The sequence below is a fragment of the Cupressus sempervirens genome, chromosome 9, assembly GCF_028749045.1.
Source record: "Cupressus sempervirens isolate cs-2001-9-10 chromosome 9, ASM2874904v1, whole genome shotgun sequence".
In the NCBI taxonomy this organism is placed as follows: domain Eukaryota; kingdom Viridiplantae; phylum Streptophyta; class Pinopsida; order Cupressales; family Cupressaceae; genus Cupressus; species Cupressus sempervirens.
This window is the reverse complement of record NC_143126.1, coordinates 28706305-28778393: the sequence shown is the minus strand read 5'-3', so window position 1 is coordinate 28778393 and position 72089 is coordinate 28706305.

Below are 72089 nucleotides of genomic sequence, written 5' to 3'. Positions count from 1 at the left end.
TGTGTTATCTTCTATTATCAAAGAATTGTCAAATATTTCAAAAAAATAATCTTTAAATTAAGATTTAGAGTCCAATATATGAATGGAAACTTCTTCTAAGGATGAGTGATAACTTTAGGAAATTAGACAAGAAAAAATATGGAACATTAAGATCTATGTTACCAAAATCTAATAAAAAAATGATGTTTGTGTTGCATATTTTATAATGTTTTAGCACATCTTTTTAGAAAGCTAGGTACTAACTAAATAGGCAAATAAGAGGTACATGCTTAGACGTTACCCAAAGTGGTCCAAATGTAAACCCCATTCAATGCATCATAGCTATCCAACAATTTGAATAGACTACCATCTCTATCTGAATGTAGGCTCCCATTCAATGTGCTTGAATTATCATTTAGCACAAGTGATGTCAAAGGAAGCTTCAAACAAAATCTTAATTTTTTATCAAAACTCTATCCATTTTACACATGTTTGAAAACCCAACACAATGATAGGACAATTGGAAACTTTTCCTTCTGTCAAGTACATCTTGGATTAGAAAGCTCTAATGGGTGCCTAAATAAAATAATAATAATTGATTAATTTTGTTAAAATAGCCCATAAACAACATAAAAGCCAAAGTAATATTTTTTGTAATGTAGAAAGCAAGGCAAAATAGAGCCAAAAAATTGAGATATATAATTGATATACAACAGTATATTAATCTAGCTTTCTTAAATATATCAGACCTTCAAATGTCTTCTAATAATCCATATCTTGTATGTGCACATCACATATTTATACATGTAATACCAAAATCTTGAAACTCCTTTTCTAGAGTATTCTATATCCTAGAATGTTCTACATCTAATCTAGACTATACAATGGAAGGCTCTAGGAAGCCTCTTCTCTAGATTCTTCTAGACAAGCTTAACCCTTAACATCCCCCCTTAATATTGGCTACAAATAAATACAAAAGAATGGGGAAGGGGGGAACATTATATGACTATATCCCTTAATGTTCACCTCAATCATACTAAGCATACTCCATAGCTTGAGTAATTTAGCCTCCATAGCTTGAGAAATTTAGCCTCAAGCATACTCTTAGTGAATATATCTGCTATTTGATCTTCACTTGGATAAAATTAAAGGTTAAAAAAAAATTCTTGGACAAGATCCCCGATATAGTGAGCATCAATTTCGATGTGCTTTGTTTTAGCATGAAAAACATGATTGCTTGCAACTTGTATAACACTTTTATTATCACAATACAAAGTAGTAGCTAAAATTTATTCAAAGCCAAACCACTTGTTTTCCCACTTCTTTTGGTGCTCTATATTTTGCTTCACATGAAGATAGTGATGTACTAGCTTGTTTTTTGCTGCTCCATGTGATTAGATTTGAGCCAAGCTAAAAAATATAGCCTCTAGTAGATTTTCTATCATCAATATCACAACCCCGGTCTTATTCTATAAATCCAAGAAAAGAAATTGGGGACTTATAATTGTACTATATGCCATAGTACATTGTTCCACAAGCATATCACAAAATTCTCTTGGCAGCCATCCAATGCTTTTCTTTAGGTTCTTGCATAAATTGAGATACCTAATTGACTGCAAAACAAATATCTGGTTTGGAATGAGTTAGATAAACCAAGCTACCAACACATTGTCAATATATAGTAGGATCTACTTTCTTGGAGGTGCATTCCTTAGTAAGCTTGACTATAAATTTGGAAAGGAGTAGAGGCTAGCTTGTAATCAAGCATTTTAAATTTCTCTACAAGATTCAAAACATATTTTATTTGAGAGATGAACAACCCATCATGAAGCCTACTAGTTTGCAAGCCAAGAAAATAAGTTAGTTGACCCAAATCAGTCATATAGAATGCCCCTTTAAGAGCTGATTTCAAATCATTGATTAAACTAATATTTGGTCCAATAATGAGTAAATCATCTACATAAACTGCAATAATGATGATGTCATCTTTCACCTTCTTCACATAAATATTTGGATGTAATTTACATTTTTTTAACCCATGAAGATGAAAATACCTATCAATCTTCTCATTCCATGCTCTTGGTACTTGCTTAAGTCGATAGAGTGACTTCTTTAATTTGCAAACATGATTAGGATGTTGCTGACCTATAAATGTTGGAGGTTGATCCTTATAGATTTCTTCATATAAATGTTCATTTAAGAAAGTACTTTTTACATCCATTTGATAAACAAGCCAGCCAAGACTTGCAGCCAAAGATAAAATAACTCTAATTGTATTCATTTTAATGACAGGAGCAAATGTTTCTTCATATTCAACAACCTCTTTTTGAATAAATCCTTTACCTACCAATCTAGCCTTGAATTTCTCTATATCACTATTTGATCTAAATTTTTTTTTATCTTGGGGTTGAGGTATAAGTTCCCAAGTTTTATTTTCCACTGATGCATTATATTCTTCTTTCATGGCTTGCTCCCATTCTTTCTTCCCTCAAGCTTCCTTATAGGATTTTGGATCATTTTGTTGTAATGCTTTGGCCATGAGAGCACAACCATTCCTTCCTTGGATTTTTGAGCCTTGCCTATAGATTTCTTCAACACTTCTTGTCTTTTGTCTAATTGGAGAAAAATCTTCTTCAATATCACTACCTATAGATAATGGCTAATCAAAAGCATTAGTAGTTTCATTTGTATCAGCAATGCATATGTCATCCTCATTAATGCAGTCTTCACTTTTTTCTAGAATATGAGAAGTAGTTGTTGTAGTAAGTTGTGAATGCTCATCAAACTTTACAGCTCTACTAACAAATACCTTATTTTTTTTCAAATCATATAACCTATAAGCCTTTGATTCTTCACTATAACCCATAAATAAACACTTGTGACTCTTTGGTTCTAACTTTTTCCTCTTTCTATCAAGGATATGTGTCCAAGAAATAGACCCAAATACCTTAAAATAACCAATGTGGGATTTTCTACCACTCCAAGCTTGTTTAGGGATGATATAAATGTGAGGGCTTTAGTTGGAACTCTATTCACAATATATGCAGCACAAGAAACAACCAAACCCCAAAATTTATTATGTAAACTTTTAAAATGCAACATACAACAAGCCATTTCTAGAAGAGTTCTATTCATTCATTCAACCACCCCATTTTGTTAAGGAGTATATGGTACTATTTTTTGCAATTTAATTCCACAATTCTTACAAAATGACTCAAATGCATAGTTACAATACTCACCCCCATTATCTGGTCTTAAGTATTTAATTATTTTTCCACACTGATTCTCAACTAAAGCCTTAAATTTTTGGAAAACTTCAAGAACCTCATTCATTATTTCAATGAAATGAACCCATGCTCTCCTACTATAGTCATCAATAAAAATGAGGAGATACCTAGCACCTAAAAGTGAGGGATAGCCTAGTTCACATAAATCACTACGAATGAGTTGTAATGGATGATTGGCTCTCCATGCTTTACTTGAATAAAAAGGATCTTGGTGATATTTCCCTACCACACATGCTTCACAAACTTCTTTAGATGGTGAGATTTTTGTTAACCCTTTAACCATATCCATTCTAACCATATCTTGCAATTTCCTATAATTGATATGTCCAAGTCTAGCACACCGAAGTTTTGACATATAATCAGCTTGAGCAATATAAGCATGTTCATTAGAAAATCCCACAAATTAAAAAGACTTTCTTCATTATCAACTCTACCAATGGAAATTATATTGCTTGGGTCTTTTCTATCGCTAACAATGACTTGATCAATAGTAATAACAAACTCATATCTAGTTTGAACTATTTTGTATACTGAAATTAGATTCACCTCTAATCCGTCAACCAATAAAACATTTTTCAAAGACCCATTTGTTACATTAATAGTTCATGTTCTTCCTTGCATCATTCATAACAAACTTACTTCTAGTTGCATATGCATGATTTTTCTTAATATCCCCTTCTTTAATAAGTTGGGCTTCTTCATTTATAACAAACTTACAAAATTGATCAAAAGTTTGTCCTGAAGTATTAGGATTTAGCTGAATAATCCTTTTCCTTGATTCCTTAAATACCTTGTATGGATGGGGGAGCTTACTTTCAACCATTGCAATCAACTAAAAACCTTTCTTTGCATATTCAAAACCAATTTTCATTAATTGAGCATTTAAAAAAGTAACTTCATTGAAATAATCAGTCATTTTTTCAATTTAATAGGATGGATCCAAGTTCACTCATTTTTCCTCTATACTAAATGTGCTAGCAATATTAGCATCTTTATAATATTTTCCTAAATTATCCCACAACACTATTGGATCACCAGTATCAACAAACCTTCTATTGAGATTGGGGCTTAAAGCTTTACCAAAAATGCCTCTAGCTTGCTCCAACTTGCCTCTCCAAATCTTTATTTCTTTATTAGTTTGGAGTTCTCCAATCTCCTTATTCACAATCCTCCCTAAGGTCTTTTCTTTCAAACCATTCTTGACTACTATCTTCCAATCTGAAAAACCACTTCCATCAAATATAGGTAAAACTTTATTTGAAGAGCCCATGTTAGCAAAAAAAAAAATCAGCCTTGCAAATAAATCACTTCTAGCAATGTATTTCTTGCACCAAATCTGTCTTGAGATATTTCTGATTGAATCTCTAGTTGAACTTCTAAATGAATCTCTAGTTGAACCATGTAGAAATGTATTTCTAGCTGAGCCTAAGCTTTGATACCATGTTAAAATAGACCATAAACAACATAAAAACCAAAGTAATAATTGTTGTAATGTAGAAAGCAAGGTAAAATGGAACCAAAAAATAGATATATATATATATATATATAACTAATATAAAAAACAATGTATTAATCTAGCTTGCTTACATACATCAAACCTTCAAATGTCTTGTAACAATCCACAACTTGTATGTGCACATCACATATTTATACATGTAATACCAAAATCTAGAAACTCCTTTTCTAGAGTATTTTGTATCCTAGAATTTTCTACATCTAATTTGGATTGTACAATGGAGGGCTCTAGGAAGCCTCTTCTCTTGATTCTTCTAGACAATCTTAACCCTTAACAAATTTTATTAGCCTCTTCAAGAAAATGCTAAAAAGTGCTCAATTTGGAAAATGAAATAATATAGTAGGAGTGTATAGTTGATGCATCATGGAATAATGGTGAATTTGATTCTTTCGGTCCAAACTTACTACTAGTATAATTACACTATTGTATTTTTGTATTTGTGAAAAATATGAGGAAATGCATGCTTAATTGGTTGCTTTCATTGAATAACAATTAGTTGCCATTTTATTTTTGTATTTGTGACAAACATTAGGAAATGTTCTATAAATCTTGTGAGTTCGACTACTTACCTTGTTTAAATTTCGAGATAATTATGCTATTCAATTTTCATATTTGAGGCAAATGTCAAAAGTGCTTTCTTGACAAATCAAGACCTTACCAATATGTTATGGATTTGACTACTTAATTTGTTTATAATGTTCTATATGTATTATCTTCACACTAAGAAAGATTCATAGAAGCTACAACATTATCAATTGTTAGCACCACATTAGTCTGTGATTAACTTTCATTTGTTTAATGTCCTTCAAACTATAAGGTATAATAAATTCAAACATTATAGTAGCATACATTCAATTGATTTTGGCTCACAAGTTAACATGACTCTTACTTTATTCATATAAGCTTCTACCACATTTACCTAAAAAAATATAATAATGAAATTTATTTTCTACCCTACGTGCAATAAGAATGCATCTCATAGCTATTCATGTTTGAACGGTCTTTGTGAAAATCCTTTAGTAGTAATTATATGATCTGAGAAATCAATAATGGTTCATGATTATCATCTTTAAGAAGTTTTGGATTCTATTGTATATAGCTTTTTTATATATCACAAGATGAAACAAAGCATAAGAGAGCATAAAGAAAAATGAATAATGGATAAAGTTGTAAAACAAAAATGAATAAATAGAAAGAGAGGTGGGGATCTAGAAGAGAAGGAAAAAAGGGGACCATTGATATGAAAGGAAAGATAAACAAAAAGAAACAAAGAACTAGGTAGAAAAGCCTAATAAAAGATATACCAAAAGGAAAGAGAAAATACAATAGGTATGATAAAATAAAATTAAAAAAGAAAAATTAAAAATAAGGATAGTTAAGAAAACAATTATATATATTAAAATTAAATAAAATTATAATTTTAAAGTCAAAATATATATATATATATATATATATATATATATGTTATGCATAATACCAAAAGGAAATATATCATATGCAGTTGATACATGTACTATATTACTAGCAATTGCATCTCAACAAGGTGCAATGGTTGTGCCAATATGAAGATATAATTGAATGATATATTTGGGGATGAAGGGAAATTTGAGAGAGTACATGGGTGATGATACTTGCCATAATTTTTTCCAACCAATGGTATTTGCATTGAGGGAAGATCAAAGAAGTTGAGTATGCATTATGAATAGGAGGTTTGTTAGTTTCTTTTAAGCAAGTCCCCCCTTTGCATCATAATTGATATCTATAACACAAAGAAATTTAAATTTTTATATAAGCTGTAATGCCCCACCAAGGAATCCAAGAGAAATCAACCTATAATGTCACTAAGTTTTTTAAACATTTTTATTTGAAAGATTAACAAAATCAAGAGATAACATAGTGGAAGCAATAAATCATGTACATACATAAGCAATACAAAAAGAGTTACATTTCTTAAGGGTTCCATAATGTTTAATCACACACATAAGTTTTATAAAGATTAAATTTGATAAGTAAATAAAGTCCATGTCATCAAATAATCACATGTATGAAATCACATGAAAGAATATACAAGTATATAAGATGCCACATGACATAACCAAAATGCATAATCATTCTCTACACAAGTCACAAGGCATGAAATGCTAAAGAATATACATCATGATAAGATAAAACATCTCATAGGATCTCAAATAACCAAAGTACAAAATACTAGAATATGACCATAGAACATAATCAAAAGATAAGAAGAATAAAAAAATTGCACATGGTACATCTAGCATCGACATCCAACTACAAGATCTCAGTGCTATAAGAAACACTACCACCTAAGCTCATGGAACCTAAATGGTCCACTCCCACAGTGTTGAGGCAATAATCTAAAGTTCCAAATGGACAACAATCCACAAGTCATAGCAAGAATCTAGGTCAAGGAATCCTAATAGCAATCTATCTCAAAGATACCATGTACACAAGTAACATATAATCCTAGAGGCAAAAAGGACATGTAGGATACTTAGCATGCATGTGGGCAAGTTTCATCACATTAGTTAACTCTAAGTTTACCCTTGTAGTCTCTCTAGACTCTGCCCCCCTAGTGACTCTAAGCAACATCAATATCCTTTCTTACATACAAGGCATACCAACAAGGCAAGGTTGTAACGAAGAATTCTCTCTACTCTCATCCTAGCTTGTACTACCACTTGAGGCATGGGCCAAGTATCACACCATCTCTTTTTAATTTATTTTAAACCCATTAATGAAATGTTATCACTAATTAATACAAGTTACAATGGGTTGCCCAAGAAGCCTCTTTAAATCTCTAGCCTCCATTGCAAACCACTCCCCAACATACACATAGATAACCTGCCTAAGCTCATAAAAATATAAAATCACAATAGTCACACCAGTCTTATACAAACAACTAAAAAGCACCAATAGATAACTAATCAGCCTCAAAGGTTATATCACAAAGATCACAACACATGATCTTATATAACTGAATTGGTATGTACCACAAAAACACTTAAATACATCACAATGGTTGGGAATGAAATGATCATGAAGTATAATATCATATAACATCATAAAAATAATCACTTCCTAAGCCTTTGGTAAACATTCAAATTTGGCCAAAATACTAGTTTCCCCAAACCCAATGCAAGATAAACATAACATCTCAACATACATCTACAACGGAAGTAGTTATACAATCATTTTAGTCTTTGATAAAATATGATAAATATTGCTTTGCATTCAATTCAAGCTTTCATTTCATAATAATAATTACTTTGTTTATTCACTAGAAAAAAAACTCTTATTTGATAATATTTTAAATCTAGTCTTTAGTAATTAATTAAAAAAGATTTGATCACAAGTGCGAAATATTAAATTAAGATTAAATTTAATTTTAAAAAATTATCAATAAAAGGAAATTGCCCATTTTATTAATATCAAAATATTTACAATGAACCAGTTCAAGTGCAAGCACTAGGGGAAAAGAACAGGGTAAACAAAAACTCCTGGTAATGCCCAGGATCAAAGTCTTTTATACATACAAGTGCCCATATTAGGTCTTCAAGAGGGAATTCCCTCTTTTACAAAATTTAGGATAAATTAAAAGGAGTTGTAGAGGACATGCCCTCATATATAATTTTGTTATAGAACAAAAATGAAGATAATACAAACTGAGGGGAGAATCTAAAAAACTCCAAAAGGGAACTTCACTTCTAAAAGCCTTAGATCACATGCCACAACAAAGAACAAAGAAGAACTCCATGCCAACATAAATTAATTGGTTAGAAAGAAACAAGCTAAACATTTCCAATGCAACCTTAGAACATTAGCAAAGAAGGATACTTCTAAAAAATTATAGAGCAAGGCTTGTATGAATCAACAAAATTACCCTTTAAGACATTAATCCAGTGCAAAAAAGCTTGCTTCTTTTAGCTTTTTAGGATTTAAAAAAAAAATTGCTAGAGACCTGGGATACTAGCTAGACTAAAATTAATACTGAAGCTCATTTAGTATAGCAATAGTACAGAGGCACTCAATAACCAAGATAAATGATATCTTGGTTTAAACAAAATAAAATTAAGCAAGGAGATTGATGAAAATATCCTCACCATATTTGAGATTTTCTTAATAAAATTATTAGAAAACACTGTAGACCATGGAAGAATGCAACAAACTTAAAACATAATTAAGATCTAAAGGAAATACTAGTAAGATAAAACCTTAAACCATTAAAGAGTTAGAAATCCCAATCCCAAGCTAAGACAATCATTATATTTTTCCTAATATAACTTTAAACCTTTTAAAAAAAACAAATTTTGTCAGACAGTCTTATAATTTAAACACCAAAAAACATTAATGTTGTTCAAAAAGATGGAACAAATAAGAACCCATGTAGGAACAAACTAAATATGACACCATAAGAACTAATGGAATCTAGTTCATCTTAAAGTCTCCTAGAGGTCCTTGATGACAACTCTTAGGGAGTGGTATTGGAGAATGTCTTCCTCCATAAAGTACCATTCCAGTCAATCTTCTTCGAAAGGTTCAAAGATAGTGGAGGAGAAAGTGAAAGTTTCACTATTAAGTTTCCCTTTTTGCCCAAAAACAACATAGATTCTCAATAAAAATAATTGGGTAAGTAACCACTAGTTCTCCACAAACATAAAGCATATTATAATTTTTTGCTAAGGGGATTGTAAGATCATCCCTAATATTTTGAAGGATCATATCCAAGTCATTCAAAAAATGTTCTTCAAATAGTTCCCTGCACAAAGAGGTAATGAGATCATGGTCCACGTAGAAGTGTTAGGAAACTACAATAAACATGGACACAATGTCTAGGTTAGGCCAAAAACTATTAGGGTTGTTAATAAATTGGTGCCCTAGACACCATAATATAACTCACCAAATGACCCTATTTTTTACTTTAACAATTTTCATAATTTGCTCAATTTTGATGGGCCTATCAAAAGCCATGAGTCAAGATGAGAAGGATAGCTTAATTGGAGTTCCCATTGAAAGGGATGTGAGAAAAAGAGCCATATGTCCAAATAAATAGGGGAAAAATACTAGCCGACCTATTGCAATAAATGTTGTCAAAGAATTTGAAATGAAGGTAGAGAAAACCTACTTCTAAGGACTACTTCACATAAGTGAAATAAAGAAAGCTCCTCATGAAGATCAAAATTCTTGGAGAAGATGCCAAGAAGAGGGGGTTAAAGCTAAGAAATAAATGGGATCTATAATAAAGAAAACAACATTAAGTGAGTAATGATGAAGATCAACTGAAATCATAAAAATGTTAATTATAGACATAAAGTTTTATATAAAGAGGTAGGAGTTAGGGAAAGAAAATAGTTTCTTCTAAACCATCTGCCCCTTCATTAGCAAGTTTGTCGACAAAGCCATTACCTTCCCTATATATGTGATTAATAATTAGATGTTTAATTGGTTTAATTAAGTCAAGGGCTTTGGTTAATAAGGCATTTAACTTCCATTTAGGCATAGATTGAATCCTTAAAAAATTAACAATAATTTCCAAGTCCCCTTCTATTTATATATGATTGTAATTTAATTTATTGTGAAGCCATAACCCTTCAATGATTGCTTTGAGTTCTACCTAATTATTAGAAGCTTTTGGTATCTCTAACTGTTGTTGTCTATTAGTGTTAAAGACTTAGTCATTTACTAGGTAGATTCCACTGGTCATCACTGTGACTAAGCTACTCTAAGTAGGTTGAGTCATGAGATATACTTATATATAAGCATATCTATACCAATCTCTATAGGAGTTGACAAAGTCAATAATTGTCAAGTATTTTCAATGTTAACCAAGTCTAGTGTGAACTAAGAAGTTCGACCACATTGAAGTCAAGTTATAAAGAAGGTGTCAAGCATAGTAAATACTAAGTGTCTATAGCATATATAGTGAGTGCCAAGTATCAAAAATAATAAGTGCCAAGCAACACAAAATTTACATTCAAATAAAGAATGATACAAACTTTCAGGTAAACCATTCCAAGCTGACATGGATATGATATTTGATAGTTTTAGAGTTTGTAATAGAGATTTTTATACATTTTATGGCATGGATCATGGATCCCTATATTCTATAATGAATGAATTAGATGGACGGGCAAACCAAGGAAGCATCTACAAAAATCTTTATGGAATCTTTACATAGAATAGATCTAGACCTAATCGAGAGAGAGAGAGAGAGAGAGGAGAGAGAGAGAGAGAGAGAGAGAGAGAGAGAGAGAGAGAGAGAGAGAGAGAGAGAGAGAGAGAGAGAGATGTGTGGAGTCTATGGAAATATGAAGGAGCGAACAAGCTATCCGTGCGATTCAAGTGTGAATGTGTGAATACTAAAAAAGAGGAAAATAGTTTTGTTATTCTAGAATGGAACAATCGACCTAGTCAAAGTAGTGAAGGATAGAAAAAGCTTTATTAGATCAAAGATTAGATTAGATTGGAGAGAGAAGATCCAACATTAGCTTATTAAAGAAAACTAAGGATCAGGTACTGAATCAGTTTTAACAAATTTAGATAGGGTAAATCTCTTAACAGAGTGGTCTTAATAGATCTTTGTAAATCTCCTAATAGACTCTTTACTTTATTGTAAGTGTGAAATCCTCTAACACGGTGAGATCTAATAGTCTCAAAATATTTTAATAGGGCAGACCCCTCATAGGGTAGATCATTAGATATGGGCAAAAATTGTAGCCATAACAAGTTAACTTTATTATTGTAGTAGTGAAGATTTATGAGTGTCACTCCCACCCTAGTTTTACCTTCATCTTGAAGTGTTTTAGGATAACCAAAATCTTTATGTCATGTGATTATTTTTCATGCATGTGAATGATAGATTAAATCTAAATTCTATTAAAATTTGATTATATAATTAATGCATGCATAAGATATGAGATGGTAAATATGGTGAATGCATTATAGGATTGTTGAAAAGGTTAAAGTGTTACCGATCCCAATTTACCCCCTCTTAGTATCTTGGTTTCCAATTTAGACTTCCAACAATTGGTATAAAAGCTTAGTTCTCTTGGAGAAGTTTAATAACTTGGAGTTTAGATCTTGGAAATGGAGGTTTTTAGATTGGACAAAGTTATTGACAAGAAGGTGATTGACATCCAACTCATATTGCAACAACTTGAGATAGCAAGAAAAGAACTAGAGAAATCCCTAAAAAGGAGAAAGGAATTGGTTATTCAAGAAAAACATTTTTCTTATGAAGAAGTTGGAATTGAAAGACTATTTGAAACAATAAATTCAAATAACACAACATCTACAAATATACATGAAAATAATTAGACTCTTGAATGAAGAAGTTAGAGGACTAAAAAGGGAACATGAGATTCAATTAGTAAGGTTATGTGAAGTAATTGAGAAAAAGAAGGAAGGTAAGGAAGACAAGGTTGGCATTGAGTAAGACAAAAGGATAATGGTAACTATACTTGAAAAAATGATATCTAATGTAAAAAATCTCACAAACACTCAAATTAACATGATGAATCAATTGGTGCTTGTAAATCAAGAGTTGAACAAAAAAGATGTGAAAATAGAAAATCTGAGATCATAGAAGGATCTATTGAAGAATGAACTAAAAACTAAAAAAGAATATATTGAAAGATTTAACAAGACAAATAAGGTCATGAAATACTCTTAAGAAATAATGAGGTCATCTAGTAGCACTTTTGGATTAGGAAATTCATCTACCGAATAAGGAGAATCATCCAGAAATGGAGAACTAAGAAATACAAAGTCAAAGGGTAAACAAACATGTTATAACTATGGAAAACCTTGTCATATTGCAACTATCTGCTGAAGAAAAAATGTTATTCAAAATCCTTAACCTAAGTTTACTACTTATTATTGTTATTGCTATAAGAAAGGGCATAAAATACATGAGTGTAGATCAAGAGCAAAGAATGTATCTACTACACCTTGATTTGAAGGCTATTGTTACAACTATCAAAAGTATGGACATAAAGTGTATGAATGCAAATCACAAATAAAACCCTACTAGACTAATCAAAGGTAGAACCATGCTTAATAATGTTTATTCCAAGTGTCGCAAGTTTGGACATTCAAGCAAATACTGTAGAACTCAAGTGCCAACAACATATCACAAATTGGCTACTTGTGAATTAATAAACAAAAATCTAATAGAATTGTATAATAGACTTCATAGGAGGTGGCAATAGGTGGCAACAGAAGAGAAAAACATTAGATGTGGAAAATTAGCCAAAGTTATGCCTGATCTAGCACAGGAACAAAAATAAACATTTTTGGAGAAGCATAGGAATCGATTTGTTCCTAAGTTTAGAACATTTTATGATATTGAAAAACAAGATAGATGTTGTAATTCAGAAAAATGAGTTACTTTGGAAAATAATTTTTGGTCTCGTGACTACAGGAAAGGATATTGAGAAAATTATTGCTCAAGACGATGAGATTGATGAAATGAGTTCAAGTGTGTCGAGTCCACAAGGTAGCATGTAACCAGTTCATGCTTACACCCCTGATACTCTAGAGAAGCCCTCAAATATAGATAAGGTGGAGTAAGAGGAAGAAGAAACTAATATGGACACTAAAGTAGACATTCCTACCAAAGCTCAAGAAATACCAAATATGTCATAATAAGGAGGAAAATAAAGTAGTACTTGGTGCACCTATTGTTATCTCTAGCACTAATGTACAAACATGACCGAATGATTATACCCCCTCACCATCTCCTTGTAAGAATTTTCCTTAGGGAAAAAATTGCCCAAGACCAAGAAACACAATAACTATCACAAAAGACCACCAGAGTATGATTAGAATAACAATATGGCATTTAATTCATTGTATAGTACACTAGAGGTGCTTGTATATAAAGGCCTCTATGATGCATCTAGAATGCCTAGGAGTTAGCAACATAATAAGTCTTACAACTAGGCACATGTCCAAGTTAGGAGTGGATTATCCTCCATTAAGCATAGGATTTAGTGCAATGATGAGAGGATAAGCCTACAAAGGTGTGTCATGTAAAATTATGTTGTAGACACCATGTGCTAAAATAATAGTGCAAACAACTATGTTATCTACATGGCAACTCAGTTGATTATGCAAACTCTAATGATGTAGACACCATGTGCTAAATTGGAGTTGCTTACTCCTATGTTGTCAACATGATAACTTATACATGAGTGCACAAACTCCTAGGTATCTATCCTAAGAAATAATAAAATAATGCACTTATCCTAAGTAAACTTGACTAAAGTGTAAATAATAATTATTTACACTAACACCCTCCCTTAAGTTCAACTTAGGGGAATGCATTTAAGCTCACAAAAGCTATGATGAAATGCATAATGGGTCCTAGCTAATAGGCCATTTTAGGTACCCATGTACAATACAATGCTAAAATGCATGAAATCTCTCTACAAATAGAGAAAGAGGGAAAACCTCATGGGAAAAACCCTCCTCCAAAAGAGAGATATGTACAATATAGAAGAGAAGGATCATGTGACCCCCCATGATGAAAAATCCCTCACCCCAAAGAGATCTCACAAATGAAGATACCTGACCTTTGTAAAGGCCTTGCTAAAGATGTCAACTACCTACTACTCAGTAGGAAAATATTGTAGTGTGATGACCTACTCATGGATTAGCTCTCTAATGTAGTGCATATGAACCTCAATATGTTTTGTTTGTTGATGTTAGATTGGATGTTTCAAGATTCCAATAACACTCTAGCTATCACAATGGATGACTATGGCTCAGGGTAGATCAAATCAAAATTCCTTTAGAATCTATTGTAGCCAAATAGCCTCTATTGTTGCATTCATAGCTCCTCAATACTCAACCTTAGTTAATGAAAGAGCAATGTTGATTTTCTTTTTACTCTGCCAACAAATGGGGCAAGAACCAATATGAAACATATATCCTAAATTAGACTTATGAGAATCAAGGTCCTCTACATAATTTGAATCTGTATATCCCACTGACTGAAGACCTATACCAGTTGCATAGTGTATCCCATGTCTATGTGTTTCCTTGATATAGTACAAGATGCATTTGGCTACCTTCCAATGAAGTTCATGTGGCTCTTGCATGAAGTAAGAAGTCATGCCAACTACAAATGAGATGTCAAGATATGTATGTGTCAAGTAGATAAGGCTTGCAACCAACTATTTATACAAAGTCACATCAACAAGTGGAGTGGAACACTTTGTTTCTAACTTAACACCAGAAAGGAATGGGGTAGATGTAGCCTTGTTGTCACTCATGTGAAAATGAGCTAGAAGATCAAAAACATACTTGGGCTATGATAATGTTATCCCTAATGAAGACTTATGTATCTCAATACTAAGAAAATAGTGTAGTAGGACCAAGTCTATCATCAAAAACCTATCCTACAAAGTAGCCTTAACATTGTTGATGATGGATGTAGTACTTCTTGTAATGATCAAGTCATCCACATCAAGTACAAGGAGCAAATGTGAATCATCCCTCTAAAGAATGTAGGCATTCAACTCAAAATGACATTTGGTGAAGCCTTTGGAGAGTACAAAGGAATCCATCTTGGTGTACTAAGCTCTAGGAGCTTGTCTAAGTCCATAGATAGACTTCTTCAATTTGCAAACCAAGATAGCATCCTGTATGAATCCCTATGGCTGCTCCATATATATCTTCTCATATAGATCACCATTCAAAAATGCACTATTCAAATCCATCTGGTGAACAACCCATCTCTAAGCTACTATAATAGCTATTGTCAAATGAATGGAATTCATCTTTGCCATTGGTGCAAAGGTCTTAGTGTAATCAATACCTAGTACTTGAGAAAAACCTTTTGCAATGAGTCAAGCCTTATGTTAACCAACACTTCCATCTATTGGAAATACAAATAGGAAATGTATACCCTTCTAAGAGGGGGGTGAACCAGAAGTACTAGTTGTTAACAAATACAATTTTTAACTTAAAACAATACATGCATAAAAATATTGAAATAACATGTAAAGTAAATGCATCCACATAAACACTTGACACTAGATATGATTACTCAGAAACCATCCAATGAGAAGGTAAAATTGGGGTGGGGATGACACCCACAATTCTTCACTATTGATGTTAGGAATAAGGTGTCTCAACCTTGGATAATTCCTATTCTTATTATTTGTTTTGTAAAATGTATTTCTTGCAAATAATGTTGATGTGTCAGAATCTTGAATTGTGTATAAGGAGATCATCACTAAAATGGTTATGACGGATTCCTATGACATGTAAGAGCTATGTCAGGAAGATTCAATGATAGGTGAAGACATGTGGCAACTAATAAATTTGAGTACTATACACTCTACCCCAATAGTGGGGTTTAGGGCATCAGCCTAAAAAAAATTTTGGGGTTCCTATTTTCTCAGAGAATGGTAAAACCATAATATGGTTACCTTTGGGAGTAGCCCTAAAAGTGAAGCACATGTTATAAGCATTTTTAGGGTTGTGAAGAGGTGGGATGTGAGAAAGTGTATTGTTGGTACAGTGAGTTGCTACTGGAGTCTTTTCTTGTCGTTGTTCAACTTGCATTGCAAGTGTATTTTAACCTTGTGTTAAGATAATACATTGTGCAAGTTCTGGAGGGGTGGGGTTGTTTTACCGAAAGGTTTTTACCCACTAGAAAATCTTTGTGTTATGTGTTTCTTTCTCTGTCTATTTTCTTTATGCTTGGTTGGCTGTAATATTGTTGTTTACATGATATTGAATCTATAAGTGTAAAATATTTTAATAGGATTTGTACCATACTTCTCTTAAGAGATTAGTGTAGGAAGCTATTTCTGCACCTGAGTTTCCTTACAAGTGGTATCAGAGCCTGATCAGCTTTTGATCCTAGTTTTTGGGTAGGGTTTTTTGAGCTAATCTCAATTTGAGTGGGAGTCTTGTGCAAAGCATCCTGAATCTTATTTGTAGATTGAGATGGCGAGTTCATCATATGGAAGAATGGAGGTGGAGAAATTTAATGGCACTAATTCTGAGTTGTCAAAACACAAGATGGAAGACATGTTAGAAGATCGTGACCTATGAGAAGCAACTTCAAGAGCTACAAGACCAACAACTATAGCTCAAGAAGATTGGGATATCAAAGACTGTAAAGCTAAGGGTCTCATAAGACTCTGTTTAACTGATGCAGTTCTTCTGAATGTTCTAGATGAGAAAACCACATATAGTTTGTGGGAAAGACTTGGGGCCATGTATCGGGCCAAATCTTTGGTGAACAAGTTTTTCCTGAGGAAGAAGTTATACCCTCTACGAATGGAAGAAGGTGGATCCTTAACGGATCATTTAAATGCATTTAATCTGTCGGTTGCATAGTTGAGATCAGCTGGTGTCAAGTTAGAGGAGGAGGATCATTGCTACACACTTTTGTGTTCTTTACTGGATTCATGGGACCATCTTGTGATGGCTATCAGAAGCACGTTAGTCACTTTCAAAATGGATGATGTGGTGTTTTTGCTCCTATCGGAGGAGATGCGAAGAAAGGCTTCTGTTTTAGAAAAAGAATCCCTTGTTGTTCGTGGGAGATCCATGGAAAGAGGGAAGAAAAATGACAATAAGTCTAACAATAAGGATAGATCCAAATCTCATGGGAAGTCAAAGACTTCCAATAAGTCCAAGGAAAAATGTTAGAACTGTGATAAACCTGGGCACTTCTGTAAAGATTGCAAAGAGCCAAAGAAGAAGAAGAAAGGTTCAAATTCAGCTTTAGAAAGATCTCAAGAAGATGGCGATGCATTCATCATATCTTTGGTAGCCCATGCATCTAATGATGTGTGGTTAGTTGAATCAAGTGCATCTTTTCACATGACCTCTCATCGAAACTAGTTCTCAAAATATGAAGAGTTTGATGGTGGAAAGGTGTACTTGGGTGATGATGCTCACCTAAAGATAGTTGGACGTGGAAGGGTCACTATAAAATTTCCTAATGGATGAGTAAAGGGAATCAATGGAGTTATGCACATTCTAGATTTGGCACAAAATCTATTATCTATAAGTATGTTGAATGATGTAGGTGTGCAAGTTGTTTTTTTGAAAGAAGGATGCAAGATGATGAGAGGATTGATAGTGCTTGCAAGGGTTACTAGGAGAGGTACCTTATTTTAGCTAGATGCATGTATTCCTCTATGTAATAGTTGTTCATCCTCACCATCTAAATGAGCAGTGAAGAATTCTATGGTTATTGGTTCTGATGGAAATGAAAACACTATGGAAGGAAAGCTTCCTGTAGAAAAGACAATGTTGTGGCATATGAGATTTGGTCACATTGGTGAAAAGGGTCTCAAAACCCTGAAAAATAAAAATCCCATTTGTTAGATTGTGGTGAATAATTAGGAAAGTACTGTACATACTAAAAAAAAAATTTGGGCAGTAGCCGACATGGTAGCCAACATATTATGGCCGACATATGGCCGACATGTTATAACCCTAAAGCGATTTAATACTTGTATAAAAAGGATTAGGTTTGGGTATTTTTAATAATGTTGTGATGCAAAATTGTTTCTTGCGGTGGTATTGAGCTGTAAGGGATTACAGATTGTAATTAGGTTGTAATCACTGGATTGTAATAAGATCAGACTTGTTGTTTGGTGGACGTAGCCCAGGGATTGGGTGAACCACGTTAAATCTTGGTGCCTTGTGTTCATTTTTTTGTGTGTTCTATTATTTTCTGTTATTGGTTATATTTGCATGTAGTTTTTATTTCTATCTGTGGTTTATCCTAACAAGTGGTATCAAAGCAAGGTTGTCTTTCAGTTATCCTCTGCAGGAAAGTCTCACAGTTAAGTGGGAGTCTCACAGTTGAGTGGGAGCAATGGCAAATGAGGGTAAGTTTAGGGTTAACAGGTTTAATGGGCAGAACTTCCAGTTATGGAAGATGCAAATGGAAGACTATTTATATCAAAAGGATTTATGGAAGCCGTTGGAAGGAAAAGCCAAGAATCAGGGAACTATGTCAGAGACTGAATGGGATCTTTTGGATAGAAAGGCACTCGAAAGCATTTGGTTATGCTTGGTACCATCAATGGAATTTAATATTACAAAAGCAAAGATGACAAAAGATTTGATGAAAACCCTAGCAACACTATATGAAAAGCCCTCTACTTCAAATAAGGTATTTCTCATGAAGCATTTATTTAATATGAAAATGGTAGAAGGTGGATCTATTGTAGATCATTTAAATGAGTTTAATACTATTACTAGTCAATTATCTTCTGTGGGTATCAATTTTGATGAAGAAATTAGGGCTCTCTTGATTTTGTGTTCTTTTCCTGAAAGCTGAAATGGCTTGGTAATGGTGGTGAGTAATTCTATTCCTGGATCTAAGACCCTAAAATATGATGATGTGATCAGTGTTATTTTAAGGGAGGAAACTCATAGAAAATTCTCAGGTGGATCTACATCAGGAATTGCTTTAAATGCACAAAGCAAGGGCAAAATGACTGAAAGAGGAAGTAACTCTGGAAATCGTGGGAAATCAAGAGGAAAGTCAAAGGGGAGGAGGTCTCAATCGAGAGGACCGAATGATTGCTAGTACTGTGGGAAACCAGGGCACAAAAAGAAAGATTGTTGGAATTAAAAGAAAAATGAAGGAGATAAATTAGATGGAGACAGGAGGCAAATGTGGTAAGTAACAAATCCGAAGAGGATGCTTTGCTTCTGTCTTTAGAGAGTATTGATGATTCATGGGTTTTAGACTCTGGTGCTTCATTTCATGCTACACCTCATAGAGGTTATTTCATTGATTATGTCCAAGGGGATTTTGGGCTTGTTTATTTAGGGGATAATGAACCCTATCAGATTGTTGGAAAGGGAAAAATTAAGATTAAGTTGCAGAATGGGAATCATTGGCTACTACATGAGGTAAGACATGTTCCAAAACTAAGTAGGAATTTAATTTCAGCAGGGCAACTCGGTGATGAGGGTTGTGTAGTTACTTTTAATGATAAAAATTGGAAGGTTTCAAAAGGTTTCCTTGTAGTAGCAAAAGGTGTGAAAGTAGGCACCTTATATCTTTGTATAGGTCATATTGTTCCTTCTACTTTGATTGTTTCAGAGAAAAATGAATATTCAGGAACAATTACTGCAGTTGAGCAGGGAGAACAAATAGCTGCTATAGATTTTGATACAACGCTGTCGCACAATAGACTTGGGCACATGAGTGAGAAAGGTATGAAAGTACTTCATTAAAGGAAAGTTTTACCAGGTCTAAAATGTGTGAATATGGATTTTTGTGAAAGTTGTGTGTATGGAAAACAAAAGAGAGTGTGTTTTGTAAAGGCAGGGAAGAAAAACAAAAAGGAGAAATTAGAGCTTGTGCATACAGATGTATGGGGGCTGGCTTAGGTATCTTCCCTTGGTGGCTCTCATTATTATGTTACATTTATTGATGATGCAACTAGAAAAGTATGGGTTTATTTCCTTAGAAAAAAATTTGATGTATTTCAAACTTTTAAGAAATGGAAATGCTTGGTTGAAAATGGGACTGGTAAGAAATTAAAATGTCTCAGATCTGATAATGGTGGTGAGTATTGCAGTCATCAGTTTGAAGATTATTTCTCCACTAATGGTATTTGTAGACAAAAAATTGTTCCAAGGACTCCACAGGAAAATGGAGTGGCTGAATGCATGAATAGGACTATAATGGAGCACGCAAGGAGCATGAGGTTGCATGCTGGGTTTCCCTTACACATGTGGGTGGAGGCTATCAATACTACAGTATATTTGATTAATAGAGGTCCCTCGACTCCTTTGGGCTGTGGTATTCCAAAGGAAGCATGGACTAGTAAGAAGGTGAGTTATTCTTTTCTCAAGACCTTCGATTGTGAAGCTTTTTCTCATATAGACTCTGAAAATAGAACCAAGCTCGAAGCTAAATCAAAGAAATGTGTCTTTGTTGGATATGGCATTAATGAATTTGGTTATAGGCTTTGGGATTTTGAAAATCATAAAATTATAAGAAGTCGGGATGTCATATTCAATGAAAAAGTGTTGTACAAAGATCTGTTGCAGCAACATGAGAAGAAAGAAGATGATTATGTACTGCTGGATGATACTCCAAAAGCTGATGTTCCAACCATTCCTCATGATGTACAACAACCGCAACAAAAAATACCACACACACTAGTGAATGTTAGATGGTCAACAAGGCAAATTATAGCTCCACAAAGGTTTTCTCCCTCTTTGTATTCTATTTTACTTACTGATGCTGGTGAACCTGAAAGTTATGATGAAGCTGTGCAGGTGGATACTAAGATTCAGTGGGAGTCTACAATGAAAGATGAAATGGACTCTTTGCTGAAAAATAAGACATGGGATTTGTGCAACTTGCCTATAGGTAAAAAGGCTTTACAGAATAAGTGGGTTTATAGGTTGAAAGAAGAGGAAGGAGGTAAGAAAAGATTTAAGGCCAGGTTAGTTGTAAAAGGATTTGCACAGAAAAAGGGAATTGATTTTGATGAGATATTTTCTCCTGTTGTTAAAATGACTTCTATTCGTACTGTTTTAGGTCTTGTGGCTACTAAAGATTTGCATTTAGAGCATATGGATGTTAAAACAACCTTTCTTCATGGTGATTTGGATGAAGAAATATATATGGCTCAGCCACAGGGTTTTAAGGTCAAAGGTAAGGAGAACTTAGTGTGCAAATTGAAGAAAAGTTTATATGGCTTGAAGCAAGCACCTCGAGAATGGTATCTGAAATTTGACATTTTTATGCATGAGCATGGATATAACAGGTGTCATTCAGATTACCATGTTTATTTTAAGAGGTTGGATGATGATAGCTACATTATTTTATGTCTATATGTTGATGATATGCTTATAGTTGGGTCTAACATGGATCATATTAAGAGGCTAAAATGCCAGTTAGCACATGCATTTTCTATGAAGGATTTTGGGGCAGCAAAACAAATCCTTGGTATGAAAATTTACAAAGATAGGAAGAATAGAATCTTGACACTATCTTAGGCTAATTATGTTGAGAAGGTGTTGCAACATTTCTCTATGGAGAGTGCTAAATCTGTCAGCACACCTTTACCCGGTCATTTGAAATTGACTAAGGAGATGTGTCCCAAGACACAGGAACAGGAGGATAAGATGTCCAAGGTACCCTATGCTTTAGCTATAGGAAGTGTGATCTATGCTATGGTATGCACTAGGCGAGATATTGCACATTTAGTGGGAGTCGTTAGCAGGTATATGAGTCATCCAGGATTTGAGCATTGGAATGCTGTCAAGTGGATTCTCAGATATTTGAGAGGAACATCCAATAAGTGTTTACACTTTGGGGGCTCTACTACTTATTTACAGGGATATGTTGACTCAAATTTGGCTGGGGATATTGATACCAGGTGGAGTACTACAGGTTATGTCTTTACTGTTGGTGGGGCAGCTGTGAGCTGGGTTTCTAGGTTACAAAAGATTAATGCTCTCTCCACTATAGAGGTAGAGTATGTTGCTGCTACAGAGGAAACCAAGGAGATTATATGGCTTCAGTTCTTCATGGAAGAATTGGGACATCCTTAGAAGGATAATTATTTGTTCACACATAGTCAAAGTGCCATTCATCTTGCTAAGAATTCAGCTCTGCATTCTAAGACCAAACACATACAGTTGCGGTACCATTTCATTTGGTCAATTTTGGAGGATGGACAATTAAAGCTAGAGAAGATACATACCAGTGACAATCCAGTAGATATGTTGACAAAGGTTGTAACAAGGGAGAAGCTAAACTCCTCTTCAGCTTCGATTGGTCTTTTAGACTAAACATGAATAAAATAACACTAGAGTCCAGGATGGTTTGATCTAGTGGGAGCCCCATGTGGTAGTGGTATTGCTACAGGATCAGTCTCCAAGTGGGAGATTGTTGTTTAGTGTGAGTGGGAGATTGTTAGATTGTGGTGACTGATCAGGAAAGTACTGTACATACTTCATAAATAGTGGGGTTCGGGGCCCAAAAATTTTTTTTTGGCCAGTAGCCGACATGGTAGCTAACATATTATGGCTGACATATGGCCGACATGTTATAACCCTAAAGCGGTTTAATACTTGTATAAAAGGGCTTAGGGTTGGGTATTTTTAATAATGTTGTAATGTGAAATTGGTTCTTGCGCCAGTATTGAGCTGTAAGGGATTACGGATTGTAATCAGGTTGTAATCACTGGATTGTAATAAGATCAGACTTGCTATTTGGTGGACATAGCCTAGGGATTGGGTGAACCACATTAAATCTTGGTGCCTTGTGTTCATTTTTTTGTGTGTTCTATTATTTTATGTTATTGGTTATATTTGCATGTAGTTTTTATTTCTGTCCGTGGTTTATCCTAACACCATTGAGGGGTTAAATGATTGCAATCTCAAGTTTGACTTCTATGTACATTGTGTCTATGGTAAACAAAATCATGTTCAGTTTTACTCTAGTTCTCACCAATCTTTTGATGTTTTGGATCTTATTCATTCTGATGTATTTGGTCCTATAAAAGTTCCGTCAATCTCCAAGTCTATTTTTTGTATCTTTCATAGATGATTACAGTAGAAGGACATGGATTTATTTCCTTAAAATTAAGACACAAGTCTTTAGTCGATTGAAAGAATTTAAAGCCCTTGTAGAGAATCAGACTAGTAAGAAGATTAAGTGTGTGAGAACTAACAATGGCGGTGAGTTTTTCTCAGCAAAGTTTGAACAATTCTATAAAGAACAAGGTATCGAGAGGCATAAGACAACTCCTTATACCCCACAGAAAAATGGAGTTGCAGAGAGAATGAATAGGACACTGATGGAAAAGGCTAGGAGTATGCTTAGTGGAGGTGGTTTAGAAAAAGGGTTCTAGGTTGAAGCTGTGGCTACTGCTTGCTATCTAGTTAATAGATCTCCTACATCAGCCCTTGTTGGTAAGACAGCCATGGAGGTGTGGTCTGGTAAGAAGCCTTCAATTAGAAATCTTTGTATTTTTGGTTGTGAAGCTTATGCACATGTTCCAAAGGAGAAAAGATCTAAGTTGGAAAACAAAGCTGTTAAATGTATTTTCATCGGATATAGTGCTAGTGTGAAAGGATTCAAGCTTTTGGATCTTATGACTAGTAAGGTGTTGTATAGTAGAAATGTTATTTTTAGAGAGCTAACATCTTCTCCTATTGTGCTACAACCAGATAAAAAAGAAAAGGAAAAAGATGTTGTTTAGTTGCCTCCTACCCCTGAGAAGATTGAACAGAGAGACCATATTGGGTCTAATGATGAAGAGAGCTCTAGCAGCTCTGATAGTTTAGAAGAAGAGGAAGAAAAAGCTCAACTGCAGCCCTTGAAGAGATCCACAAGAGAAAGAAAGCAACCAGAAAGGTTTGTTTATTCTATGTTAGATTCTAGTTGTGCTTTTGCTTTGATTACTAACACTGATGAGCCTAGATCTATGAAAGAGGCTTTGGGCATGGAAGATACAGGTTCCTAGATTGAGCCTATGGATGATGAGATGGCTTCATTAGAGAAAAACAAAACATGGGACCTTGTACCTTTGCCTAAAGGGAGAAAATCTGTTGGTTGTAAATGGGTGTTCAAGAAGAAATTTTGATTAGATGGCAGTGTTGAAAGGTACAAAGCTAGATTGGTTGCAAAGGGGTATTCATAGGTAGAGGGAATAGATTATGGTGAAATATTCTCTCCTGTATAGATTATGGTGAAATATTCTCTCCTATTGCAAAGTTGACATCCATTATATTTTTGTTATCTCTTGCTACGTCATATGATTTAGAGATATCTAACAAATGGATGTGAAGACAACTTTCCTTCATGGTGATTTGGAGGAGGAGATTTATATGTCACAGCCTAAGCACTACATTGTTAAAGGTAAAGAATCCTTTGTTTGTAGATTAAAAAAATCTCTATATGGTTTGAAGCAATCTCCTAGGATGTGGTACCTTAAGTTTGATGCCTTTGTGTTGTCAATTGGATTTGTAAGATTGAAATTAGATCATTGTGTTTATTTCAGAGTTGAAAATGATCGTCTTCTTATTGTTGCATTATATGTTGATGATATGTTACTATTTGGAAAGGGTAAGGGTATGATTTCTGATTTTAAATCTCAGTTGTCAGCACAGTTTGAGATGAAAGATCTTGAGGCAACTAGGTACATCTTGGGTATGGAAATCAGTAGAGACAGGTCTAATAGAAAAATTTGGTTGAGTTAGAGTAAGTATGTGAAGTCTATGTTGGATAGGTTCAACATGGCAGATTATAGACCACTATGTGTTACTATTTTTATGGGAACAAAGTTATCTATAGATGATTGTCCAAAATCTCCTAGTGAGATGGAGGACATGAGTAGTGTACCTTATGCTAGTGTAGTTGGTAGTCTTATGTATGCTATGGTCTATACTAGACCAAACACTACCCAAGCAGTGGGAGTCCTGAGTTGATTTATGGCTAATCTTGGACGAGTACATTGGGATGTAGTTAAGTGAGTATTTAGATATTTGAGGGGTACACCAGATTACTCCATATGTTATCATGGTAACTCTTTTGGATTTCTATATTCAGTTTGTATTTGTGGGTTTGTAGATTTAGATTGGGTAGGTGATATTGACCGCAGGAGATCCACCAGTACTTCTATGTTCACTATGTTTGGTGGTGCCATCAGTTGGATGAGCAAGTGACAACATGTGGTTTCTTTGTCCACTAAAAAAGTTGAGTACATGGCTGCTACTCATGCTTGTAAGGAAGCCATTTGGCTTAAGATATTGTGTCTTGATGTTGGTCTTGATGGAAAATAGATTACTATTTGGTGTGACAGTCAAAGTGCTATTTGCCTTGCAAAGAATCTAACTTTCCATGCCAGAACGAAGCACATTGATGTGCAGTTTCACTTTGTGAGATATATGGTGGAAGATGGAAAGGTAAATTTGGAGAAGGTAGATACTGTGAAGAATGTTGCAGATGCATTAAGGAAACCAGTGGGCACTGAGAAGTTTAGATGGTGTTCTAAGTCTATGGAACTTTTGGCCTATAGAGGTTAGTTCTTGTTATGTTCCTATTGCTCTTACAAGGTGTTCAAAAAGTGGGAGAACGTTAGGAATAAGGTGTCTCAACCTTGGATAATTCCTATTCTTATTATTTGTTTTTTAAAATGTATTTCTTACAAATAATGTTGATGTGTCGACATCTTGAATTGTGTATAAGGAGATCATCGCTAAAACAGTTATGACAGATTCCTATGACACATAAGAATTATGTCAGGAAGATTCAATGACAGGTGAAGACATGTGGCAACTAATAAATTTGAGTACTATACACTCTACCCCAATAGTGGGGTTCAGGGCATCGGCCTGAAATTTTTTTTGGGGTTCCTATTTTCTCGGAGAATGGTAAAACCATAATACAGTTACCTTTGGGAGTAGCCCTAAAAGTGAAGCGCATGTTATAAGAATTTTTAGGGTTGTGAAGAGGTGGGATGTGAGAAAGTGTATTTTTGGTACTGTGAGTTGCTACTGGAGTCTTCTATTGTCACTGTTGAACTTGCATTGCAAGTGTATTGTAACCTTGTGTTGAAGATAATACATTGTGCAGGCTCTGGAGGGGTGGGGTTGTTTTACCGAAAGTTTTTTCCCCACCAAAAAATCTTTGTGTTATGTGTTTCTTTCTTTGTCTATTTTCTTTATGCTTGGTTGGTTGTAATATTGTTGTTTACATGATATTGAATTTGTAAGTGTAAAATATTTTAATAGGATTTGTACCATATTTCTCTTAAGAGATTAGTGTAGAAATTTGTTTCCACACCTGAGTTTCCTTACAATTGAAGCAATAAAGTTCACCTATTAAGGTTAAATAGTTTGACCATTCTTATGATCTACCCTATGAAAGGCCTTCCCTATTAAGGTTACAAAGGATTGTTAGATCCCACCATATTAAAGGATTTTAACACCCTACTAAAAGTGTGCCTGGCTAAAGGACTTTAGAACACTCACTTGGAATGTCACCCTATTAAAGGATTTTATAGTGACTATTAAATCAACCTTAGTCCAAAGGATTTCACCATGTTGATATAGTTATTAGAAAGTGATAAGAGAATGTTTGATCTGATTCACTTGCAACTTTTGCCTTGCTGATTTTAGATTGCAATTTTATCCATCTTGATCCTCTTGATATGTTTTATCAATGATGTATAGTTTCTCCTCTGTTCTGTAAACTGATTCTACAATTATTTCACACTTTCACCCCTTTCACTTCCTTCAAATCTTCATTTGCATCACTTCCTCATTCATACTTTCTCTCAATTATGGGGCTTCATCTCCCTTTAAAAAGACTTTGGTGGCTTAGGGTTAGGTATGAATCTACAATTGAGATTCATTCATTTTCTCACTCAATTCCTTCCATTTTTCTAATTGGTTGCATGTTGATCACATAGGGAATTAAAATAGATTCAATCTTATCTTCAAACATTCGAGATCTATCCATAAGTTGGCTCAAAAATAGTTTGCATAGTTATTTGTGCCTTCATGAACAACTAGGTCCATTCTATGTTACTTGGACTTGATAATACTGATGCTTGGAACTTGAACTTGCTTGGCATCAATTGTTCACTTAGAACTTGATTTGCTCAACACATGAGTGACTTGACACTCATTGCAACTCAACATCTATACATATTATACTCAGTATGTGTTACTAGCTTGACATAAACTTAGTCAATATCTTAAGTGTGTTGACACTCAATTATTAAAACCAATCTAAGATCAACATTCTCCCCCTTTGACATTAGTGACAAAAACACTTAATTGTACATAACAAATCTAATTTCTTCGAGTATAATAAGCATACAATTTGGCATATATATGCATAACTTCAAAATTTTCAAAACTCTATAATAGACTCATTTACCTCAAAATTTTGTAACTCCCCCTTAGTTAATGTGCCCATTTCGTGTCCAAAATTTTATTCTCTTCTCTATTATCTCCTCCTTTCATATATGTCTCCCCCTTTGATATTTCTCCACCTTTTATTAACAACACTTTACAATCTCTCCCTTTTTGACACTGATGTAAAAGGGTCTATACATTGGTTGTGTATTTGTCCAAGAAATTATTATGGACTTCCATGATGATCTTCAAAGCATCATCCCAATTGTCTAATGAAATATATAAGGATTTGATCTAGATGGTTTTCTCTACTGCAAGATGAATGAGATAGTCCAATGTTGAAAGATTGGGATCTTTCTTTAACACTACTTTTGCATATGCTAGTTCTTGCTAGATTATTTCTATATGGGGGGTAAGGGAGGCTTGTATACTAATCAACTTGGCTCTTATGTTAGCCTCTTTTGTTGTTAATACAACTTGTTGATTTTGTCTATGAAGCACTGAATGAAAGTGCTTCTCACCTTGAGTTGGATTTTGAGGCAATTGCATGCCTAAAACCTTCAAATTCCTTTCCAAACTCAAAATTATGTGGTTTGTTTCTTGTGTGAATAGTGTGGGGTCACACAATTTTGTGTACAGTGAGAATATGTTCTCAATTACCTTCTTCACTTTCTCAATTCTGTTAGCTAGTTCAACTTGTGATAGTGCTATTTCACTACATATCTTCTCATTGACTTTTCCTTGAAATTTCTTTTCAGACCATTCCATGAGTTTAACATTGGTTTCTTAGTCTTCATTTGTCACCTATTCAACAACTTCTAATAATTGTTCTAATATAGCCTTAGATTCATCATGTGTTTGCAAGTTGAAAGCATCTAAATAGATGTCTTTGATCTCTTGAAGTGTCTGCCTTTGTTTATACTCTTTCTTGAGTATATCTTGATTCTTCTTTCTTTCCAATGCCTCTTGCATGATATTTATTTGTTCTAAGTTCATGGTTGCATGATCATATTTTGGTATCACTATTTCTTCATCTAATAGTGCATCACCATAGTGGAATACCTTAGCAACCTTTGTTGAGCTGGAGCCTAGTGCTGAAATTTGCAATGGTATTGCATCAGTGCTTAGCCTCTGAAGTACCTTAGTAGGAGTGCCAGTTGTTGGTAGATTTACCAATGTTTGACTGGCTTCTTGCTCCTTTTCCTTGGGTATGTTCTTCTTTTCATTAGATTTTCCTTGATTAATTATGATCAATTGTGGTGCACCTTGTGTTTGTGTAGTAGGTACAAAAAACATTTATCTGTCATGCTTTTTCTTTTGTTGGCTCCTTTTCTATTGTAGTCTAAACTTAATCAACTTTTGTAACAGTGTCAACCTTTGTCGATTTATTCTCGATTTACATCAATGGTTGAGCACTAGTAGCTATAAGGATGATAGTAGGTGGTTCTTGTGTGCTCACCTTTTCCTTTGTTATGTCAGTTGCGACCTTTTTAGTTCATCCACATTGACCAATATAGGATTTTCACATAGCCTTGCTTACAGTGTGAATTGGTCTAGTATCTTTTTCAAATCCTCTATAGTTAATGGATTGATGTTCTAAGATGATTTATCTAGAACATTTTTCACTATTATGTTCTTTGCAATTGTACTTGTGTCATGCGGAGGGCTCATAGTTGGTAATTGTGAGTCTTCCATACTCTGTTCTACTTGCTACTCCTCAGCTATTGCCACCTCATCTTTCTTCTATTGTGTCTCCTCCACAGTAGTGTTTTCTTTCTCTTTTTTTGTTTCTTCCTCCTTGTCCTAAACTTCTTCCTCATTATTCCTTCCCTCAAAGGGATCTACCTCTCCTTCCTTAACAGTTGTTAATCCCTATACTAATCTCCACATTTGTGTGGACTTCTTCACAACATCTTAAATTTTATTTTGTAAAATGCTAAATGCCCTATACTTTGGTGCAAATCTACTACCATATTTCTTACTAGCTTTGGTTATTTGTCCTTTTAACAATTCTAGCATCACTTGTACCAATGTAGATTCTCTTATTTCTTTCTCCATATTTAGGCAATAGTGCTATTTATTCTCAATAATTGTGTACAAATCTTTGGCCATTATGTTATCAAATTCAAGAGGGGTGTTCTTGAATTTTTCCATCATAGCATATATAGACTCTTCAATCATATTCTAGTCTTCTCTACTCTATTTACCGAAATCAATGTTTTCCAAACTAGTAAAATCTATATTATCTCTAACATTATCACAAATGTTCTCAAGATTAGATTTGGGAGCATGACTTACTATTCTAAATTGGCTTCTGTCCTCTAACTCTGTCTTCTCATCCTCTGACTCTAGTTGCACTACATATTTTCTTCTAGGTTTCTTTTGCATAGGACTAGTTTGTATAGTTGCCTTGGTCTTCTCTTTGGCATACTCCTTGGCCTTTTGATTGGTTTCCCTTGTAGTGGCTCTGATTGTTGGAGCTACAAGCTTTGTTACACTAGGCTTTGTAGTCTCCTTTTCCTTAGGTTGTGCAATTGGCTATGTCTTTTCTTTTCTCTTCTTTTCTTGAGGCTTGGCTGGTGCTTCCTTGGCATCTTCTCTCTTAGCACCTTTGTCTTCTTGATCCTCACCCATTCCTTGGTCAAAAAAGAGGTTCTTGACCTTGTACCTCTTCTTGCTCTTATTCTTCTTCATCATTACCTTCTCCAAATGTTGCTTTGAGTTTCTTCACCATTTTTTCTTTCTTCTTCAAATTTGATGTTGTCTTCAATTCCATCTCAACCATTGATTTGACAACATCATAATTACCAAAAACTTTAGTAGTTTTATCAACTTCTTCAGCAAGAAGTGTATTGATAGCAACTGAAGCATCATAGATGTTTATTTCATAACCTAGAGGCCTTAACCATCTAACTCTAGGTATTGTAGCCTAGATGAAGGTATAGTCAATATCTACTAGAAAGAAAATATCATTGTAATATTTCTCTACTAGGGAAACAAGAATTCTCAACCTTTATTTTATGGATTGGTTGAAATCTTCAAAATAACTAGTCATTATTGACTCAAAATTCTTTCCCATTTGGTCAATATACTCATTTATTTGCACACCCACTAACCTACTGGTCTTCTAGCCTACTCTACTCATTTATTTGCACACCCACTAACCTACTGGTCTTCTAGCCTACTCTACCAAAAGATGAGAATACATTTTGCACATAGAAAAATATACATATCAGTATGGAAACAAATTTACATTGAGCACTTTTAGATTTCCTTATTACTCCTAGGTTTTCAATTATTCGCTGCAACTGGAGTTCTACAAGATCATAAGTATGATCTCTCTTGACTATCTTGTACCCTACATCAACTGTTATAGAGGGAACACTATTCAGTCAGCTTGACTGATAGAGTTTATGTGATATGACTCTAACTACAAATTAAAGAATTGGATCTTTGATAGTGTCAATAGTCATTCCTTGATTATTCCACCTGGCTCCTATATTTCTCTCAATCACCTTTTTAGAGTCACTCCTCAAAGTTTTGGGGTGATCTAGGGTTGGGTATCTAGTAACCCTATGTACAATTCTCTTTGAAATTTTGATGGGTCCACCTTCTAGCCATAAACATCCATCATGTATTCTTCTTAGAATGATCTTGATCCATTCAGTTCTAAAGATAGTTAGAAAATCTATGGCATGGGTTAAGCCCTTCCTCTCTACAATTTTGAATTTTTCCTTTAATACTCCATTTTCACATAATTTTTCATATGCCTTTCTAATATCCAAGTCTCCAATCCTTCCTACCTTGCAATCATAGCATTTCCTCACATCTTGAACCATAACAACCTTGGGTGGAATGATAGATAATGTGCATGCTCGGACATTTTTATATGCAACTTCTGGTATGGCCCTAAAATATGGTTGTTTAACCTCATTTCTAACTAATCAAACTTAAAATGGTTCATTCTATTTTACATTCTTAGAACTTGAGGCCATTGTGCAAGCAAGGGTTTAACAAATATGAATATTGCATAGCTCGATAGAAGAAGAATACCCTTGAAATTGATGAACTAATAGTCGATCTTAGCTATGATCCATGCAAATACTTCATTCTTGCTTGTCAACCACTTCTTTTCTCTACTCGCTCTTGCTCTATGTTCATAATGATGAAAAAAATATGAAATTTGACCTTATACCCTTTCAAAATATAACATTTATTGTATGGTACATGTACAACTGTAAACTTAGCTTCAATACAATTTATATTTCACTCAACATTCATTGGTTTCACCATCACTCAATAGCTATAAGAATTACCCTTACTCAAAACTAATAGAAATTTCCTTTACTTGGTAGCTACTACTGACTCAACTTCAACTAACTTTGGCTAAAAGCTCAATATACACTAGGATTTTACTTGGCAATTGAAGGGGACTTTTTACGCTTGACAGTAATGTGAAAACTTAAAGATTTAACCATGGAATTTTCCTTATTACCTTGCATATTTTGTCATGCTAATACATCTATTTTAGTACTAAATTCTCTTGGAAATGATGTATGATAAAACATTTTAAATATTAGTCCCACATACCCCCTTTTGCTTAGTTTGATGAGATGTGATCACTTGACCTATCAAGTAAAGTGATCCCTTCATTTGTTATGCTACATCCATCTTTCTTTCTCCATGCTTTGTTCATCTCTCCTTTGATGTGTTCAACATCTATGTTTCCTTTCGCTTTGTTGAACACTGAGTTAGGTGCCTTTATCCTTGTTGAGTAGTGCTTGTTGATATTACTAGTCTTCAAATAGTTAAAGCATGTAGTTTGACTCAACCATCTATTGTAGCTACCACTGAAGCGTGTTCTTATGAAATTCTTAGGGATGTGTCCATACTCTTGACAATAATGGTAGCTATGTCTTGTATTTTAGTCTAAGTTATAGGAGTTTTCATGGCTTCTTCCCTTTTTTTACTTGTTTGATGACCATGTGGACTTGGATCTACATTTAAAGGCTCTGTGTCCAAACTTCTGACAATTGTAGCAATGTCCTTCAAATTTTTGTGCATGCATGGTTCTGGTTTTGCATTCATGTGTCTGATGACCTTTTTTGTTTCACTTATAACAATGAGTCATGTTTTAGGCTTGGTATTTTGACAAGCATTCTTGTTCCTACAAACATTATTTGTATGTCCCTTCTTACCATAGTGATGACAAGAAGGTTTAAAATTCTTACCTTTCTTATTTCTTTCCTCGGCAACTTTGGGTGATTCTCCTTCTTTAGTGCTTATGTAGCCCAATCCTAATATATCTTTACTAAATCTAGGAGATTTTAATAGTTGCTCAAAGTACTTGATAGCTTCATTTGGCTTGTTGAAACTTTCAACAAACTCTTTTTATCTTTTAAGGTTATTTTATAGCTATTCATTCTACAACTTTAATATAGTTATTTTAATGTCCTTGACATTCAACTCATGATGGGAATTCATCATTTGGCTTAGGGTATCCAATTGCATATTTGAGATCCTAGATAGCTCTACTAACTTTTCTTTCAATCTATTTGCCAAAACTCTTTTTTCTTCTTCAATCATGGCCTTGTCTACTATATCTTTCTTCTTTTTTTTAGTCACCTCACATAGCAGTATAGCTTGTGATGCTTGTTCCAACTTGAGATTTTTTATTTCCTCAACTTGTGCTCTATTCTTTTCCATGAGATCTGCAATTGTTGCATCGAATTCATTAGCATTACCTTTTGCAAATAACTTTGTGGTGTCAATCTCTTTGTATTGTGTGTCATTTTCAGCCATAGCAATCTCTTTCCTTCTTTTCAGTGAACTTCTCAAAGCATCTCTGGCTTTATTTAGTTGTTGTAGTAAGAGATGTATCTCAATCTCCTAATTCTCAATGGTCTTTCCCAACTTGTAAACCTCCATTTCAAGATCTTTTCTCCAAGCTATAAGGCTTCTCCTGGTGAGAACTCAGCTCTGATACCAATTGTTGGAAATACATATGGGAAATGTATACACTTCTTAGAGGGGGCTGAATTAGAAGTACTAGTAGTTAACCAATAAATTTTTTAACTTAAAACAATACATGCATAAACATATTGAAATAATATGTAAAGTAAATGCATCCACATAAACACTTGACACTAGATATGATTACCCAAAAGTCCTCCAATGAGAAGGTAAAATTGGGGTGAGGATGACACCCACAATTTTTCACTACTGCAGCAATAAAGTTCACCTATTAAGGTTACATAGCTTGACCATTCTCATGATCTACCCTATGAAATGCCTCTCCTGTTAAAGTCTTACAAAGGATTGTTAGATCCTACCCTATTAAAGGATTTTACCACCTTGCTAAAAGTGTGTCTAGCTAAAGGACTTTAGAACACTCACTTGGAATGTCACCTTATTAAAGGATTTTACAATGACTATTAAATCAACCTTAGTCCAAAGGATTTCACCTTATTAATACAATTGTTAGAAGTAATAGTTGAATGTTTGATCTGATACACTTACAACTTTTTCCTTGCTGATTTCAGATTGCAATTCTATCTATCTTAATCCTCTTGATTTGTTCTATCAATGTTGTATAGTTTATCTTCTCTTCTACAAGCTGATTTTACAATTCTTTCACACTTCTATGTCACCTTGTACAATTCACCCCTTTCACTTTTTTGAAATCTTCATTCGCATTAGTTCCTCATTAAAACTCTCTCTCAATTGTGGGGCTTTGTCACCCTTTAAAAAGACTTTGGTGGCTTAGGGTTATGTATAAATCTATGATTGAGATTAATTCATTTTCCCACTCAATTCCTTCCATTTTTTTGATTTGTTGCATGTTGATCGCATAGGGAATCCAAATAGATTCGATCTTATCTTCAAAGCTTTGAGATCTATCTATATGTTGGCTGAAAAATGGTTTACATAGTTGTTTGTGCCTTCACAAACAATTAAGTCCATTCTGTATTACTTGACACTTGATAATGTTGATGCTCAACACTTGAACTTGCTTAGTGTCAACTATTCACTTGGCACTTGAATTTCTTAGCACATGAGTGACTTGGTAGTCATTTTAACTAGGCATCTATACATATTATACTCAGCATGTGTTACTAGCTCGGTATGAACTTAGGAAATATCTTAAGTGTGTTGACACTCAATTGTCAAAACCAATATGAGATCAACACCATCCACTGCAAATTTGGTCTGATAGATCCACTTACATTGAACCAATTTTCTTCACTTAGGAAGAGAGACTAAGTCCCATGTATCATTTCTCATAAGAGAATTATATTCTTCCTCCATTGTCCTATCCCATTCTGGAATACCTGATGCTTCTTTAAATGATTGTGGATCTGAAGCAACTGCAATATAAGCATGTGGGAGTGAATTTTGTGATCTTGTCCTCCTATTATCTGAAGGATTCCTTGATAATGGTCTTGCCATATCGAATGTCTTCTTAGCCCATCTAGGTATAGTGGAAGAATATGTAGTGGGTTTATCCTCAATCTCAACTAGCTAATGCCTCTATATAGGTCAAGGATGTACATCTTCCAAGTCACTATTGTCACTATCACTCTCTTCAAAGGATGAGGAAGAAGGAGGATTTCAAGAAGTAAATCTTGGTGAACTTTCTTCAAAATGTACACTCCTCTCATAGAATATATCTTGTGTCTCTAGATCCATCACATTGTGGGCTTTATGTGAGTTTGCATATCCAACAAAGATGCAAGGTTTTCTTTGTGCTTCTAATGCCTTTCATTTTTGTGGAGGTATTTGTGCCCATGCTAGACAACCAAAGACCTTTAAGTGCTTAACTGTAGGTTTCTTGCTAGTCCATGTTTGAAAAGGAGTTACACCATCCAAAGCTTTGTGAGGACTCCTATTATGTATATAGTTAGCACAATTCATTGCTTACACCCAAAAGATTTGATCAAGAAACTTATTTTGTAGCATGAAAGTGGTAATCTATTTGAGAGTTCTATTTTTCCTTTCAGCAACACCATTTTTTTTATGGCATATATGATAGTGAATGCTAAAGATCAATACTCTCTTAAGTGCAAAAATCTATTAGTCTTGTGTTCACATACCCCCTCCCATTGTCTATTCAAAGAACTTTGATAAATTTTTTTGATTGATTTTCCACTTGAGCCTTGAAGCTAAGAAATTTTTCATACACTTCAATCTTGCGAGCCATGAAGAAAACTCATGCAAATTGAGAGTAGTCATCCATGATGGTGAGTGCATAGTGAGACTTTCCAAATGATGGCACTAGAAATGGTCCTGCCACATCACTATGAACCAATTCAAGAACACATTGTGCTCTCTAAGACTTCCCTTTTTCATACATTATTTCTAGATGTTTTCCAAGTGAGAAACCTAAACACCTTTTGAAAACTAAATTTGAGGTAGACCATTGATCATTTTCTTGTTGCTAAGCTACTGAAGATATCTGTGGTTCAGATGTCCTAATCTCTCATGCCACAGTTTACTTTTTGAATTTGAATGTAGTAACAAGGCTTGTGCATTTTATTTTGGCACAAAGGAGGAAAAAGTGTAAAGCCTTGAATCATGATTGGCTTCACCTATTGTGATCATTGTGTCATCCTTAATGCTTTTCACTACCATTGAATCTGGAAGAAATTCAACTTTATTTCCACCTCCATAGTGAGTCATTTGGTAGACTAAAAGAATATTAGAGATAAGGTTATGAACATATAGAACATCCTTGAACATTTCATTTTTCATGTCAACTTCACATTTACCTTCAACTTCAACCTTAGTATCATTACCTACAAAGATGTGTGGTACCTCTGAATGTGTTATGGAAGAAAAATCTTGCTTTGACGCACCCATATGATGTGTGGAACCTAAATAAATGATCCATTCTCCCTAACTAACAATGTTTATGAGTAAAGCATGCCCTTTGCCCTTACAATCTAAGGATGAATTTCCTTTGTCCTTATAAGCATTAGGCACTAGAACATTGTGTTTCTTCATAATGTGCTTCAACTCATCAATCTCCTTGCGATAACATTGATGTTCTTCATGACCCATCTTTTCAAAATAAGCACACTTTTTATTCTTTTGATTAGGGTATGTGTAGGATCATGGTGTGCCAAAAAGTGGTGATCTGAAAAATTTGTAGTTCTAAAATATCTCAAACCATTTCAAAATCTATTCCAACTTTTTTTCTACCCACCCTAATACTAAATGAAAAAAATTAATATCTTTATAAGGTCTAATATATCTTTTGATACCAAACCTATATGGTCAACTTTAAAAACATCCTAAAAATGTGCTTTTGGCCTATTTTTATGTGATTTTACTTCAAACATGTAGCTAACCTCTTTTTTCACCAAAATTTGATTAAATGAAAAGGGTTTCTTAAGAATGTTCTTATCATTTTATAAATGTATGGTTTGTAAAATTATGATATTAGTAAGTAATTATTACTTATTTTCTAAGGGAGTTATGTATAAAGTACAACATTTTTTAAATCCAAAAGATGCATCACATTCTATGCTTCTTGTACTATAAGGGAAAAAAATGAAAAATTGAATTTTGTGGAGTTTTGAATTAGTTAAGGTGGTCATATGTGAGAGTTTTTTAATTCCAAAAATACTAAAGTCAAAAATTATTTATTTATTATTTATTTAGAATAAAAATACTCAAAAATATGGGTCACATCTAGGCATGAGTCTACTACTTATATCTAGAATATTATTAAAAATTATTATAATTTGATTTTGATTAAGGTGGTCAGACATACGTCTACTTCTTATTTTTGTTATGAATTTTTTGTAATATTGCATTAAATTTCAAAATTTTGACCAATCAATTTATATTTTTTTGAGATAAGTCCTAGTAGTTTAGAAACTAGATTCAATTTTTTAGAGATTCTTTTCTCTCAACTTTTTTATATAAAGTTAATAACAAGTAGAAAATTGCACTTCAAGTTGACCGAACCATGATTGCCTAATTTTTTTATTGCCACTTAAGAGCATAGTTTGGTTGACCATGATCCTACACATACCAATTAGAGTCCCCCTTCTTGTTTGTATTTGAGGAAGACTTGCCTTATTGATTTGATGTTTGTGTTGTCTTTTCTGTATCCTCTTGTTTGTTGTTCTTCCACTTATTCTTCTTGCCCTTTCCTTTGTTTGAACTTTGACTAGCTGAATTTTGAGAACCCTCATTATTAGCCACCAATGCCTTAGACTTTGAAGACTTGAGAATCCCCATTGGTTGCAACTTAGCTTGTTCTTCTTCTAATAGTTTAACATAATCATCAAAAGTGATTTTATTATAGGCAGCCCCTAATTTAGTCTTTGTGGTGTTGTAAGAAGAAACAAATGTGGAGTACTCAGATGGTAGCTTATTATGAATGAGATAGATCACCCTATCATCTTTGATAGGACTACTACAATCATCAAGATTTTTTCTTAATTCATTCACCTTAATAATAAATTCTTGTGTAGAATCAAAAGTTTTAGGATCTAGGGAGACAAGTTCATCCTCAATTTTGTAAACATCCTCCTCAGACACTTTACCATATAGGTTTTTGAGAACATCCCAAGCTTCCTTGGATGTATTATACTTCATGGTTTGATAGAGAATCTTATCTTCAACACCCATATTAATGTCACTAAGGGCTTTCTTATATGCATGTTCCCAAATAGTAATATCACTTTTAGATACCTGATCACCTATTGGTTTAGGAAGGGAACCATCTACATATTGAGAAACTTTATTATGCATTAATTGAAACCACATTTTAATAGACCATGTAGCATAGTTATGTGGTGTTAATTTTGGAAACTTAAGATTTCCTATGATGCAAAAATGAAAGATGACAATAAAAAAAGAGGAACACAACACCAAGAGACAACCCCCCTATTCACTCAGTCAAGAAACCCCCCCCCACCAAATTGAAAGATTTTGGCACTTTATACTTAGTGTGATTACAATAGCCACTTGCTAATTTTGGCCTTAGTGGTCTTCTAGTTTTGTTATTTACAACCTCTTTTTGGAGTTCAAATCTGAAACTTTATAATGTAGAACAATTTTGAAGCAATACAATGCAAAGAAAGGACCTATTTCAAAAATTGATATTTTTGTCCATAGAAGCCTATAATCTAATTGCAGATCTAGAAAGTAGACAAAAAATTATTCACTTTCAAAAAAATGGAACTTGATTTAAAGTCTAGATGAGCCTGTATGGAGCATTTGAAGCTACAAAATGCAGGATTCAATAGGTATAGTCACCAAAAACTACAATTCTGACAAATCCATGCACCAAAACTAGAAAATAACTACACTACTGAAAAGTTTAGGAAATTCTACCCAAAATAAAAAAAATTGCACCTGATTTGGAGCTTGGATGACTGAGATATGGCCTCCCAAAGTCAGACTGTCAAATAAAAAATGAATCTAAAGAGGGGTTTGATCAACAAAACATGAGGTTAAATTTGAAATCCAAACATATATCATAATAGTTCAATTTGGCCTCTAGATGATGGTTAGAAGGTCATCAATTTTAACATAGTAAACCTTTGGCATAAGAAAAAATGGGTCCCCTTGGTGATGTGGTAGATGAAGTCACGATGATGTCAGTAAGTGTGTGACACTACATAGATGGGTATAGTGATCTGACATGGCACTTGACATACTTGCTAATGAGGTGGGTGACTAGGTCTATGAAAGTGTTGGTTGGGCATATGAGGTGGTTGACACATGTCTATTTGTCGAGATCGACATGTTTGACAAGTTGCAGATTCTAGCGGTTGACTAGTTGATGAAGATCGACAATATGTTAGAAGTTTTAATACCTCTATTAGAGTTTTTTTAAGAAAAAAATGTGTCACTAATAGAAAACTCATTGTTGTGAACAAAGAGCCAGTAGGGATGAGTTGATCGGTGATGTCGCAAAATTTGGCAAGAATTTTGTAGTGGTCAAGAAACTTGAATGTCGTTGGTGAATGGTATGTTTAGTCCCACATGTGGTGGGTGTCGAGAACTATAGGTGTATAAAAAGAAAAGCTATCAAAGGTGAGATGAAAGAAGGCTATCAGAGGTTGAGTATGCCTAGCTATTGCATGCTTCACCATTGATTTTTTCGATCAATAGTTGGGTTCAGCTACTAGCACTTATCAAAATTATGTGATGTGTCTATCGAATATTGAAGGAATATGTCAAATAATATGCTGATGGAATATTTGGCTTGCAAGGGCTAAGATTTCACCACCTAGTTCTTGCAAAAAAAAAATTCCCTATAAGCCTAGTAGGCCTAAAAAAATTTGAAAAAAATTTCAAAAAATACATAATAATTGTAGAGAAAATTGAATACAGATTTGAAACAAATTAAATTGTAGATCTAATAGATCATACCAGATTTGCAAATCAGGCCTTCAAGTCTTGGTTTGCAAAAAAAAATTGCCTCAAATTTGACTATTGCCCAATATAGGCAAATTTATAGTTGATTTTCACCAAATCAACACTCCCGACACAATAGTGAGGTCTACTTTAGCTCAAGATGCTCCCAATATTTGTGGATACTTTGAATCTGAGTTGAGGTGTCCTCAAAGAGGTGAAGCAAGATCAATCTCCAATGGCTATGAAATGATGATCCTATGGCTCTAATACCATGTAAGAATTTTCCTTAGGAAAAAATTCAACCAAGACCAAGAAGCACAATAAATAGCACAAAGGACCAATCGAGTATGATTAGAATAATAATATGATATTCAATTCATTGTATAGTACACTAGAGGTGCTTGTATACAAAGGCCTCTATGATGCATTTAAAGTGCCTAGGATTTAGCAATATGATAAGTTTTACAACTAGGCACATGTCCACCAGGAGTGGATTATTCTCCATTAAGTACAGGAGTTAGTGTGATGATGAGAGGATAAGACTACAAAGGTTTGTCACGCAAAATTATGTTATAGACACCATGTGCTAAATTAATAGTGCAAACAATTGTGTTCTCTACATAACAACTCAATCGATTGTACAAATTCTAGTGATGTAAATAGCATGTGCTAAATTAGAGTTTCTTACTCCTATGTTGGCAACATGACAACTCATATGAGTATGCAAAATCCTAGGTGTCTATCATAAGTAAACTTAAGTAAAGTGTAAATAATAATTATTTACACTAACACTCCCAAAGAAGTGTTGAGAAACATCACTACTACACCTCACACAAGGAAAATAATAAAGGAATTATCTCAAGATATTGGAGTTAGCCTAGATGAAGTTATTGAGATTCCACAATTAGATTTGTAAAATCTCACTCTTGAGATAATAATTTTGCTGCAAGAAATTTTAGCTAAGAAGAATTAGGAAGAACTAAGGAGAGCACATCAATAGAAGCAGGTATTACATGATGTTAAAGACATTTTTTTGAGGCATTTTATATACAAAATTTTAATAGAAGTCCCAATAATTTCCCACGTTGTAAATATTGTTGAGAAAATAAATGTTCGAGACATAGAATCAAATGAGAAATTGATGAATTGGTTAGCAAGAAAATTTAAGAATAAGGTTGTAGACAAAGTTTTTACTACTATAATCGAGTATAATGTTCAATTGCAAGATTGTATACATAATACAATAGAACTTACATAGAAAATACAATAGTTATACAATATTTTATGTGATGTTCCAAGATTCACTAGTGATCTTTAGGAAAACATCCAACAAATTCAAGCTAGTATGAAGATAGCAAGCAACACTATTTTGCAGTCAGCTAAATCTAGCTCCCAACATTATAATAAGTTATTGAATTCTCAAGGAAAGTTGGTCAATATTCAAACAGCCGAAATTGATCAAAATTCAATAAAAATTGATCCCTCATTTGGAGGTTATGCGAAGAGAAATCAAATTAGCACAAGATCTTATCAATGAAGATCATAATGTTTCAGTGGCTAATCGTTTGATTGATTTTGCAACTAGCTTACAGTTACAAAATCACATTTTGGAATCAACAAGAACCACTTGGGATCATGCACTTGCTATGATCAACCAAGTAAACAGACCTTTTATTGAAAAGTATTGTTTGATTCCACCCACTCAAACCTAGCAACAAACATAAGTGACAAAAATAGAGGGGAATTTAATTGTAATGATGATTACATATTTTGAATGGAGAAAAGAAGAAAAGAAAAAGTAGAATATAATGATGATCAGAAGAGTTTAGAAGGCAATTAGAATGTAGAAGGAAAACATGGTATGACACTTAATAAATTAGAACACTTAGATTAATGTGTATATGTATTGATACATTATTTTTATTCATTGTTTATTTGACATTAATCGAATTTTTATAGTTCTATGTGACCTACGTCATAGGCTAAGGTGGAGTACTCATATTTGTAACAATGTAATCATGAAAAAGTATTTTTTCCACTAGTGTCAAAGGAGTAGATTTTTGGTATCTCTAACTGTTGTTGTCTATTAGTATCAAAAACTTAGTCATTTACTAGGAAAAGTTAGATGGCCATCACTATGACTAAGCTACTCTATGTAGGTTGAGTCACGAGATAGACATATATAAGCATGTATATACTAAGCTCTATAGGAGTTGAGCAAGTCTATGGTCATTGAGTAAGTTCAATGTAAGAAGAGTCTAATGTTAATCAAGTAGTTCTAGCACATTGAAGCTAAGTTATAGAAAAGGTGCCAAGCATAGTAAAGATTGAGCATCTACAACATATACAGTGAGTACCAAGTATCATAAATAGTATGTTCCAAGCAATGAGGAATTTACATTCAAGTCAAAAATAATATAGACTTTGAGGTAAACTATTATAGGCCAACATGGACATGATATTTAATACTTTTAAAGTTTGTTAGAGAGAGTTTTACATGTTTTATGATGTGGATCATAGATCCCTACATTCTATGATGAAAAAATCATATGGAGAGGTGAAATAAGGAAACATCTAGAAAAATCTTTATGAAATCTTTGAATAGAATAGATCTAGACTTAATCGAGAGAGAGAGAGAGAGCGAGAGAGAGAGAGAGAGAGAGAGAGAGAGAGAGAGAGAGAGAGAGAGAGAGAGAGAGAGAGAGAGAGAGAGAGAAGTGTGTGAAGTGTTTTGATATATGAAGGAGCGAACAAACTATTCATGTGATTCAAGTTTGAATGTGGAAACATTGTAGAAGAGGAAAATAGTTATGTTATTCTAGAATAGAGAAAGAAACCTAGTTAGAGTAGCGAAGGACATAATTTTTTTATTAGATCAAGGATCAGATCACATTGGAAAGAGGAGATGCAACATCAGCTTATTAGAGTAGACCAAGGATCAATTACTGAATTAGTTTTAACAAATTGAGATAGGGAAAAACTCTTAACAAAGTGGTCTTAACACATCTTTGTAAATCTCCTAATAGAGTCCTTACTTTTTGTAAGTGTGAAATCCTCTAACATGGTGAGATCTAATAGTCTCAAAATCTTTTAATAGGGAAAATGCCTCATAAGGTAGATCATTGGGTATGGTCAAATATTGTAGCCCCAACAGGTTAAAATTTATTATAGTAGTAGTGAAGATTTGTGGGTGTCATCCCCACCCTAGTTTTACCTTCAATCTTGAAGTATTTCTAGGTAACCAAAATCTTTATGTCATGTGATTACTTTTCATACATGTGAATGATACATTAGATCTATATTCTATTATAGTTTGATTATATAAGTAATGCATGCATAAGATATGAGATGGTAAATATGGTGAATGCATTATAGGATTGTTGAAAGGTTTAAGTGTTATAGATCTTGATTCACCCCCCCCCAGTATCTTGGCTCCCAATTTAGACTTCCAACAAAATAAACACCTATTGATGTAAATAATTAAGCCAAAAGTTTTGCTTCATGATTTTGGATGCAACATCCAATCCATGCAATACCGATATTTCCTCTTGAGGCTCCATTGAAGTTTAGTTTAACCCAGTTTTCATCTATAGCAGTCCACTTGCTGAGGGCTTAGTTTTCTTTACTATCTTCTCTAGATTTTTCATGTAAAGATGGAAATTTGATTCTAGACCATTTAATTCTAAGTTTCTCATCTCATATTTTTACAAACTTGGATGAACCATTATAGTTTATAATTTTTGTGTTAAGAGTTTTAGTTATATGAGCTTTTATTTTTAGGGTTAGTTGTTCCCAAGACATCACATAGTCTTTGAAGATTCTTGTATTTCTTTCCTTCCATGATTCCTAGAAAATTGTGGATGGGTATATGATCCAAAGGCCATGATAGATGCTATTAGGATATAATTTTGGCCAACGGAGCATAAGAGATAAAGGTTTTTTAGGAAATGCCAATATGAGATTATGTTTATTACATAGCCAATACCATATTTCAAAGGAATAAAGGCATGCAAGATGGATGTGATCCAAATCCTCCTCTTCTTGTTGGCATAGATGACAACTTAGAGGTCCATCAAAAGAAATCCTCCTAATTCTATCAGCTTTCAAGATTCTATTTTGAAGAGACAACCATAAGAATACCCCATCTTTAGGTAGCCATAGTGAATCTTAGCATAATGAATAAGGTAATTCCACTTTGGGGTGGTATTTTAAATTAGTTAGATGGTTGTAACCATCCTTGGTATTATATTATCCATTTTTGGATGCATCCCATATAATAGTATCATTAGCCCCTATAAAAGTAATGTTACGATGTTTTAGAATATTAGAGATGATTGATCCCTCCTCTAGTGGGATATAGAACATTGAGAATGACTTCCACTTCCACCCTTGGGAAAACTCATTGTCCTTATCTACATAGTTTATTAAATAGGGCCCCAGTTTATCCTCCAAAATAGTTCTAGAAGAATGGAAAGCTCTAGTCTTACTAATGATAGGGTAGCCTACCCAAGAGTCTAGCCAAAATCTAATCTGATTGTTGTTACCAATTTTCCAAGCAACTTTGTTAAGAATAAAGGGTCTAAAAGTTAGCATAAAGTTCCAAATATTGGAACTCTTTTGGGGATTCTTGATCCTTAGGATACTCAAAGGATCTTTAGATGAGAGTTATTTATTATAAAGAGTTCTACCCCATTTGAGATAAGGGTAGCAAATCGCTTTCCACATTAACTTAGACCCAAAGGCTAGAGCTTGATCTTTCAAGTTCTTAATACCAAAGCCACCTTTCTACTTACGATGAAAGAATTTGTCCCATGCCAATAAGGAAATTTTCTTTTTTATCTTCTAAGCCTTGAAAAAGGTAATTATTGAGGATTTTATTGAGGTTATCCCAATATCTAACTAATAGTTTCAATATAGAAATCTGGTAAATTGGTATACTAGATAGCATAGATTTAAGCATAGTAATCCTTCTAGCTAAGGATAGACACTTCCCTTTCCATTATTAGATCTATGAACTAACTTTTTCCAAAAGGATTTCCAAACTAGAATCATTTTTTGATCTTTTATCTAGGAACACACCTAAGTATTTGCACAAGAAAGAACCTTTTGCAATATTAAATTTTTTACTAATATTTCCCTCAATAGTTTTAGAAGTGTTGAAGAAAAAGGTCTTTGATTTGGCTAAATTTATATGTATAAAAACTCTTTACTAAGAATTGAGAACTTTTTCAAGGGCTCATGCCTCCTTTTCCCCAAATATCATGGTGTCATCAACAAATTATTGGTGTGTAGTTGTCTCTACATCTTGTGAAATCTGAATTCCTTTAAAGGATTGGTTTTGTTGAAAGTTTCTCAGTTCTCTCCCTAGAGCTTTAGACATGATGATGAAGAGGAAAGGAGAAATAAGATCTCCCTATCTGAGTCCCCTAGATGAGGAGAAGAAGCCCACAAGCATTCCATTGATGATGACTAAAAACTTGGGATTTAAGATGCATTCAAAGGTCAGATTTATCCATCTTTTGGGAAAAAATAAAATATTGAAGACATTTGCATAGGAATCTCTAATCAACTCTAATATAGGTTTTAATAATATCTAACTTGATTATCATACTAGGTGTTCTATTAGGATGAAATGTATGTATTTCCTCTTGTGCAATAATTATTCCATCATGGATTGATCTTCCTAGAATGAACCCCATTTGTTCTTCACTTATTAGCTTTAGCAGAAGAGTAGTTATTCAATTAGCTAGAGTTTTGGACAACATCTTATAGAGTGTATTGCATAGAGCTATTTTCCTATAATTATTGAAACTTTTGGTTAAATCAATTTTGGAAATTAGGGCTAGGAAAGTTTGATTAACCTCCTTAAGGATCCCTCTAGAGTTTCTAAAGTTTCCCAAAGCTTCAGTGATTTCTTCTCCCATAAAGTGCTAGCATTTTTGAAAGAAACATGTTGGAAACACATCTTGTCCTAGAGAATTGTCGAGAGCCATTTGGAACAATTTTGTAGTGACCCCCTCTTTAGAAACATTCTATAGAAGAGTTTTTTTATCCCTAGAAATGATTTTAGATATATTATCCACAAGTCATTTTGTGAGTTCGATGGGCAACCCTCCAAGTTATTTAATATATCTTCAAATAAGGAAACAACCTCCCTTTCAATGTCTAAAGGATGAACTAGTGTTGTTGATAGTATTAACCTCAGACAAATAATAGTTACATGCAAATATAACCAATACCAAAAAATAGTGGATCACATAAAAGAGAACACAAGACACTCAGATTTAATGTGGTTCACCCAAACCCTGGGCTATGTCCATCAACAACAAGTCCAATATTATTATTATTATCTAGCAATTACAATCCACAATCCCTTACAGCTCAATACCACTGCAAGAAGGTACAATATCACCATTACATTATGAAATCCTAACCCTAAGCCTTTTTATACAAGTTTTTGCCGCTTACAAAATTAAGGCTAGAATAAGTCATCCAATAGGAAAAATAAAAGTTGACACCTTTTCCAATATAAGGGCATTTTTGGTTTTGGGGCATTGCCCCTCAACCCCATCTTGTACTATGATGGGGAGCACACCTGGGGTGTTACCCCAGGACCCTGTAGGGGTGCTGCTCCTTGACCCCATACTAGGGGTGTTGCCCCCAAATCCTCATAGAAATAATATGGGAAGAAAACCATGCCAAATAAACCTCTAAGTTTGATTAGGCTCCACATCACAACAATCTCTCACTTGGAGACTAATCAAACTCCACAATAATAACCTCCCACTTGGAGACTGATGATAGCACTGGTAAACGTGTAGCTCCCACTAGAATATATCAAACCACCCTAGACTTTGTTGTTCTTTTATTATTTTTAGTAGAGAAGATCAAGCAAAGTTGAAGAGGAGTTCAACTTCTCCCTTGCCACTACCTCTATAAACATATCCACTAGATTGTCATTTGTATGTATCTTCTCCAACTTTAACTATCCATCATCCAAAATTGATTGAATGAAATGGCACTGCAATTGTATGTGTTTTGTCTTTGAATGTAGAGCTAAATTCTTTGCAAGATGAATGAAACTCTGGCTATCACTAAACAAATAATTGTATCCCTTTATGGGTGTCCCAATTATTCCATGAAGAAATAAAGCCATATCATGTCTTTGGTTGCCTCTATAGCAGTAACATGCTTTACCTTTGTAGTGGATAAAGTTTTAACCTTTTGTAATTGAGAAACCTAGCTCACGACTACCCCACCAATAGTAAATACATAACATGTAGTACTCCACCTGGTATCAATATCTTGTGTCAAATCTGAGTCAACATAGCCCTATAAATCAATAGAAGAGCTCCCAAAATGTAAACACTTACTAGATGTTCCTCTCAAATATATGAGAATCCATTTAACTAAATTCCAATGCTCAATTTCTAGATGAATCATATACCTGCTAATGACTCCCGCTACATGTGCAATATTTGGCATAGTATATACCGTAGCATACATCAAGCTTTCTACAAATAAAGCATAAGGTACCTTAAAAATCTTATCCTCCTCTTCTATCTTGGGATATGTCTCTTTAGTCAACTTCAAATGATCAGGTAAAGGTATTCTGATAGCTTTAGCATCCTCCATAGAGAAATGTTGTAACACCTTCAGAATATAATCAGCCTAAGATAATGTCAATTTCCTATTCTTCCTATCTCTTCAAATTTTCATACCAAGTATTTGTATTGCTTCTCCTAAATCCTTCATAGAAAATAAATGTGTTAACTATTCTTTTAACCCCTTAATGTGATCCATATTAGGCCCAACTACAAGCATATCATCAACATATAAACATAAAATAATGTAGCTTTCATCATCCAACCTCTTAAAATAAACACAATGATCTAACTAACACCTACTATATCCATGCTCATGCATACAATTTTCAAATGTTAGATACCATTGCTGAGGTGCTTACTTTAAGCCATATAAACTTTCCTTCAATCCACACACTAAATTCTCCTTACCTTTAACCTCAAATCCCTATGGTTGTGCCATATAGATTTTTTCATCTAAATCACCATGAAGAAATGTTGTTTTAACATCAAGCTACTCCAAATGCAAATCTTTAGTAGCCACAATACTTAAAATAGTGTGTATAGAAGTTATTTTAACAACAAAAAAAAATATCTCATCAAAATCAATGCCATTTTTCTATGCAAATCCTTTTACCACTAGCTTGGCTTTAAATGTTTTCTTACCTCCATCCTCTTCTTTCAACCTATAAACCCATTTATTCTCTAAAGCCATTTTACCTGTAGGAAACTTACATAAATCTCAAGTCTTATTTTCAGCAAAGAGTCCATTTTTTCTTTCATTTTAGACTCCTACTAAATCCTTGTATCCACTTGCACAACTTCATCATAACATTCAGGTTCACCAACATCAGTAAGTAAAATAGAATACAAAGAAAGAGAAAATCTTTCTGAAGGTCTACGTAACTTTTTTGATAGTCGAACATTCACTGGGGTGTGTGGTAATTGTTATTGTAGTTATTGTAGATCACAATGAACATCATCTTTTGGAGTATCATCCAACATTAAATAATCATTTTCTTTCTTCTCATGTTGCTACAATAGATCTTTGTACAACACTTTCTCATTGAAGATGACATCCATGATTTTTACAATTTTATGATTTGCAAAATCTTAGAGCCTATAACTAGATTCATTAATGCCATATCCAACAAATATACATTTCTTTTACTTAGCTTCCAGCTTGGTTCTATTGTCAGAATCTATATGAGAAAATGCTTCACAACTAAAGGTTTCGAGAAAAGAATAACACACCTTCTTACCAGTCCATGCTTCCTCTAGAATACCACAACCCAAAGGAGAATAGGGACCTCTATTAATCACATATACTATAGTATAGACATTCTTCACCCACATGTGTAAGGGAAAACCTGCATGCAACCTCACGCTTCTTGTACACTCCATTATAGTCTTGTTCATGCGTTCAGAAACTCCATTTTCTTGTGGAGTCCTTGGAATAGTTTTTTTCCTATGGATACCATTAGTGGAGAAATAATCTTCAAATTAATGACTACAATACTCACCACCATTATTAGATCTGAGATGTTTTAATTTCTTATCAGTTTCATTTTCAACCAAGCATTTTCATTTCTTAAAAATTTGAAGTACATCAAATTTCTATCTAAGGAAATAATCACATACTATTCTAGTTACATCATCAATAAATGTAACGTAATAATGAGAGTGACTAAGGGAAGATACTTGAGCTGGTCCCCATACATCTGTATGCACAAGCTCTAATCTCTGACTTTTCTTTTCCTTCCTAATCTTCACAAAACTCACTCTGTTTTGTTTTCCATACAAACAACTTTCACAAAAATCCATGTTAACACATTTCAGACCTAGTAAAAATTTCTTTAAATGAAGTACTTTCATACATTTCTCACACATGTGTGTAAGTCTGTTGTGCCATAGGGCTGTATTAAAATCTACAACATTTGTTTGTTCTCCCTGCTCAACTACAGCAACTGTTCTTGAACACTCATTTTTCTCTGAAAAAATCAAAATAGAACAAAAAATATGACATGTACAAAGATATAAGGTGCCTACTTTCACACCTTTTTCTACTACAAGGGAACCTTTTGAAACCTTCCAATTTTTATCATTAAAAGTAACTACATAACCCTCATCACTGAGTTGCCCTGATGAAATTAAATTCCTACTCAACCTTGGAACATGTCTTACCTCATGTAGTAGCCAATGATTCCCATTCTACAACTTAATCTTATCTTTTCCCTTTCCAACAATCTGACAGGGTTCATTATCCTCCAAATAAAGAAGCCCAAAATCCCATTGGACATAATCAATAAACTAACCTCAATGAGGTGTAGCATAAAATGAAACACCTGAATCTAAAACCCATAAATCATCAATACTTTCTAAAGAAACAAGTAAAGCATCCTCTTCAAATTTTTTACTTACCACATTTTCCTCCTTGTTCCCTTCTATTTTATCTCCTTCATTATTCTTTTGAGTCCAGCAATCATTCTTTTTATGCCATGGTTTACCACAGTACCAAAAATCTCTCAATCCTTTGGATTGAGACCTATTCCCCTTTGACTTTCCTCTTGATTTCCCACAATTTCTAAAATTATTTCCTCTCTCAGTCATTTTGCCTCTACTTTGTGCATTCAAAGCACTTCTTGATGTAGATCCACCTGACGTTTTCCTATGAGTTTCCTTACTTAGAATAACACCAATCACATCATCAAATTTTAGCATATTAGATCTAGAAATAGAATTACTCACAACCATTACCAAGCCATTCTAGCTTTTAGGCAAAGAATAAAAAATCAAGGGTGCCCTAATTTCTTCATCAAAATTAATATCCACATTAGATAACTGACTAGTAATAGTATTAAACTCATTTAAATGATCCACAATGGATCCACCTTTTTCCATTTACATATTAAATAAATGCTTCATAAGAAATACCTTATTTGAAGTGGAAAGCTTTTCATACAATTTTGCTAGGGTTTTCATCAACTCTTCTATCATCTTTTCTTTTGTAATGTTAAATGTCACTGATGGAGTCAAGCATAATCAAATGCTTCCAAGTTCCTTTCTATCTAAAATCTTTTAGTCCTCATTTGTCATAGTTCCTTGATTCTTGGTTTTCCTTCCAACAACTTCCATAAATCCTTCTGATAAAGATAGTCCTCCATTTGCATCTTCCATAACTAAAAGTTCTACTAATTAAACTTGTCAACCCTTAGCTTACCCTTTTCTGTCATCACTCCAACTCTATTGTGAGACCTTCCTATAGAGGATCGATAAAAAAAAATATGACAGTCTAGCCAAAAAAAAAATGATGACCATTTGGCTCTGAAACCACTTGTTAGGATTAACCTTAGACAAAAATAATAGTTACATGCAAATATAACTAATATCAAAAAATAGTAGATTGCATAAAAGAAAACACAAGACACCAAGATTTAACGCGCTTCACCTAAACCCTAGGCTACATCTACCAACATCAAGTCCAATATTATTATTATCCACCAATTATAATTTAAAATCCCTTACAACACAAAATCATTGAAAGAAGCTACAATATCACCATTACATTATGAAATCCCTAACCCTAACCCTTTTTAATACAAGGTTTTTCCACTTACAAAATTAGGGCTAGAATGAGTCATCCAATAGGAGAAATGGAAACCAACATATTTTACAATATAAGGGCATTTTTGAATTTGGGGGCGCTATCCCCAAAAACCCCTATGAGGGTGTTGCCTCTTGACCTCACCCTGTACTACGATAGGGGGTGTACCTAGGGTGCTGCCCCAAGACCCCACAGGGGCACTACCCCCAAACCCCGTCTTGGGGGCACTACTCCCAAACCCCATAGAAATAATATGGGGAGAAAACTATGCCAAATAAAACTTCAAGTACAATTAGGCTCCACATCACAACAATTGTGTTATTATTAGTGTTTATTATAGTTATTCTATTTATAGTCCTTATTTGTTTGTGTTGTTGTGAAATAAGTTGGTATTTCTATCTCCTTCTCATAGTCAAGTTTCTTGAGACTTTTTCTTCCAATACACTTCTTCCTTAGCCAAGATGTCTTCTAGATTTAGTCTTAAATCTTTTTATTTTAGATAAAGGGATTTGTTTGTACCTCTTTGCATAACTTCTTTATTAATAGATTCTATTTCTGCTTCAATCTCCCATTTGAACTAAAAAAATTACCAAAATGGGATTTATTCCTTTGGATAAGGTTCTATTTAATAATTTTTAATTTTGGTATAACCTTGTATAATTTGGACCCTTCCACTTTAGCATTGGCCCACCAATTTTCCAAAGTTGGGATTAAGGATCCATCTTTGAACCACATCAGAGCCTAAGAAAGGTATAGTCTTAGAAATAAGAATATAAACTTCTCTTAGGAGGTTGCTAGAGATGAGAAATCTGTCAATTTTTTTGGTAATTTGGAAAAAGCCTTGTCTTATATTGTTACAACCGAAATAATTATCTTTGGATTTGATTTCTATTAGGCATGCTCTTTGCACCTAGTTCTTGAATTCCAAAGTGGTTTGGGATGCTCTGGAGATACCCCCCTTTTTTCCAAGGGGGACAAAATGGCATTGAAATCTCCTCCAAGAATGCATGTGGAGGGAGTGAATTGTAATTGCTAATCCAGTTATAATCAAAGGGCTCATTTTTTATTAGTTGGAGTTGGGCCATATATATTGAAGAGAGAGAGCTTTAGATTGTGTACTTTAACTAAGACCGACATCTAGATTCTATCCTTCCCCATAGAGAAAACAATGATTTTTCTAGGGTTCTAGATTAGTTTTAGTCTCCCAGAGGCCCTAATGGCAGGGATCCTATATATTTTCTTTGAGCCTAACTTCCTTTCTAGGAATTTTAGCTCTTCTTAATTCATTTGTTTATCTTATAACATAATAATATCAATTTTATGTTGCGAGAGACAACATTTTAATAAGAATTGTTGGTTAGGTGCATTTAGATGCCTAACTTTCCAAGTAATGACCTTCATTGCTCCATGGGAAGGATCTTCCCCTTCCCTGCATCAAACAATGTAGTGAGTTTGGTTTGACTAGTAGATTCTACATCTTGTGATCTTAAGTTCATTGAGTGATTCCCTTCCTTTCTTTTTTGGAATCCTAATGATATTTGGAGATTCTTTGGGTTCCAGATATTGCTCCAATCCTCTAATATTATCTTCATTTTCTATGTTGATTAAATCATTATGAAGGTCCTCATGATTATATCCTCCCCCCAAGTAATATGTTAATAATTTTTTCTTTCTTAGTTTTCAAGCCTTCACAAACTGCCTCCTTAATACATAAATTAATAAGTTGTTGGTCAAATGATTGCAAAAAGCATCTCTTTCCTCCTCTCCCACCTTAGAACTATAGGAGTGAATACTATTTGAGGATAATGTTTCCTCTTCCCTTATTACTGGAAAAAATATGACATGTTTAGGACAAGTCCTAAGAGATAAAGGAGGGCTACCCAATGCAAAATTAAAACCCTTATTTTTTGTTGTTTTAGCATATAGGGAGGGCCTAGGGAGTTCCTTACTGGCTTGCTCCTTTAAAAATATAATAATTTCTTCTTTTGTTTGGTTGCATGGGTCCCTAATCTCTGGCAAACCATGTGAGAGACAAGCAGTCTTATCTTCCCCATCAAGGGGTGAGTTATCCCTAATAATAAAGCCTCCTTTATTGGGGTTGAAATTTTTCAATGGTGGGAGAGGGAGAGGGACCTTTAGAAAGGTACTTTTTTACCTATGATTTACAAACTACTTTTGAAGGGTCTAGGAAACAGGTTGTTTAGTGTGAGCCAAAGTTTGAGGAGAAGGATCAGTGTGAGGATTCATTATTTTAACAAGTTGACTAACATTTTCCATCAATTAATTAATGAATTGATATTTAAGACTTGTTCCTTAGGTGTTACCCATCATAAATTACCATCACAAACACTTGTAAAAATTTATGGCTTCAGATAGTAGATGGTATAATTTGTGATGATTTTAAGGGATTTTAGAGATGTTACTTCAATTATGATGTCAACCAAAATTTTAACCTATGAGGATGTAACAAAATTCTTCAATATTCCTCTAAAACCCCCTAGGGAATTATCGATCTTACAAAGAATACCTTCGTCCAAAAGTTTCATCAGAAAGTTTTGGAAAGAAACCCATTTCGGGATAATTTTGGAGTTTAGGGTTAGAGGATTGAAATTATGTGTTCATTCAAAGAATTTAACATAATTCCCTTCTACAAAAAATGGATTTCCAAATAACAGTTCATTTTTCAATTCTATATTTTTACATTTAACAAAAAGAGTATTGTTAAGAAGGTCAGTGATAATTACACGTTCTCCTAATATAGAGATCATGCAAACAAAAAATTGAGACTAGATAGGGTTTATTCCACTCCATTTTGCAAAAATACCTTGTGAGTTTCATAGGTCCTACATGTCATCCAATTGAGGATTACTAATGATTATCATCTAAAAGTTTTCCATTGAAGCCCTCAGATCTAGTCATTTTGTTGATTTCTAAAGATGGACCACAGGGCATCTTGTATGATTTCAAGCTCTAGGTTTTTTGTAGAGCCTCAAATTAGGTTGATCATTTATTTCACACCCTAGTGGGATGGAATTGGCGCTAGATGCAACTACTAGAATATGCATGGAAATAACATAGAGTTTTTTTTATAAAATTTCTCACTAATCCTCTCTCATTATCCAATGGATTAATCTATTTAGGATTTAGATGAGGATCTATTTTGAGTAATGAGTGGAGGAATATGGACTTTCCTCTTAGCCATGCCAATCATTGGAACCCTAGTTTCATTTGTTGAAGTGGGATGACTTAGATCCAAAGAAAAAAGAGAGTTGCTAGTAGAAATTGTAGCTTTCATGTTTGCATACTTATCTATTGTCAGTAGGGGTAGATTGTGATCATCCTAAGGAGCCAAATGAACACTATTGGTAATGCAGTTACCCAATTGTCTTCCTTGGCTTTGTTGGATTCAAATTGTAACATCATATATGACCATGTTTAATTCTAATAATAATTATAACTATAGTAATCAAATATATTTATTTCAATTACAAACCTAAATTAATTGAAATGCTATTTATATTCGATGCAGTAATATTAATTATAATTATAACAATTATAGAATAAATTTTTTTAAATTGTAATATATACTATCACATTCTATATTTCATTTGTGTATTATGTATTATTTATTATTAAATAAAAATATAAAAGTGATATCAATATTAAACTATCAAAATTATTTTGAAAATAGACATAGTTTATATTTCCAAATGAAGTAAAATGTTTCAGATATAAATATCATAAAGCATAGAATAAGGGGCACATGAATCCATTATCCTATTATATAGGAATCATCCAAGAAAATCCTGTCTAAGACCCCAAATGTATTATTAAATGAATAGTGAGAAAAATGCAAAGATATAGCTTAAACAAATGAAAAATGCTACTTTGAAATTTGTTCAATTATATATAACTAATAACTAGTTAAATAATATTGATTACAATAGTATTTGTCAATGCTAAAAATACCCCCAAAAAAAAGATCATATCAAATCAAAATAAAGTAATATTTTTCTGTTTATTTTTATTCATGTAATAAAAAATATAAAGAAAGAGAATTTTGTAAATGTGTGTATTTCACTAGATGCATGGTGTGAATGATAATGATGATTTGTCTTTTGCAATTAACTAGAAACACATTTGTAATTAATAATGATTATTCACTTTTCCCTTTTCTTTTTACACTTGTTTACAAATGTAAATATTAGTAGTTCTTGTATGTAAAACTAGACAGGTTATTTATTAAAATGAGTGGTATTAAAAGTTAAAAAATTATATGGTAACATACTGGTGATTGACAAATATGTCAAGATGAACATAATTTGATATCTTTTTAGGGTGATTTTGTTGACAACATAGGGGAAACTAGCAATATACTTCTTGATGAACATATTTTGATCTCTTTTTAGAATTGATCTTTGCTTACAATCTAGTAGAGAGATAGTAAATGTTTGTGACCCAAAAGCATTTTTGAATTCATTTATGAAGTAATGCTACAAATCTATAGGTATTTTAAAGAGTGGGCATTTTTTAAGGTGGGGAGAGACCTTTTAGGGTACATATTTGGGCTAAAGAGGCATAAACAATAACAAGTGCCACATAGTGGTATGTACTTGCCATTTAGTCATAGTAGATAGTTTGGAAAAAAAAATGTTATAATTTTATTTCAATTTAAAAATATTTTTTTTTACAAATGTAAGTAAAAGAGTAAAAATTTGTACATATTGTCAAAAGATATAATGATAAAATGTAATATTTAGTAATGCTTAAAAACTTAAATTAACTATATTTATTTATTTCAATTAATAAAATTATATATGTATGTGAGATTAATTTTAATATAAATATAATATATATTTTTGTGATGATTTTTAAAAAATATGTAATATACATTCATCGATTTTACATTTTTAAATAATGCATTTCAAATTTGGAAATATAAGCATCTCTAATGAGACATCTTATTGTAGAGGAAATCTCAATAGTAAATATTTCATCTTAATACAAAACATCTTTAAATTAATTTAAATTTTATATGATATTTGTTTTTAAATTTCTTTTTTAAGTATTAGTGAGAATTCTAATATATATTGATAAAAAATAATGCAGTTTAATTTTTGTCTATATCTAATACACAAGATAAGTGTAAATGGTTGATTATATGATTTATGTTGTATATATGGCAATAGAATTGACCTCATCATTGTTTAATGTTTGCAGGTTCTTCTTTTGTTTATATTATTTCTCAATGATTCTTCTTAAAATAAAATAAATTATTAATTCATTAAAATAAATTATTTTATATTATTTATTTAAATTACTAACTTTTGTAATAATATTATTGAGAGTTATTATATATCAGTGAGAATTGATTATAATTTAAATAACTATTTTTTTATTAAATATTTTATATAATTCATTTTATTTTATATAACTAGTTACTATAATAAATAGTAACATTTCTTATTTGTTATTATGTTAGAGGCATTTGGAAGAGCAGTAAAAGAAGAAAAATCGATGGGTCAAACCTTAGGAATTAGATAGCTACAATTTGCACATGATACAACCCTACCTAGTGTAAGAAATACTTGGAAAGCACCAAATTTTAGAAGTGTATGGGTTTTAAAATTGGAACATTTCAATTTCATTACATAGGAATTTCTATGGAGAAAAGATGTGGGAGCATCCTACATTGACGTGTTATCTTGCTTATCCATGTTCATTTTGTCAGTTGCTCCCGAGTTGCAATCATTGCTAAGTGCCAGTGAGTATTCAATATTGACTGAGCTATAGTCATTGCCAAAGTCGTGTTATCTTGTTGGTCATCGTGTTATCAAATTATTTATGTTAGTGTTGGCCAAGCATTTTTTATGTGTTGAGTGAACCTATTATTTATTGATTCTTAGTTCCTTCTTTGATCGAGTTTTCTGTGATTGGTTCTTAGTTTGAGTGGACTTATGTAATTAATTTGGATCATGAATTTAACATTTAGATCTTGTCTTGGGATGTGTGTAAACCATTTAAAGGTCAGCCTTTCTATTATGTAATGATCTAGAATTTATGTAAGCCATTGGCAAGTATAAAAAAGGGTGTCTATATTTAGATTAATTAAGTGAGTTAGATATTTTAGAGAAGATGTTTTTGGAATAGCAATTTTGAAGCTAGATCATGGATTTGAAGTTGTCATTTGTTGGTCTTAACCCAGAAGGCCTTACAGCTAGGCATGTATGTTGATAAATGGATGAGTTAATAAAAGTGTTGTTGTTCCTTCTCTTATTGTTTAATGTTTGCAAGTTTCTCTTTTTTTTATATTATTTCTCAATGATTCATCTTTAAAAATAAATAAATTATTAATTCATTAAAAAATTATATTTTATATAATTTATTTAGATAACTAAATTTTTTAATTATATTATTGAGAGTTATTATATATTAGGGAGAATTATCTATAATTTAAATAACTAGTTTTTACTATATATTTTATATTTACACTAATCCTTTACCTTCTCACTTAGGGAATATTATTAATCAACCTTCTTCTTCCTATCATAATATAGATTATGATGAGACGATACAAGGAGAAAATTATGTGGTTAACCATGTTGAGCTAGCACCTCAACCTTCAATTTATTCTCCACTTGAACCTAAACAAACACCTATTATTAGCTTTAGTTAGTCTGATATGTTTAAGGAACCTATTGGTCCTCTTTATATCACTATTATATTTTCTCATATTCCTTCTCATGGTACTTTGATTGATCTTTCCCCTTTTATGAATGATATCATCAAAGAACACCTTTTTGACAAAGGCTTGAATGGAGATAGTTATGTTTCTCCTCCTATATGGATTCAAACTTGTAATGGTTTTCTCTATCATCCTTAGGTTATATTACTTTGAAGGTTACTTTATCAGGGAAATCTATTTTTACTAACTTTTTTGGTTTTCCTACTTCTGATCAATTTCAAGTTAAGCTTGGTATTCCATGGCTTTCTTCCATGCAAGTCATAGCTTATCCTATTCATATTGAGATTGACTTTTATTTTCCATCTCATCCTAAGAAATGACCTACTCATCCTAATCATCTCTATAGAAATTATCGACAACACAAAGTGGCTAAGATCATAGAGTTGAGTCTTCCTAAGGGTTGTTCGCTTGCACTTGTCTTGCCTTCTAATCCTTCTACTTATGAACATGTTCTTCCCTCTACATCTACTCAACCTATTTATTTTCCTTCTTTTGAACCTATGGTAATTGATCTTAATCCCTCTACTATATCTTGTAAGACTATTTATAATCAACATGCTCATTAGTGTCACAAGAGCTATCAAGATAAAGCTAAGGCTACAACTCATTCTCTCATTTCTCAACCTTCATATTATTCTCATCTTTTATGTTCCTTTGATAAAATTTTGCATAAGTATTTGGAGGAAGTTAAACAAGGTAACATTATGCATATAGATAAATAAGATGCTTATGTTCATAATTGAGATTATGTTAATTGAGGTATGGAAGATACTTACGATGATAATAGTGATGAAGATTTAATTTATATGGACAGTAATTTTCCTAACATACTTTCTACATAACTTACAATCACTCCTAGTAATGAGCATACTCATGAATCTCAAAGAATTTTCTTAGAACTCAAGATTCTTACTACATTGGATATTGTTCCTATCACAATTTTTCATCCTTCCCCTAGCATTGTGGACCAAGATGGGAAGGCATGTGGAACACTTGAAGTGGACTCTATTCAATATAGTAGTCTTTGTGTTATTGTGTTGTGTTTTCCCCCATGTTTTTCTTCTTTTGTCTTATCTTTTGATTTCTTTATATGATCCTTGTTGTTTTGTTGATGGCAATAGGATAAATTAATCACCCTATCATTCATATTCTTCTATTTGTATATCTCTTCTTCTATGTATTGTTACATGTTATGTGGTGATTTTTCTATTGTTTGTACCAATGATCTTGAGTAGTAATCTTGGTTTCTTATGATATGGCAGCACTGATTCTTTTTTGTCACCATGTTATTGAACCAAAAATACTCTTCTATGTAGCTTTTTTTTTTTCTTTTCCTCCATTGTGTTGTAGTTCTACTTCCTTTGCGGAATGATTATATATTCATACTTGATATAATATTGTATATTATCATATGATCTTATTGACCCCAAAGTTAGTAGATCCCTTTTGTGCTCTTTTTGTCATGTGCTCATTTCCCTTGACATGTTTCTCTTCTTGGGGGCATATCATAGTGGAAATGTTATTTAGTGGATGCATGTACACTTTTGTTAAAGTTATTTCTCCCATTAAGGTGTTTGCAATCATTTTAACACGGGGGTATACACTCCGATCACCCTTTATCCATGAAATACTAATATTGATTACATGTGTATAAGTTGGAGAACTTTATCCTTTAGTTCTTGATATGATTTCTAAGGTATACCAAAATCTATGCATTTTTATTTCATGTTTATCTACTTTATCACTTTTTCTTCTAGTTTCCAGGATTTATTCTAGGGGGATTGGTCTCATTCTTTTGGATCTGTTAATAAACTATCGATAGTTTTGGAGTCCTATTCTTTCTTTTGACACTTGTTTTGACTACTAACAGTCTAGGAAGCTTGGTCTTGTTTTGATCACTTAAGGATATGCACTACCTTATGCCTTGGTTTCCTTTTTATTCTTCTTTTTGGGACATGGAGTTCTCTTGAAGTTGAATCCCTCCATGGACTGACTAGTACACCACACATACTTTCTAGACCATTTGGTTTATCTTTTGATTAGTTGACTAGCATTCCATGCACACTTTCAAGAGCATTCAATGCCATTCCCTTTTCTTTTGCAGAGACCTTTCCCCCTTTCATTTTCCTTTTCTTGTGTGGTTCATGATAAGGCATGAAAACCTTTTTGGTAAAGTAACTACACCCCTTTTTGTATTTTGTATCTCTCTTATTATGTTTTTGGATGTGATAAAGACTCAAGTCTATTGGGAGCTTGATGATTACTTTTGCTCCTATATCATGATAATATTTTCTCTTTTGTTATTCCTCAACTTTACCAAATGTTTGAGGAAACTCATACTCCCACTAAAGTGGGGGATAAATGCACCATCTTTAAATGGACACACTTTCCTTTTAAGAATTTTCAGATCCTTCCTAATAATTCCCTCTTTGGACCATGGATATGCATGTGCTTGATCTCATTTTTCTCTTATTTTTTTCCTCTTTTCACCCTATCTTTTTGGAACCTACCTCTTCTTTTTGTGGTACCCAGGACTATACCTCCAAGACCAGGTCATCTTAAGCCAACCCAATCCTCCCTAGTTGACCTTGTTCTAGACTAGGTTGACCTAGTCTCGGATAGTTCCAAAGCTTGAGGCCTAAAAGGCCTCAGGGGTTTAATTAGTTAATTACCATTATCCAGTCGGTTTATATTATTTTCCTACTTGAAAACTCATATATAAGGAGATTTGGAGTCTTCATTTTCACATCACACACTCAATTGATCTAAGTTGTTTCTCTCAAGTGAATTTTTTTTCTTTTGTATTCAACGAGTTAAAGTATTCAAGTTTTTCAAGCATTTAAGAAAGGATATTTCTATCTAGTGTTAGAGAATCCTTCATGGGTATTTTTTTCTTCAAGATCTATTTTAATTATTGGTCATAAAGGGAGGAGATCCACATTTAAGCATTCATCATCTTCTTCATTGATGCACTTGTATATCCATGGCACCATAATGGGATTATGGTAGATCCATTGTGAAGAGTGGAGATGCCCTATATTCCTAGTTCAAGATCTACATTACATTTACATACATGTACAAGGAAGGTGAATCCTAACATTTATCTTATCTTTCAATAATTTACATTTACATTTCTCAATTGTGGTTAATTCCTTAACCTTAGGCTTGACCAAGTCAAGCACTCATCAAAGTCCAACCCCAAAACCTTTCTTTTCTATGTTTATTTGTAGGTTGGGAGCAAAAAGGATTATAGATCTAGAACCTATAGTTTGCAAGCTTTTTGGAGTCCTCACTTGTAGATCACCAAACTATGTCAACCTAGTTGTAGGATATCATTCCAAGTTGACCTAGTCCTTTAGTCTCATATTCCAAGGATATTTCTAGGTTTTATTCCTTTCATCATTTCATTGCAAGATTTGTAGATGATTATGCAGATACAGTTCAAATCTATGAGTTTTGAAGAAAAAAAAAAAATTTCCTCTTTAAGATGAGTCATTTATATTTTATTTCCTTTCATAAATGTATCCTAGATTTACATCTTAATTGGGTTAATTGTGTTTACATAACATTTAGATTTACATTATTTAAGTGATTACTTCAATTCCACTTTCACTTTATCCTATTACTTGGGCCAAAGAGAGTACATTTCCTTGTATTTCATTCCTCCTTGTAATTTGAATTTAACATTATCTCCCTTATTCCTTTGGGTCCTAGCTAATATAATTTGGATCATAAGTGAAATCATAATTGGAAATTTCCCTCTTTCCCTCACGTAAACATTTGAATGGCTTAGTGACTCTATAAAGTGGAAGTCTACATCCTCATTAAAGTGTTTCCATTTTACCACTAAACACCACTAATGTGATCATTTTGTATTTCTTGAGTAAGTGAGGAAGAGGGTTGGGTCAAAACCCTTACAACTTCCACTTTTGTTCAAATTAATATAATAAGGGAGGAATGATAGAATTTTACATTAATTTGATTAATTTTAGGTTAGATTAAATTAAATAATTTAGTCACAATGAAAGTTCATTTCTTCCCATAAAGGTTAGTTTGTTGTTAACAGGAAAATCATGAGGCTTTAATTAAAAACCATTACATGGTAATGTAAAACCATCTAAATATATTGAATGAATCTATTACAATTTTTTTCTACGTACTCCTTTCAAATAGGCAAGTCATTAGAGAGTCCTATTAGAATCCATTAAATAATCAAATATATTGATGCTTGCAATAAGTTAGTCCCACATTTGAGAAAAATATGGAAATATTTTCCATATTTTTTCATATTTTTTTTTAAAAATTAATGTAATAATATGAGGAATGTGAAAACTAAATATCAAAAAACTTTATGAAGAGTTTTTTTTTCAAATATGTAATTTATCTTAATATATTATTTTTCAATTTGACTAGGTGTAAATGACTTTTTCTTCAAGACTATACCATACACATGTACTACCACCATATCTTAATATATTATTTTTCAATAGAAGTGTGTGTAAATAACATTTTTATCAAGATTATAACATACACATGTATTGCCACCACAACTTGACCTAAATAAAAGTTTATTTTGTAAATACTTTTAGCGAAAAGGACATTTGATGAGCATGCTTTTATTCTAAAACATAAATGAACATTCTCCAACTATGATCAAACAAAAATAATCAATCCACCATATATTACATATTAAATATAACCATCATCAAAATGTATAGGAATAAATAGTTAATGAAAATCCTTCAATGAACACTTTTATTGATATGACCTAATATTGTTGATGCATATCAAGCATTACAATAAAATAATATGAATGAATCTCCCCAAAATATCAAATATGTTGAGATCAACATTGAGAACAACATGGTTGAGGGTAGATCAAGAAATTTATAAGAAGAGTGATGTAGATAATTATTGTTTTAGGGTTTAGGTTTTAGGCTTCCTTGTACACATATAATAGATGAAATTAATGTGAAATTTTCAAGGAAAAATATGTGTATTGAGTTGTGTAATTGGTAGTAGACAATAATATCTTTTTTATATTTCAAAGTGTTGGTGACAGTGAATTTAATGGTGAATTTTATTCTTATTTCATCTATTCTATCTACGTGCCTAATTGTATTAGCATTAAGTCACATTTGTATCTCTAGCTAGTTATCTCAATTGATAGTGAGCCAAACTATACTGATCATGCATAGTTGAAACCCTAGCTGTAGGTATTCTTAGTCTAAATTCGTAACACTATATAAACACATTCATATAATATAATTACAATTGACAATTTTTTTAAATAATGGCATGAGAATCATGCTATCTATGAGAAATTTATGAATTAGTGGTGTTCATTTATGAATTTCAAAGACCCAATTGTGCTTGTTGTGATTAATGTTTTCCATAATTAGAATTGGGGCTTACTATTTCTATAATTATCTTTTTGTGACTTATCATTGGGAATAATATTCTATTTTTACATTAAGATTAATTTATATTGTGTGTTTACATGGTCTATAAACTAGGATGTTGCAATTGTCCAACTTTATCCAATTACACATTTTTATTCCCTAGTCCTAGTAGTAATCCATGGTTGTGTATTTTAACCATTGAAATTGAAACTAAGTTGAATTTTATGGATACTTTAATTTAAGTATGTGTTTAATTACATAAGAGAGAAAAAATTAAAAATAAATGGAAATGAGAGAGTATTAAGAGATGTGTGTGTGTGTGTGTGTGTGTGTGTGTGTGTGTGTGTGTGTGTGTGTGAGAGAGAGAGAGAGAGAGAGAGAGAGAATTTGATAACATGGAGTTTTTTTCATTAGGACTAAATCTTTAGATTTTCTTCTCAATCTAAGGACTTCTTTATTAATGTTATCTAGCTAAAAATGCATTATTACAACATCCAAACTTTCAACCTTACTCACACTCTCTTTCTATCTATAATTTTCACTTGAAGGCATTTGCAAATAGTTATGCTTGAAAATATCTCACAAGGAAAAAATTCCTTTCCCCTTACAAAAATTATCCCTAAGAACAAATTGAAATTCTTCAAAGAATCAACATCCTCCATTACAAAAATTAACCCCCTTAAAAACATTTATGAATGCTAAATAGGGATTAATGATAAAATATTACAATATTCCCCCAAGACCACTTTGAAAAAAAAACAAATTCTCAAAAGTATTCAATTTTAGTTTATGATTTAAAACTCCTTAAAAATAGGGTTGGATGGATCTCATATGTACTTAGTCATCAAAAAATATTAACACAACTAAAATTAGTTAACATACATCTCATGAAAGGTGCACACATTGATTAAGTTGAAATAATGGGAAATGGGAGGTTATAGGTTCAAGCAACTTGAATCCCTTTTTATTCTTATACCCACTTACACAATGAAAATGAGGCATTCTTGCCATAAATTTTGAGATTTTCGTATTGGTTTGATGGTAATGATTAGAAGTTGGGAATTCATAAAATGTTGTACCACCAAAAAAATAAATCTTATCCCCACTTGCATAGTAGAAATGAGATATTATCTCCATAAATTTTGAAAATCTTATGCGGTTAGATGGTAAGGAGGAGAAGTTAGGAATTCATAAAAGTTTGTGTCAGGAGATTAATTGGGAAACTAAGATACTAAGATGGGGTGGGGGAGTGAATTGGGATCTATAGAACTTTTATTGTATTCACCATATTTTCCATCTCATATCTATTTCATTCATATCATAACTTATAAAATTCATGTTGTAATAAGTAGATCTAACTATTAATCACATGCATGAAATGTAAACACATACCACAAATAGTTGGTTACCTACAAGCCCTCCAAGGTGAAGGTAAACCTAGGGTGGGGATGACAAACACAAATCTTCACTATTGAAGTAATAAATTTAATATATTAGGGTTACAATTTTGATCACTTCTAATTATCTACCATGTGAGAGGTATTTCCTATTAAAGGTTGTTATGACTGGCAGGTTTTACCTTGCAAGAGGATTTTACACTTACAATAAAGTAAGGACTTGGTTAAGAGATTTACAAAGTTTTGTTAAAACCACTCTGTTAAGAGATTATCCCTAACTTAGTTATAATTCAGTACCTGATCCTTTCATTTTTACTCTGCTATTGATTATGGATCTCCTCACTTAAATTCTCTAATTTGATCTTCAATTTGATATATCTTTTCTCTATCCTTTACTACTTCATAAGGTTGCTAACTCTACTCTCCACAAATTCTCTCTTGCATGTAGTATCCAAGACTTAACTCTTTTTCTTCCTTTGCAATGTTTTCACTTTCACCTATATATAGTATCTTTATGGTGAATGGTCATCTTAAAAAAACATAAGCCTTATCAAAGTATAGTTTAAGGACAAATGCATCCTAGGTTGTTTGTTGAGTCCATTCCATAATTCCCAAGAAACCAACAAATTATCTAGAATAAATATTCCCCCAAGGAAAATAGTTTTTTTAGGCCTAACTATCTCTTGGGATATAGTTTTGATTCTTTTGGCTAAGGATTTAGAAATGATCTTATAGGAAGTATTTAATAATATCATGGGGCATCATCAATTCAAACTATCTTCTTACTTCCCTTTTGGTATAATTGTAATGATTCCTTGATTGATATCAACCCCTAGAGACCTAGTTTATATGCCTTATAATAAATATTATAGAAATATTCCTTAATTAGTGGCCAAAGAGCTCGATAAAATCTAATTGGTAGACCATCCACTCTTGAGCTCTTTTCTAATCCTAGGATATACATAGTTCCCTCAATCTCATCCAAGGTAAGATAATGATGAAGGATATTTTCTATAGCCTTGCTACATTTTTGGAGGGATGCATTCAATAAAACTCTCTTCAAGGATAGGAATCAAGAAGTCATTATGATATTCATCTGTAAATAGTTGTTTATAGTGATCATAAAATATTTTCACAATCATATCAAGGTTGGTTTGTGGGATCCCATCCGCATCATTTATGAATGTAATACACTCTTTTTTATATTTATCTTTGAAGGAAATGGAAGATTTTTTTAGTAATATTGTCCCCTTCTTTCATCCATTGTAGATATGATCTCAATTGAGTTCCTTTTTCCTTATAAGAATCCATATTACATAGTTAATTTTCTATATGAACAACATATTTAGAGATAAATTTTATGTGGACTACTATCTAGGAATTTTCTAGTAGCAATAAGCTTCCCATAAGAGATTTATCTTGTCTTCTTTGCTTGTTTTTTTCTCTCCTACCATACTCACAAAGAAAAAGAGTACACTGGAATATATTTCTTGCCTCCCACTTGATCCTTCTACCATTCTATAGCTTGGGTTCAACATTCCAAATAGTTGGGAGATCATCAATGCAATCCTTATTTTAAAGATGTGAGACATTCAACTCAAATGGGAGAACATTTGATAGATTTGTACCTCTAGTCAAAGATAAGGTAATTAAAATAGGTAGATTATCTAAAAGTAGGGTAGTCAAATCAAGATGGAAAAGGTGCCTTGGTGAAGGGAGGATAATGAGATTGGGAGAGATGTTGAGGAGGGAGTCATGTAAAATAATCATGACATAGACACACCATTTATTATCACTAATTTCTATTAAAAAAATTTGACTTAGTAAGCCATGAAGAAAGACCTAAAATAACTCCTCCACTACTTTCATTATAGTTAGTATGATTTTTTTAATCTTATTTCCACATAGTAGAAAGTGTGGAATCAAGATGAGAGTGGCTAACTTTTACTTGTTGAAGTATAATGACATCAGTGTGATTGCTATGAATTAATTGTTTAACTTGAAACTTAAAAGATGGGGTGGTCAGTCCCCTCACATTAAAAAATTGTATGCAACATTTTATTGGGAATCAAAGATATCCTCATCTATGAGGAGCATATGGAACTGACTAGTAGATGAGAGAGCTTGAGGATCAACAGGTCATGGCTAGGAGGTCTTTCTCGAGATGGAGACCATGAATGTATCTTCAAGGGGTTTGATAAAGAGAAATCATTGAGTTTTTCTATTAGAGAAGAGGATGTAAAGTTATTTTGATGAGAGTTTGGAAGAAGGGGGGGATTGGGGATAAATATTCAATTGGGGGTGAAAACTATTGGACTGAAAATTGGATAGGGAAGAGGAGGTTGATTTTTTTTTTTTTTGAAGTGTATTTTCAGATTGCGTGATCTATTTGAATGATGCATTACCAATCAAGAAGTAGGAGTCAAAGGGAGGTGTTGACTAGGACATAAGAAGTGAGGGTTTTTGGGTAGGTGTAGGCTTCTTAGAGATATTTGAGAATCAAAAAATCCCCTTGAGATTGAAAAAGTCTATGATGGGGGGAATCTTAAATAAGGTGTCCTTCCTTTCTATAATAGAAACAAACATTTGGCTTGTTATGATAAAAAAGTTGTTTTGTGAACTTAAAAATGTTAAAAAATTAATCTTTTCTTTGTTGTATTTATTTACTAATGAGATAAACCAAGGTATCCCTTATGTTATTTATGTGAAAATAACTCATTTTTTGTAATACCTTTTGTAAGAGAATTAGTTTATCCTCCTTAAGAGGACCTTGATACTTTGCACACACTTATTATGAATGGTGACATTCATAGAAATAGGAGTTACACTTGCAACTCCGTTCTCATCTCTATAAAAGAGTTGCCTCTCTCTCATTCTTCTATACTTCTTCACATTACTTTGATGTTATTGTAATGAACTATTTGCTTTACTTATCTCTCTCTTTTCTAGAGGATTTTCCCCCATTCATAATATTACACAAGAGTTTTTTCATTATTTTTCCCCTTTTAAAATCTATGCCTCCTCTTGTTGATTCTTTGGTGGTTGCTCATTGGAATTTGGTTATTCCATTATCTCTTGATGGAAATTTTTATGCTAACTATTTTTCATTTCAATCTCATTTGGATTATTTCATTTCTCTCCATTTAAATCACTTTCTTTCATAGTATGAGAACTTCCTAATCCTTGTTTTGATTTTGTGTGAAGGTTACTACATTGAAGATGTTTAATTGAGAGGAAAAGAGGAGCAAAGATTTATTCTTAATCTTTCATGTTGCAGAGTTTTATAATTTTGTTTCTTTGTACTAACCCTCTCTAGATTTTTTACCACCAAAGAGTTCTTTGTTTTACTGTCTAACTTTTTTTCTTTGTTTCGGAAGACTTTCCACCAAAACAAAGAGAAAATCTTCTCTCATTTTGTTATAACATTGTAACTATAGGTTTTGATTAAAAACAAATCTATGTTTTTTGTACATCAATCTCATTTGCACATATCAATCTTTATTTCTTGCTAATTTGTTTAAAAGAAAAAATATTTATTTATTTGTTGTAGGATTAAACATCTTTTATCTACTCATATTTCTCTCTTACAAGTTTATTTTTATAAGATTTAAAATATTTGTATCCAAATTTAAATCTTATTCACTCACATATATAAATGTTGTTTCATTCTATACTATTTACTCAGTGATTTTCATTTACCTTTCATTACTAGTTTTTTACTAATCCATTTTAGAAAAGTTTTAAGGAAAGAAAACAAAACTTTTTAATGTATTCCACATTTTTAACAATTTTTTTTGAAACCTTTATGTCATTCAAAAGATTTTTAATAATACTTACTTTGTTTAATACTTATGAACATATTTTTATTTTGTTTGAAATAAAATTAAAAATTATTATCTTAAATTGTTGCTAATCTCTAAAAATCAAATTATTATAAATAATTTATTTTTTCATATTTTATATATATATAAAGGGAGGTTTATATTTTCTCCTAAATATTTTATTTGTTTCAATTTATCTAATCAAGGATTCTTTTCTTTCTTTTTAATTTACTGGTAAAAGCCCGAAGCCCTATAGATTATATTAATTAAAAATTTACAAACTCTTTGTTGAAATAGGCACTAGTAGGAAAGATTAGTAAAAAAACCTCCAACCTAGCCTAGGACCAGGGGTCATATATAGTGTACAAAGTTAAAAGGGGGAATACCCTAGCTTCCCTAGCCTGATTAAAAATATATCCTTTTTAAAATTAATTTCATTTCTTACAACTTTTCATCTATCTCTCATTTTGATTTTTTTGGCTTTTTATTTTAAAAACCCATCTTTGTATATGCGTAGTTCTTCATCATTTGTTATTTTACTGATTTGTCTTTATTCTTTATTAAAATTACTTAGCAAGACCACCTTCTCCTTGAGTGGTAAATATTCTATAGAAATAATAAATGCTATTGGCCATGATCATTGTTAGTTTGAAGTAACAAAATTTAGAAATAAATAATAATAATTATTACGTAAATTCTAGTTATGAAGCATATTATGTATACCATAGAATATGAAAAATTGGAACTGAATCAGATATGGTGAAAACTTAATGTTAAGTATTAAACTTAGTTTGACCTAATAAAATTAATTAAAAGGTTGAAGCTGAAGGTATCTTCCTCATTAGCTCTTAGATTTGCTAGTTGATCCTCTATTTAATTACCTTCCCGATATATGTGTTGTATCCAAATTTTATCAAAATTATCTATAGGGATAAAAATTCTTCTAGTTTTAAGTTGAGTTTCCAATTTAGTGTAAATCTACTCCTTATAACATTTAGGCTAATGTTTGAAATCTCCTCTATGATAAAATTTTTGAACCTGAAGTTCAAACTAAGTCTTAGTCATTCTAAGAGGGCCTCCATTTTTGCTATGTTGTTTGTATAATCCCCTAAATATTTTTCCCTTTTAATCTATCAAGTATCTGTTGAGTTGATGATGCATCCCATGCCTTCCTTCCTATGATTTCCTCTTGATGCTTTGTCAAAGTTTAACTTTTCCCATTCCGTAGGTGGTGGTTCTCATCTTCAATTTTCTCTAGCTAGCTTACTTACTTTGGTGTATAACATTGGGAGATTAACAAGCTTATGCCATTTCTTTTGCATGTTTGCATCCTAGTCTAAGAAGGTTCCTTCTTTGTTTGAATTTCTTAGGTCATTTTTCATAACTTATGTTATGCTTGCTTTTATTTTTTGAGAAGGGAAGGTATTGTGAATTCTTGGTTTAAAAAGATTCTCCTATTCTCCTCTTTCTAAACTTCCCAAACTAAGATGGATGGTGAAAATTTCCATAGATTTTTGTCTATCTTAGAGTATTTACTTTTGGACCAAGTATTTATGGGTATGTGCAAGATCATGGTGTACCAAACTATGGCCTTAAGTGGCAGTGAAAAATCAGCAAATCAAGTTTATGTCAACTTGACACATAATTTTGAAGTGGTTATGGACTTTATATCAAAAAGTTGTAAGAAAATAATCTGTAAGAAATTGAATGTAGTTTCTAAACTACCAGGCCTTATTAGGAGAAAAAAATAATTAATTGGTCAAAAGTTTGAATTTTAATGCAGTACTAAGAAAATTTAAGGGCGAAAATAAAAAGTAGGTGTATGTCTGACCACCTTAATCAAAATCAAATCATAATATTTTTTTAATATAATTATAGATATAAAAAGTAGACTCATGCCTGGATGTGACGCATATTTTTTGGTATTTTTATTCAAAATAAATAATTAACTAAAAATTTTCTACCAAAAATTTTTCGAAAAAAAAAGTCCCATGTCTGACCACCCTAACTAATAGAAAATTTTACCAAATTTAAATTTTATTTTTTCTTATACTAGCTGAAGTATAGAATGTGATGCAACTTTTAGATTTAAAAAATGTTATACCGTTTGAAAGTTATAGCTATTTTTCAATCAGTATGTCAATCAGCACTTTACAATTATCTTCATTGATAATTAACTAATAAATACTTATCGAACTCAGAATTTGACAAAAATTATATTTATGGAATCTAGAGATCGATATTAAAAAACCCTTTTCGTTTTATTCAATTTCGATCAAAATAACATTGTAAGACGGCTACTCGAAGTCTGAGTATCACTAAAATCCTCTTCAAACACGTCTTTTGGGTTGACCGGGTAGGCTTGGTATTTACCAAGCCTAATCGGATATCCGATTTTAAATCAGATATCCGATTACAAATCAAAAATCCGATATGTTGAGGTGGGCAAATTTAAAATCTCGACTCATTTTGGAAGAAAAATTGGGTTTAAACGTCACAACTTATTATTTCTAAATTATTTCACTTATATTACTATGTAAAGATGTATATATATATATATATATATATGTATATATATATATATATATATATATATATATATATATATATATATATATATAATAACATAATGTAAAGATATAAGATATAATCTAACAATATATACTAATATATTATGTCAATCTTATTACAATCTATAAATAAAATTTATATTATTATTATTTTTACTAAATATAATAACGTAATTTATATATATAAAATATGTATTATATATTATTATATTAATATGTATGTTATTAATATATATATATATATAATAACATAATATTTTCATTAAATATAATAAAGTAATACATATATATGTTATTAATCTATATATAATAACGTAATATTTTTATTAAATATAATAATGTAATATATATATATATATATTATTAATATATATGTATATTATTAATATATATGAGTCAAAGGGGGTCATAGGTCAACCATTGACCCCCTTTGACACATTAAACAACGACATATATCCTTAGAGGTCCTAATAGCCCTAGGGACATATTACAATGGTTACTATGGGTCAAAGGAGGTTATAAGGTGAATTATGACCCATTTTGATCGATTAAATGACGATATATGTCCCTACGAGTCCTAGGACCCCAAGGGACATATTTGAATCGTTCATATGGGTCAAAGGGGGTCATAGGGTGACCTATGACCCCCTTTGACCTATTAAACGATGACATATGTCTCTAGGGGTCTTAAGACGCCTAAGGACATATTTGAATGGGTAATATGGATCAAAGGGGGTCATAGGTCCCTTTGACCCATTAAATGATGACATATGTCCTTAGAAGTTCTAGGACCCCTAGGGACATATTCGAATGGGTAATATGGGTCAAAGGGGGTCATAGGGTGACTTATGACTCGCTTTGACTAATTAAACGACAACATATGTCTCTAGGGGTTCTAGAACCCC